Source organism: Pecten maximus, chromosome 14, assembly GCF_902652985.1.
Source record: "Pecten maximus chromosome 14, xPecMax1.1, whole genome shotgun sequence".
In the NCBI taxonomy this organism is placed as follows: Eukaryota; Metazoa; Mollusca; class Bivalvia; order Pectinida; family Pectinidae; genus Pecten; species Pecten maximus.
This window is the reverse complement of record NC_047028.1, coordinates 224139-286732: the sequence shown is the minus strand read 5'-3', so window position 1 is coordinate 286732 and position 62594 is coordinate 224139. Positions and strand designations below refer to the sequence as shown.

The 62594-nt window shown below is 39.0% G+C and overlaps 3 protein-coding genes across 7 annotated transcripts; all 3 read right to left on the bottom strand.

Moving 5' to 3' along the window:
- Positions 1-7145: 7145 nt before the first annotated feature.
- LOC117342546 lies at positions 7146-9152 on the bottom strand. Its single transcript, XM_033904727.1, has 2 exons — positions 9131-9152; positions 7146-8293 (listed from the first exon to the last, which is right to left on the bottom strand). The coding sequence occupies exons 1-2, from the start codon at positions 9150-9152 to the stop codon at positions 7146-7148; spliced, it is 1170 nt and encodes a 389-aa protein (XP_033760618.1).
- Positions 9153-9289: 137 nt separating this feature from the next.
- On the bottom strand, positions 9290-54853 carry LOC117341619 (4'-phosphopantetheine phosphatase-like). Of its 5 annotated transcripts, none has more exons than XM_033903466.1 (17): positions 54730-54853; positions 48618-48795; positions 47162-47238; positions 45092-45306; positions 42225-42408; positions 41522-41614; positions 37080-37239; positions 33213-33400; positions 32197-32287; positions 26718-26818; positions 25683-25835; positions 22566-22678; positions 22338-22425; positions 21290-21497; positions 20829-20983; positions 18224-18393; positions 9290-14710 (listed from the first exon to the last, which is right to left on the bottom strand). In XM_033903466.1, exons 2-17 carry the CDS (start codon positions 48721-48723, stop codon positions 14473-14475), a joined length of 2340 nt encoding a protein of 779 aa, XP_033759357.1. In that variant the 5' UTR covers positions 48724-48795; positions 54730-54853; the 3' UTR covers positions 9290-14472. The 5 variants fall into 5 exon arrangements, with proteins under 5 accessions (XP_033759357.1, XP_033759358.1, XP_033759361.1 ...); XM_033903467.1 differs by having other exon boundaries at positions 45092-45303; XM_033903470.1 differs by lacking the exons at positions 45092-45306; positions 47162-47238; positions 48618-48795; positions 54730-54853 and adding an exon at positions 44408-44418.
- A 2797-nt stretch (positions 54854-57650) lies between these two features.
- LOC117342469 (ATP-dependent DNA helicase RecQ-like) lies at positions 57651-60970 on the bottom strand. The gene is made up of 3 exons (XM_033904634.1): positions 60535-60970; positions 59631-59842; positions 57651-59214 (listed from the first exon to the last, which is right to left on the bottom strand). The coding sequence occupies exons 2-3, from the start codon at positions 59642-59644 to the stop codon at positions 58407-58409; spliced, it is 822 nt and encodes a 273-aa protein (XP_033760525.1). The 5' UTR covers positions 59645-59842; positions 60535-60970; the 3' UTR covers positions 57651-58406.
- Positions 60971-62594: the final 1624 nt, after the last annotated feature.

The following is a 62594-nucleotide window of genomic DNA, read 5'->3' as shown; positions in this document are numbered from 1 at the left end:
CGACATATTGGTTATAGGTACAAACCAGACACCACATATTGGTTATAGGTACAAACCAGACACGACATATTGGTTATAGGTACAAACCAGACACGACATATTGGTTATAGGTACAAACCAGACACGACATATTGGTTATAGGTACAAACCAGACACCACATATTGGTTATAGGTACAAACCAGACACCACATATCGGTTATAGGTAAACCAGACACCACATATTGGTTATAGGTACAAACCAGACACGACATATTGGTTATAGGTACAAACCAGACACCACATATTGGTTATAGGTAAAAACCAGACACCACATATTGGTTATAGGTACAAACCAGACACCACATATTGGTTATAGGTACAAACCAGACACGACATATTGGTTATAGGTACAAACCAGACACCACATATCGGTTATAGGTACAAACCAGACACCACATATTGGTTATAGGTACAAACCAGACACCACATATTGGTTATAGGTACAAACCAGACACGACATATTGGTTATAGGTACAAACCAGACACGACATATTGGTTATAGGTACAAACCAGACACGACATATTGGTTATATGTACAAACCAGACACGACATATCGGTTATAGGTACAAACCAGACACGACATTTTGGTTATATGTACAAACCAGACACGACATATCGGTTATAGGTACAAACCAGACACCACATATTGGTTATAGGTAAACCAGCCAGGACATATTGGTTATAGGTACAAACCAGACACGACATATTGGTTATAGGTACAAACCAGACACGACATATTGGTTATAGGTACAAACCAGACACGATATATTGGTTATAGGTACAAACCAGACACGACATATTGGTTGTAGGTACAAACCAGACACGACATATTGGTTATAGGTAAACCAGACACCACATATTGGTTATAGGTACAAACCAGACACGACATATTGGTTATAGGTACAAACCAGACACGACATATTGGTTATAGGTACAAACCAGACACGACATATTGGTTATAGGTACAAACCAGACACGACATATCGGTTATAGGTACAAACCAGACACGACATATTGGTTATAGGTAAAACCAGACACGACATATTGGTTATAGGTACAAACCAGACACGACATATTGGTTATAGGTACAAACCAGACACGACATATTGGTTATAGGTACAAACCAGACACGACATATTGGTTATAGGTACAAACCAGACACGACATATTGGTTATAGGTACAAACCAGACACGACATATTGGTTATAGGTACAAACCAGACACGACATATTGGTTATAGGTACAAACCAGACACGACATATTGGTTATAGGTACAAACCAGACACGACATATTGGTTATAGGTAAAAACCAGACACCACATATCGGTTACATGTTTCAATCTTATTACAACAACTGTAGTTTTTGGCGATGCTTTAAAAAATACATATATATGTTATTTTATTGTCTTAATTCTAACGCCAATATGGCGTGTTTTTGATAACTTATTACATATTAAATAGCATTCTAATCAAATGGCAAATTTCTTCATGTAGTTGATGATTGTTAGCAGAATCTGTACCTATGGTAATCATTCAATAACTGTGGCCATTCTAAATATATCAGATACAAAGAATTGACGTTAGGTGCAATTAAATATAATTAATGTTGAAATACCAAAGCTAATACCGTCAATCTCACTACCCACTCCCAAAGAATTCCACTTCGAAGTATAACCATTACAAAATAGCTTTAAAATATACCCACCTCTCAACATAACTAAACGTAGCTTTAAATCATAGTTACTTATAAACATAACAAGCATCAAAATATAGTCACTGGAGAAATATAGCTAACTTCAAAACAAGACCACTTCCAAAATATAACAAACTTCAAAATATATATTACACTGTTCCTTTCAAACATATCCACGAGGTCTAGCCAATTCAAACGGCGTCTAAAATACATTTGGACGAACACAGCAAATGTATGAAAACTGATGCCAAACCGCAAATAAATGGCATCTTACTTAGGTTATAATGACACATTAACATTAATATTTTATGGAAGTTTCTATTTCATCTAACATTAACATCCAATAAACATAACTCAAACATCAGTACCGTCAGTATTTCACTAGTGGTATATATTGTAGTGTTCCGTTATTTTAACATGTATTGATGTCTTACCCTCTTTTCCACATCCCCGTACTGAATATTGTGTAGTGTTCCATTATTTTAACTTGTATTAAGGTATTTCCCTCTTTTCCACATCCCCGTACTGAATATTGTGTAGTGTTCCATTATTTCAACTTGTATTAAGGTCTTTCCCTCTTTTCCACATCCCCGTACTGACTATTGTGTAGTGTTCCATTATTTTAACTTGCGTTAAGGTCTTTCCCTCTTTTCCACATCCCCGTACTGACTATTGAGTAGGGTTACATTATTTTAACTTGTATTAAGGTCTTTCCCTCTTTTCCACATCCCCGTGCTAAATATTGAGTAGGGTTACATTATTTTAAGGGTCATCTATATAGCAGAATTATGTTGAATTTCAAACACGAATAATTATCTGAAGATTTGCACAAAAATAGTCATGTTATATACCAAAATGTTTGTTTGGACATGTAGCTTCTTACAATCACCAATAATTTGCTGTAGATGCTATCAGCTTCTTCCATATAGTAACTTTGTAGTAAGATGTAGCATGGAATAATTCTAAGTCTCGAAAATGACCAAACCTGAAAAATAGCCAAGCTGGTATGTTCACAAGTGTCTATAGCACAGGGTAGGAACATTTGTTTTACCGGATTTTACTGTATGTACGTATAAACACTTATTTTGTTTTGACCTTGAAATGCAAATGTTGGCTGTGAATAATATTACACAAATATGGCTTAAAGGGAGGCATTTCAGTTAATAACAATACTCCTATATCGTACTTTTAAGACATCTCATCATATTAAGAAGGACCTTTAAAAGTCAAATTGTTAAACTGGTGAGTTTGTGGCCTTTTTCAGAAATTGGCATATTTTACCCCAAACTCAACGGTTGAAATTGTTTTCCTAAAAGCATTCTTCTTGCCATTTTAAGAATTCTTTATATTGTCTAATAAGAGCATTTTGATATTTTCAATACCTCCTAATATGCCATATTTTTGTGATATCATTCACGACCGCCATTTGCAATTCAAGGTCAAAATAAAAACAGCGTTTACACATATGATAACGTCAAATCTGGTCAAACCAATGCTCCTATTTTGTGCTTTAGCCACTTGTGAGCAAAACGACATGGCAAGTTTGTGTAATATATGGGATACATATGAGTTAATTATGTCCCCCTGAAACATGCATTTTCTTACGTTTGGTTGAAATTTACAAACAGCTTAACAAATTACATGTTAACAGCAAGTCCCACGGTTTGCCATGGTACATTCTAAAAGTTCATCATGTTACTTCTGTGACATTGCACCATAGTAGGAATGTATAGGACTGTAAAATATCAATGTTTTGACTGGATTTGCTGTTTAGATGCCCCTTAACTTGTATTAAGGTCTTTCCCTCTTTACTATATCCCCGTTCCTGACTAAATATTGAGTAGGGTTTCATTATTACTATATCCCCGTTCCTGACTAAATATTAGGTAGGGTTTCATTATTCTAACTTGTATTAAGTTCTTTCCCTCTTTTCCACATCCCCGTACTGAATATTGTGTAGGGTTACATTATTTTAACTTGTGTTAAGGTCTTTCCCTCTTTTCCACATCCCCGTACTGAATATTGTGTAGGGTTCCATTATTTTATCATGTATTAATGTCTTTCCCTCTTTACTATATCCCCGTTCCTGACTAAATATTGTGGTAGGGTTACATTATTGTGTAGGGTTACATTATTTTAACATGTATTAAGGTCTTTCCCTCTTTTCCACATCCCCGTACTGAATATTGTGTAGTGTTCCATTATTTTAACATGTATTAAGTTCTTTCCCCCTTTACTATATCCCCGTTCCTGACTAAATATTAGGTAGGGTTTCATTATTCTCACTTGTATTAAGCATCTTTCCCTCTTTCCCCGTACCTTACTGAACATTGGGTAGGATCTCCATTATTTTGATTGTGCCACCAACCTCGGGACAAATAACTAGTCAGTGTAGGAAGTAATGGCATATTTTTCAACAATAATTCATTGATTTCCATTTTAAAGCTTGACAAGACAGTTTAATTTGCACAGTTGTTGTAACTTTGGAAGTATCCTATTGATAGCGATTATTGATATGTAATTACTCCGTCCTGCATTTACAGTATGTTTGTAAAGTCGACTGTAAAAACGGCATAGCTGACTTTAAATTATTGATAGGAAAACATAGATATATATATCATACAGTGGCAATCAGGGTGGGGTTATAAATTATACATTAATCAAACTTTGTTTTCAGAAACAACCATGACACTATACATTTCGTAAACCAATCAAAATTAACATGCAAAAAGGAAGTATGGTTCTGACCTAGGCCAAGTACAGCGACAGTCTGGGTTAGAAATACAAGTAAAACATCACGTGATCCAGTGAATCCCACAGTACCAAAATAGGTCGTCATGGTCCATTGGCACGCTGTGCGTTGTGAACGGATAATGTAGTCAATAAGTACCATATGAAATAACGTGAAATTCATATAGGAATTTTACACTACCCATCCTTGTATAGTCTCTTGTCGACATGGTAGTTTGTTAACATTTTGCTTCGAACGATTTTCTTTTAACTGAATGAAAACATTCTGTCTTAACATGTTTATCTTTATCGCTTTTACTTAATATAATATTTGCTATAATTATAATGCATAACATATCTTTCGAATACCACCATGAAAAATTAAATGGTATCAAGAAACATAAAATATGAAAAGACACTTCTTCGTGATTCGAATTGCGAACCTTCAGGATGGTTAGCTGTGGTTCTATAAGGACTAATTCAAATGTCGAGTTTCATCTACGTTTTTAGGATTTTAATCGTCTTTTGGTAGGTACATATAAGAAGACATTGTAAAAGCTGGTCTTCCGATGCGTTCTATGTCCAAAAATAAATTATTTGAATGCGGGAAGCGGGAACCAACACATCTGTCGCAAGTAAGAATATTTATATAAGTTTAAGGTCTGTATTCAAAAACTCAGTCTTCAACATTTTTTTTTTTTTATTATTTTGAAAACGGTCATCGTTATGTCGAAACAGGCCAATATGCGACATACCTCTTGGGTGTGAAAAGTATCTGAAGGAGGGCAGCCATAATTGATATAAATGGGGATAGTCCGCTCCCTGGGAACAGAAGGGCGGGGCCCTAAAAGGTGAGGAACTTGGCTCAAAATTTCCTTTAAAACGTTACTTCGCCTTAATGCTTTAATGAATTACAACTAAATTTGGTCTGAACAGTATACAGTGTATGTACAGTATGTATGTGCGAGATGCAATCAAGCATGATGACATATTTGTCAGGATACTGAATCCAGGGCCTCAACCCTGGCAGCAGTCCAAATCGTTAAATGTTCTGTGGCAATAAAATTTTTGAACAGTAAAAAAAAAAAAAAAAAAAATTTGGTCTGAAACATCACTGGAGGAGGGCAGTCGTAATTTATACAAGAGGCCCAGAGGGCCTGTATCGTTCACCTGATTCATGAGATATGAAACAAGAATGATGATTAAGTATATTTTTCGCTGGTATTGATATGTCAATATTTCATAAGCATTCTATATGGGTACATGTACATTGGTTTTATTGTAATTCTAAAAATGTGAGGTGTCTATGCCGAAAAGTGCATTAATCCATGAAATGAAATTGACTTTTGGCGCAACTCCATAGGGATGCTACCATTCCCTGTCATTGGTACAATTTTGAATCCCTACCCAAAGTGGGTGCTACCAGTCAAATATGAACGATTTTCATTGCTTGGTTCCAGAGAAGTTGTTTATATCAATTTAGTCAAATTGACCCCTTTTGAACCCATCCCTCAGTCACCCATGGGGTCAGCCCCGCCATTTGTACAATTTTGAATCCCTACCCCAAAGGGATGACCACAGTCAAATATGAACAATATCAATTGCTTAGTTTCAGAGAAGTCGTTTATATCAATTTAGCCAAATTGACCCCTTTTGGCTCAGCCCCTAAGACCCCCCCCCCCCCCCCTTATAGGGATGCGTCTGACCAAATTTGTTTAAATTCCTATCTGTGATTATGCAGAAGAAGTCAATTGTTGACGGACGGATGGACGACAGACGACGGACGGACGAACGGACAGACGTCGGACGCCACGGTATGGCATAAGCTCACCTTGGTCCTTTGGACCAAGTGAACCAATAAATGATGCTAGCTTGACCATTGGGATGGATGGGCGCGTCACTTCTGTAAGACCGTTTAGGCCTGTGGGCCTCTTGTTTGAATGATTTCTTCGAAACTCGTTAGGCTATGCTATCAAGTTGTTTTTAATGAGTTGGATACTACTTTGGTTACTTCTGATTACTGGTATTCATCAAACTGTTAGACAGTTTAATGGTAGGGTCAAATCATGTCACCTAAACATTCATAAGGTGATGCAAATATTAATTCAATAAGATAGTATATTATACAAATATAGCATGGGTGTCTGTGAAATAGTCACAATGTTCTATTGCACGAGGCTGAAAGCAATAACTTTGCAAAAAAAAAAAGAAAAAAAGTCAAATCAAAATTCCTTTCGAAAAAACATATATATATATCATAATTAAATTGCATACCAAGTTTCAAAGAGATCGGTCATTAAATGAAGGAGGATATCTCCAAACAAACGGAAGAAAGGAAATATCATAATACTCCCGTCAGATTTGATGAGAGTATAAAAACTCTACATTCTTGTGACTTGTTGCAATATTGCATCAAAAACACTATCTTTGCAATTTCTTGCTGATTATTAATTTGTCAGTGACAATGGCATTTTTTTAATGAAAATAACCCACTTCTATGAAGATACAGGTAGATGAAGACTCAGGTCGGTGAAGATACAGGTAGGTGAGGATACAGCTAGATGAAGATACAGGTTGGTGAAGACACAGGTAGATGGAGACACAGGTAGATGGAGACACAGGCTGGTGAAGATACAGGTGAGTGAAGAAACAAGTAGATGAAGATACAGGAAGATGAAGATTCAGGTCGGTGAAGATACAGGAAGATGAAGATACAAAAAGATGAAGATACAAGTTGGCGAAGACACAGGTAGATGGAGACACAGGTTGGTGAAGATACAGGTCGGTGAAGATACAGGTCGGTGAAGACACAGGTCAGTGAAGACACAGGTAGATGAAGACACAGGTAGATGAAGATTCAGGTCGGTGAAGATACAGGTTGGTGACGACACAGGTGGGTGAGGACACAGGTAGATGAGGATACAAGTCGGTGAAGATACAGGTGGGTGAAGAAACAGGAAGATGAAAACACAGGTAGTTGAAGACAGGTCGGTGAAGATACAGGTAGATGAAGACACAGGTGGGTGAAGACACAGATCGGTGAAGATACAGGTCGTTGAGGATACAGCTAGATGAAGATACAGGTTGGTGAAGACACAGGTCGGTGAAGAAATAGGAAGATGAAGACAGGTCGATGAGGATACAGGTTGGTGAAGACACAGGTAGATGGAGACACAGGTCGGTGAAGACACAGGTGGGTGAAGAAACAGAAAGATGAAGACAGGTCGGCGAGGATACAACTCGGTGAAGATACAGGTTGGTGAAGACACAGGTGGGTGAAGACACAGGTAGATGGCGACACAGGTTGGTGAAGATACAGGTAGATGAAGACACAGGTAGATGAAGGCACAGCTGGGTGAAGAAACAGGAGGATGAAGATACAGGTAGATGAAGACAGGGAGATGAAGATACAGGTTGGTGAAGACACAGGTAGATGAAGACACCGGTAGATGAAGACACAGGTAGATGAAGATACAGGTCGGTGAAGATACAGGTGGGTGAAGAAACAGGAAGATGAAGATACAGGTTGGTGAAGACACAGGTAGATGAAGATACAGGTCGGTGAAGACACAGATAGATGAAGATTCAGGTAGATGAAGATACAGGTCGGTGAAGATACATGTTGGTGAAGACACAGGTGGGTGAAGAAACAGGTAGATGAAGATACAGGTAGATGAAGATTCAGGTCGGTGAAGACACGGGTCGTTGAAGACACAGGTGGATGAAGATTCAGGTAGATGAAGATTCAGGTCGGTGAAGACACAGGTAGATGGAGACACAGGTTGGTGAAGATACAGGTAGATGAAGACACAGGTAGATGAAGGCACAGCTGGGTGAAGAAACAGGAGGATGAAGATACAGGTAGATGAAGACAGGTAGATGAAGATACAGGTCGGTGAAGATACAGGTGGGTGAAGAAACAGGAAGATGAAGATACAGGTTGGTGAAGACACAGGTAGATGAAGATACAGGTCGGTGAAGACACAGATAGATGAAGATTCAGGTAGATGAAGATAGAGGTCGGTGAAGATACATGTTGGTGAAGACACAGGTGGGTGAAGAAACAGGTAGATGAAGATACAGGTAGATGAAGATTCAGGTCGGTGAAGACACGGGTCGTTGAAGACACAGGTGGATGAAGATTCAGGTAGATGAAGATTCAGGTCGGTGAAGACACAGGTCGGTGAAGATACAGGTAGATGAAGATTCAGGTAGATGAAGATTCAGGTCGGTGAAGACACAGGTCGGTGAAGATACAGGAAGATGAAGATTCAGGTCGATGAAGACACAGGTCGGTGAAGACACAGGTCGGTGAAGATACAGGTAGATGAAGATTCAGGTAAATGAAGATTCAGGTCGGTGAAGATACAGGAAGATGAAGATACAGGTAGATGAAGACACAGGTCGGTGAAGACACAGGTAGATGAAGACTTAAGTCGATGAAGACACAGGTCGGTGAAGATACAGGTAGATGAAGACACAGGTAGATGAAGGTATACGATGTAGGTCGGTGAAGATTGAGGTAGGATCAAGAGAGGGTCGATTTTTAAAAGATGTAAAAAATTCCGACCATGAGTGACTGGGGCCAATATTTACCATCAAATCCTTGTATTTAATTACCAAATTAGTAATCTATCTACCATATACAATATCCAATGCGTCATACTGTCTATTACTATCGACCCCATGTTTCGGACTGTATGATATTGACAAGTGTCAATCGGGAACCGTCGGCACTTCCCGATTGGACAAGTGTATTAAATGTTCCTACTGTCACAGACATTGTATCGTACATTTTTTCAACAGAAAAGAACAGAACACAAGATGAACATTCTAAGTTTATACGGGAAAACCCCAATAGGCCATATTGAGAATAGAAATATTATCAAATAACAATTGTAGGCATAAAATCTCTAAAGCAAATTGGTCTATCTACATATATGTACGCCCCTGATGATAGGTCACAGGATAACGATAGTATATACATACCAGTACATTGTATATAACTCGTGTAAACAAGGGGACTTCTAATGTTCCCATACATTTCGGCGGGAATTGAATATATAAATCCATGCATATTAAGACTTATTTCATGGATAAATCCTTTAATAAGTGAAAGTACACAGTGTAACAAACATCTAAATGGCAGTGTTTTTAACAATCCATATGTTAGCACAGCATACAAGAACATTACAGCATCAACGGGATACATTGTAATAATGAACATCATTCCACAGAAATTATCTAAAAAAAAAAAAAAACGAAAAAAACCAAGTTATTACACTGTAAAGTCCCCAATAACATCACGTGTTTAGTTATTCTTGTTTGTCCCCAATTACATCACGTGTTTAGTTATTCTTGTTTGTCGCCATTAACATCACATGATTAGTTATTCTTGTTTGTCCCCATTAACTTCACGTGTTTAGTTATACTTGTTTGTCCCCATTAACATCCCGTGTTTAGTTATTTTTGTTTGTCCCCATTAACATCACGTGATTAGTTATTCTTGTTTGTCCCCATTAACATCACGTGTTTAGTTATTCTTGTTTGTCCCCATTAACATCACGTGTTTAGTTATTGTTTGTCCCCATTAACATCACGTGTTTAGTTATTGTTTGTCCCCATTAACATCACGTGATTAGTTTTTATTGTTTGTCCCCATTAACATCACGTGATTAGTTTTTATTGTTTGTCCCCATTAACATCACGTGTTTAGTTATTATTGTTTGTCCCCTGTTACATCACGTGTTAAGTTATTATTGTTTGTCAAAAATTAACATCACGTGTTTAGCTATTATTGTTTGTCCCCATTAACATCACGTGTGTGGTTATACTTGTTTGTCCCCATTAACATCACGTGTTTAGTTATACTTGTTTGTCCCCATTAACATCACGTGATTAGTTATACATGTTTGTCCCCATTAACATCACGTGATTAGTTATACATGTTTGTCCCCATTAACATCACGTGTTTAGTTATTGTTTGTCCCCATTAACATCACGTGTTTAGTTATTATTGTTTGTCCACATTAACATCACGTGGTTAGTTATACTTGTTTGTCCCCATTAACATCACGTCATTAGTTATACTTGTTTGTCCCCATTAACATCACGTGATTAGTTATACTTGTTTGTCCCCATTAACATCACGTGTTTAGTTATTATTGTTTGTCCCCATTAACATCACGTGTTTAGTTATTCTTGTTTGTCCCCATTAACATCACGTGTTTAGTTATTCTTGTTTGTCCCCATTAACATCATATGTTTAGTTATTCTTGTTTGTCCCCATTAACATCACGTGTTTAGTTATTCTTGTTTGTCCCCATTAACATCACGTGTTTAGTTATTCTTGTTTGTCCCCATTAACATCACGTGAATAGTTATTCTTGTTTGTCCCCATTAACATCACGTGATTAGTTATTATTGTTTGTCCCCATTAACATCACGTGTTTAGTTATTATTGTTTGTCCCCATTAACATCACGTGTTTAGCTATTATTGTTTGTCCCCATTAACATCACGTGAATAGTTATTCTTGTGTCCCCTGTTACATCACGTGATTAGTTATTATTGTTTGTCCCCATTAACATCACGTGTTTAGTTATACTTGTTTGTCCCCATTAACATCACGTGTTTAGTTATTATTGCTTGTCCCCATTAACATCACGTGTGTAGTTATACTTGTTTGTCCCCATTCACATCACGTGTTTCGTTATTATTGTTTGTCCCCATTAACATCACGTGTGTAGTTATACTTGTTTGTCCCCATTAACATCACGTGTTTAGTTATACTTGTTTGTCTCCATTAACATCACGTGTTAAGTTATTCTTGTTTGTCCCCATTAACATCACGTGATTAGTTTTACTTGTTTGTCCCCATTAACATCACATGTTTAGTTATACTTGTTTGTCCCCATTAACATCACGTGTTTAGTTATACTTGTTTGTCCCCATTAACATCACATGTTTAGTTATACTTGTTTGTCCCCATTAACATCACATGATTAGTTATACTTGTTTGTCCCCATTAACATCACGTGTGTGGTTATACTTGTTTGTCCCCATTAACATCACGTGTGTAGTTATACTTGTTTGTCCCCATTAACATCACGTGTTTAGTTATACTTGTTTGTCCCCATTAACATCACGTGATTAGTTATTATTGTTTGTCCCCATTAACATCACGTGTTTAGTTATACTTGTTTGTCTCCATTAACATCACATGTTTAGTTATACTTGTTTGTCCCCATTAACATCACATGATTAGTTATTATTGTTTGTCCCCATTAACATCACGTGTTTAGTTATTCTTGTTTGTCCCCATTAACATCACGTGTGTGGTTATACTTGTTTGTCCCCATTAACATCACGTGTGTAGTTATACTTGTTTGTCCCCATTAACATCACGTGTTTAGTTATACTTGTTTGTCCCCATTAACATCACGTGATTAGTTATTATTGTTTGTCCCCATTAACATCACGTGTGTAGTTATACTTGTTTGTCCCCATTAACATCACGTGTTTAGTTATACTTGTTTGTCCCCATTAACATCACGTGATTAGTTATTATTGTTTGTCCCCATTAACATCACGTGATTAGTTATTATTGTTTGTCCCCATTAACATCACGTGGTTAGTTATACTTGTTTGTCCCCATTCACATCACGTGTTTCGTTATTATTGTTTGTCCCCATTAACATCACGTGTGTAGTTATACTTGTTTGTCCCCATTAACATCACGTGATTAGTTATTATTGTTTGTCCCCATTAACATCACGTGTTTAGTTATTATTGTTTGTCCCCATTAACATCACGTGATTAGTTATTATTGTTTGTCCCCATTAACATCACGTGTGTAGATATTGTTTGTCCCCATTAACATCACGTGTTTAGTTATACTTGTTTGTCTCTATTAACATCACATGTTTAGTTATACTTGTTTGTCCCCATTAACATCACGTGATTAGTTATACTTGTTTGTCCCCATTAACATCACGTGATTAGTTTTTATTGTTTGTCCCCATTAACATCACGTGATTAGTTATTATTGTTTGTCCCCATTAACATCACGTGATTAGTTATTCTTGTTTGTCCCCATTAACATCACGTGTTTAGTTATTATTGTTTGTCCCCATTAACATCACGTGATTAGTTATCATTGTTTGTCCCCATTAACATCACGTGTGTAGTTATTATTGTTTGTCCCCATTCACATCACGTGGTTAGTTATACTTGTTTGTCCCCATTCACATCACGTGTTTCGTTATTATTGTTTGTCCCCATTAACATCACGTGTGTGGTTATACTTGTTTGTCCCCATTAACATCACGTGTTTAGTTATACTTGTTTGTCCCCATTAATATCACGTGTTTAGTTATACTTGTTTGTCCCCATTAACATCACGTGATTAGTTATTATTGTTTGTCTCCATTAACATCACGTGTGTGGTTATACTTGTTTGTCCCCATTAACATCACGTGTTTAGTTATACTTGTTTGTCCCCATTAACATCACATGATTAGTTATACTTGTTTGTCCCCATTAACATCACGTGTTTAGTTATTATTGTTTGTCCCCATTAACATCACGTGATTAGTTATACTTGTTTGTCCCCATTAACATCACGTGATTAGTTATTCTTGTTTGTCCCCTGTTACATCACATGATTAGTTATTCGTGTTTGTCCTCATCAACATCACGTGTGTACCGATAGTTTTCTGTGTTTGTCCCCATTTAGACAGTACTGTTTATACAGACTTTATTTACGCTAAATTCTATTTATCAAATATCTTCTCAAAAGTCAGCACCTTTAGCAGCTAAATAGACCAAGTTTGTTCACTATTATCACAACCATTTTATTTGATTATAAACATTTCTTCTAAACCTTCCAGTAAGCTGATGAGGCAAAAATATAATAATGTTAGACACCTCAATCTCACATGTAAAATGACGACATATCAAACAGGAGATCCAAGAGGGATCTTGGCACCCACCATTTAATGATCTTTATTGGTTATATGTCAAGACTGATCCTCTCTCTACTTTTCTCTTCTTTCTAATGTTTTAGAAACATCCTTTCAGTACTTATCAAGAAATAGCAATAACAAACTATAATTCTCAAAATCGAAGATTGCTGAATGCCAGCCATTTTGTTTTAATTTCTTATCAAAAATCTAAATTGAATTGGCACAACTAGTGACCAAGGGGAACCTACACTAATATCCTTTCGATACTTTCAAGAAATAGAGATAACAAGGATTGTTTAATGATAACGGAGACGAATGACAGACAATGGACGCCAGACAATGGACGACAGACAACGGACCAAAGGGCTAATAAAACTACATTATTACATCTTTTAAAAAATTATATTTAAATTAATGAATGCATATCAAGATATGTATAACAACAACATGACTTCAGGTAAGTACATGTAAATTCTAAATTAAATCATTCTTCAGGGACATCACCTACATGTACACTGTATAGATAACTCTAGTCCAACACGGAGCACAACAAAATGAGTAGGTCTCTCTATAACAAGACTTTGTTATACTTTATCACATTTAATTTAGAGTTTTAATCATTACCCTGCAATATAATCAGGTTTGTGTCAAAAGCATGGATTCTAGAGGATTCAGGGACAAGAACATCAGAGGTGATCTGGTGATCGAGACAAAGAATTTCTGTCTAGTTCCTGGACGTCAACTCTACAACAAAACTTTTTCACTCAGTACAACATCATCTTAGCCAGAGTTATTATTGAAGTGACGTGGTTAGGGAGACTCTCCATAACTGCCTCAATCCTATAATAGTTCTGAAAATGAGTCGCTTCCAGATAAACACATCAGCTGACCACCAGATTAATGTTAAATGCTGGTAAAATCTTGATTTATGATTTAATTTCCTAATGATTAACTCTGTGACAATTCTAGATCTCCTGGTTAGAAACAGAGAAGTTCCTAGATTGTCAATGTAACAGAGACTAAAATACAAAAAAAGCCAGGTATCAACATTGCTTGTCTCTGTTATCTTCACTTACAGGGTTTTCATATTTATATATCACACTAAACATTTCTCCTCCAAGTCTATTGGCCAGCCATTTGTTTTTTAGGATCGCCACCTTCAGCGACTCGCAGCTAAATTTGGCATCAAAGTTTGTATGTATTGCTCTCCCCATTCCTTCTATAACAATCAAGTCAGCTTTCTCGCGTTCCATAGCTTTCACAAGGGATTGGTCTACCAACCTGGAAACAAAAAGGTCAAGGTCATATATTTTTATCATATTATAGTCTTTACTAGAGAATTGTCTACCAATCTGTCTACAAGAAAATGATAATGTTAAACCATAACCTTTATATCAAGTCTGTTCTCAGAGCACTATAAAACAATTTCTATTAATAGTAACAGTGACCTTGTCCTTGACTTTGGCACCCTGAAACACAAACTTGTTCAGGGTGACACCTGTGACCTTGGAACATTGGTCAAGGTCATTTATTTTTTTAAATGTTGCTGGGCTCCATTCTAAGTGTAATATATTGATTCTAATATCTTGATTCTGGGCATTTTCGTTTTTGAGAACAGTCAATTAAAAGAAAAAGTTTATGCCAGACAGACCATGGATGGGCGACAGATGCAGCACCATGTCATAGCATACATAAGCATGCATTAATTCATATAGGAATGGAATGCTACATGTATATCCCCTCCCCAACTTCAGGGGCTTGACAGGTTCCTATTAGAATAAAACAAATAACCCTAGATCATTAATCACAATACACTGTAAGTGATCTAGGGCTTGGCCTCTGGGGTTGATTTTTTTAGTCTGGGTCACAGGAATGTGTTTAGCCCACGTCTTTGTTACTTTGTTACTAGGAGACAATTATTGTAATATGTGGGCCTTTTAGGGTCTCAGTATCCTTCAGGAAGGAGAGAATTAAGCAACCTCATTTGAGGTATAAAATTCCTACCATTTTTGGTCAGATTTAGTCTGGTCTAACAGTTAAATTTTCATTTCTCACCCCATTCACTGACCCCTATTTTGACTACAAAATTTTCTATTACCCTTAAGTATCTATCTACAATACATAGCCTTATCACATGTACGAAGAGGGGCCACAGAACAGACCAATTTGGCATTTTCTTTTAATTAACTATCATTCAGCATATATTTGATCATAGTTTATAATAGAATGTACAGTGAGAACTTTCTTAGGACTGAGGACAGATCTGAATATAACTTCACTCAAAACTCCAGATTTTGCTTTAGGTAAAATTGAATAGCCTATATGAGTTACTATCCAAGATCTATAGGACGGGTTACCAGAGATTTATAGGGGAGGTTACCTGAAATCTATAGGAGGGGTTACCTGAGATTAATAGGGGAAGTTACCTGAAATCTATAGGGGAGGTTACCTATAAACTATAGGGGAGGTTACCTATAAACTATAGGGGAGGTTACCTGGGGTCTATAGGGGAAGTTACCTGACATCTATACCTGAAATCTATAGGAGGGATCACCTGAAATCTATAGGGGAAGTTACCCGAGACCTATAGGGGAAGTTACCTGAGACCTATAGGGGAAGTTACCTGAGATCTATAGGGGAAGTTACCTGAGATCTATAGCGGAAGTTACCCGAGATCTATAGGGGAAGTTACCCGAGATATATAGGGGAAGTTACCTGAGATCTATCGGGGAAGTTACCTGAGATCTATCGGGGAAGTTACCTGAGATCTATAGGGGAGGTTACCTGAGATCTAATGGGGAAGTTACCCGAGACCTATAGGGGAAGTTACCTGAGACCTATAGGGGAAGTTACCCGAGACCTATAGGGGAAGTTACCCGAGATCTATAGGGGAAGTTACCTGAGATCTGTAGGGGAAGTTATCTGAGATCTATAGCGGAAGTTACCCGAGATCTATAGGGGAAGATACCCGAGATATATAGGGGAAGTTACCCGAGATCTATAGGGGAAGTTACCTGAGATCTATAGGGGAAGTTACCTGAGACCTATAGGGGAAGTTACCTGAGACCTATAGGGGAAGTTACCCGAGATCTATAGGGGAAGTTACCTGAGATCTATAGGGGAAGTTACCTGAGATATATAGGGGAAGTTACCTGAGATCTATAGGGGAAGTTACCTGAGATCTATAGGGGAAGTTACCTGAGATCTATAGGGGAAGTTACCCGAGATCTATAGGGGAGGTTATCTGAGATCTATAGGGGAAGTTACCTGAGATCTATAGGGGAAGTTATCTGAGAACTATAGGAGATTCAGAGGTTACCCGAGATCTATAGGGGAAGTTACCTGAGATCTAAAGGGGAAGTTACCCGAGATCTATAGGGGAAGTTACCTGAGATCTATAGGGGAAGTTACCTGAGATCTATAGGGGAAGTTACCTGAGATCTATAGCGGAAGTTACCTGAGATCTATAGCGGAAGTTACCTGAGATCTATAGGGGAGGTTATCTGAGATCTATAGGGGAAGTTACCTGAGATCTATAGGGGAAGTTATCTGAGAACAATAGGAGATTCAGAGGTTACCTGAGATCTATAGGGGAAGTTACCTGAAAATCATAGGAGGGGTTACCTGAATTCTATTGGAGGGGTTACCTGAGATCTATAGGGGAAGTAACCTGAGAATCATAGGAGGGGTTACCTGAGAGCTATAGTGGAAGTTACCTCAGATTTTTAGTGGAGGTTACTTGAGACCTATAGGGGAAATTACCTGAGATTTATAGGGGAGGTTACCCAAGATCTATAGGGGAGGTTTCTTGAGAATATTAGGGGGAGGTTACCTGAGATCTATAGGGGAAGTTACCTAAGGTCTAAACCAAAGGCTTCCCGAGATATGTAGAGAAGGTTACCTGATATCTATAATAGGGTTACCTGAGATCTTTAAGAGGGGTTACCTGAGATCTATAAGAGGGGTTACCTGAGATCTATATATAAGAGGCGTTACCTGAGATCTATAAGAGGGGTTTCCTGAGATCTATAAGAGAGGTTACCCGAGATCTATATATAAGAGGGGTTACCTGAGATCTATATATAAGAGGTTACCCGAGATCTATAAGAGGGGTTACCCGAGATCTATAAGAGGGGTTAACTGAGATCTATATATAAGAGAGGTTACCTGAGATCTATATATAAGAGGGGTTACCTGAGATCTATATATAAGAGGGGTTACCTGAGATCTTTAAGAGGGGTTACCTGAGAGCTATACGAGGGGTTACCTGAGATCTATAAGAAGGGTTACCTGAGATCTATATATAAGAGGGGTTACCTGAGATCTATATAAAAGAGGGGTTACCTGAGATCTATAAGAGGGGTTACCAGAGATATATAAGAGGGGTTACCTGAGATCTATAAGAGAGGTTACCTGAGATCTATATATAAGAGAGGTTACCTTAGATCTATAAGAGCGTTTACCTGAGATCTATATATAAGAGAGGTTACCTGAGATCTATATATAAGAGCGTTTACCTGAGATCTATATATAAGAGATGTTACCTTAGATCTATAAGAGCGTTTACCTGAGATCTATATATAAGAGAGGTTACCTGAGATCTATATATAAGAGAGGTTACCTGAGATCTATATATAAGAGAGGTTACCTGAGATCTATAAGAGCGTTTACCTGATATCTATAAGAGCGTTTACCTGAGATCTATATATAAGAGAGGTTACCTGAAATCTATATATAAGAGAGGTTACCTGAGATCTATAAGAGCGTTTACCTGATATCTATTTAAGCGTTTACCTGAGATCAAGACATGGAGATTCCTGCCCTGACTCCATAGGCATCAGTTGATGTTCCTTCACAGCCTTGTCAATGATTGGACATATCTCCGACACTCGCTTCACAAGTATTGTCAGTTCATTATATGTGACGTCATTCAGAGTGGGACGGGAGTTGGCACACAGAATCACCTGTAATGTATAGCATGCTATCTTTTAAAAAAGAAACAAGTGTAACAAGTATAAAACCTTTTTTTCAGAGGCCTAACAGAATGTTCATTATATTGAAGTATATTAAGTGTAACAATAGGCCCAATGTGCCTGCATCACTCAACTGATATCCACTTACCTTGGTTCCCCTGTAGATATCTAACATTATACTTACCTTGGTTCCTCTGTAGATCTCTAACATGATACTTACCTTGGTTCCTCTGTAGATATCTAACATGATACTTACCTTGGTTCCTCTGTAGATATCTAACATGATACTTACCTTGGTTCCTCTGTAGATCTCTAACATGATACTTACCTTGGTTCCCCTGTAGATCTCTAACATGATACTTACCTTGGTTCCTCTGTAGATCTCTAACATGATACTTACCTTGGTTCCCCTGTAGATCTCTAACATGATACTTACCTTGGTTCCTCTGTAGATCTCTAACATGATACTTACCTTGGTTCCTCTGTAGATATCTAACATGATACATACCTTGGTTCCCCTGTAGATATCTAACATGATACTTACCTTGGTTCCCCTGTAGATATCTAACATGATACTTACCTTGGTTCCCCTGTAGATCTCTAACATGATACTTACCTTGGTTCCCCTGTAGATCTCTAACATGATACTTACCTTGGTTCCCCTGTAGATCTCTAACATGATACTTACCTTGGTTCCTCTGTAGATCTCTAACATGATACTTACCTTGGTTCCTCTGTAGATCTCTAACATGATACTTACCTTGGTTCCTCTGTAGATCTCTAACATGATACATACCTTGGTTCCCCTGTAGATATCTAACATGATACTTACCTTGGTTCCTCTGTAGATATCTATCATGATACTTACCTTGGTTCCTCTGTAGATCTCTAACATGATACTTACCTTGGTTCCCCTGTAGATCTCTAACATGATACTTACCTTGGTTCCCCTGTAGATATCTAACATGATACTTACCTTGGTTCCCCTGTAGATATCTAACATGATACTTACCTTGGTTCCCCTGTAGATCTCTAACATGATACTTACCTTGGTTCCTCTGTAGATATCTAACATGATACTTACCTTGGTTCCTCTGTAGATCTCTAACATGATACTTACCTTGGTTCCCCTGTAGATATCTAACATGATACTTACCTTGGTTCCCCTGATGAGTAGATATCTAACATGATACTTACCTTGGTTCCCCTGTAGATCTCTAACATGATACTTACCTTGGTTCCTCTGTAGATATCTAACATGATACTTACCTTGGTTCCCCTGATGAGTAGATATCTAACATGATACTTACCTTGGTTCCCCTGTAGATCTCTAACATGATACTTACCTTGGTTCCTCTGTAGATCTCTAACATGATACTTACCTTGGTTCCCCTGTAGATATCTAACATGATACTTACCTTGGTTCCCCTGTAGATATCTAACATGATACTTACCTTGGTTCCCCTGTAGATCTCTAACATGATACTTACCTTGGTTCCTCTGTAGATCTCTAACATGATACTTACCTTGGTTCCTCTGTAGATCTCTAACATGATACTTACCTTGGTTCCCCTGTAGATCTCTAACATGATACTTACCTTGGTTCCCCTGTAGATCTCTAACATGATACTTACCTTGGTTCCCCTGTAGATATCTAACATGATACTTACCTTGGTTCCCCTGTAGATCTCTAACATGATACTTACCTTGGTTCCTCTGTAGATATCTAACATGATACTTACCTTGGTTCCCCTGTAGATATCTAACATGATACTTACCTTGGTTCCCCTGTAGATCTCTAACATGATACTTACCTTGGTTCCTCTGTAGATCTCCAACATGATACTTACCTTGGTTCCCCTGTAGATATCTAACATGATACTTACCTTGGTTCCCCTGTAGATCTCTAACATGATACTTACCTTGGTTCCCCTGTAGATATCTAACATGATACTTACCTTGGTTCCTCTGTAGATCTCTAACATGATACTTACCTTGGTTCCCCTGTAGATCTCTAACATGATACTTACCTTGGTTCCCCTGTAGATATCTAACATGATACTTACCTTGGTTCCCCTGTAGATCTCTAACATGATACTTACCTTGGTTCCCCTGTAGATATCTAACATGATACTTACCTTGGTTCCTCTGTAGATCTCTAACATGATACTTACCTTGGTTCCCCTGTAGATCTCTAACATGATACTTACCTTGGTTCCCCTGTAGATATCTAACATGATACTTACCTTGGTTCCTCTGTAGATCTCTAACATGATACTTACCTTGGTTCCTCTGTAGATCTCTAACATGATACTTACCTTGGTTCCCCTGTAGATCTCTAACATGATACTTACCTTGGTTCCTCTGTAGATCTCTAACATGATACTTACCTTGGTTCCCCTGTAGATCTCTAACATGATACTTACCTTGGTTCCTCTGATGAGTAGATCTCTAACAAAGGGAAATAACCCCAGTATTATATCTGCACCACTGTTGTCACAGAAAACAACTGCACATCGATGAGGAGCTCTGTTCAACCTCTCTCTCCAAGCGTCAAAGTAATCACAAAGCCAGGGGCGCTCTTTAAACAATAATTAGGATTTTACAAAATTATAACAATCACACAACCAAGGTCGGTCTTACAACAATAATAAGGATGTTACAATGCTGATGGTTCCAGCCTAATGTATGTGTCTTTTACTTATCTAAATATGTCTTCCCCTGTTCAGAATAACATATATACTGTACACACAAAACAGTATGTGCTTTATATAGAGCTTAATCTAAGAAAGATGGGTATGTACATGTATGTACCTAGTCATTCTCTTGTGGGCTCCTCTATAACAATAGTGATCATTTATAATAACATATATATATATATATATACCTTCTACTTTATCTAGTGCTTCACTGAAGCCAAACTCCTGCCCGGATTCCATCATTTTGACAACTTCCTTAGCTCCCCAGTCAAACACATTGCCCGCCAGGAGCCCTCTGGCCAGGTTAAGCGGTCGGTCAGTATCACTCATACTGTCCAGGAACTTGAGACGACTTGACAGGCTCCGCAAGGCATGCTCATTCTCAGTCTGTTTTTGCTATTTGAATTATAATAATCAGAAGGGTAATATGATGATTCATTTTGCTGAGGAAAGTGATTTAAAGTGTCATTCTACAGGGGACAAGATCAATTCAACATTAGATACAGTAAAATGGGTTATTGTGGTCTGGGTTATATTTTGGTTTATTTAGTGCTGACCATGAAAGCGCCAACATTTAACACACCAAATTATAGAGTGGTTCGTTTTAAAGGCTGAATATTCTGGACTCTTTTTCACCTTCAGTTGGTAATTAGGTAATGGGGCTTTATGTCTGTGAAAACAATTGGGGATTTTCTTAATCTGCAACGTGTTTCCATAAAATGTGTCAGTTTGTCATTCCTCAAAAAAAGAAAGTTTCCTAATGTGTTGATAATGTTTGTACTTGAAAATTGTGTTATTTGTGTAAACGAGCACAGATCGTATTTTAGCTCAGGTAAGTTCACACTGTTTTGATCGATTATTTGTTCAAATTCAATCAGCCTAGATGATACAATTATACAATAAATAGGTTTGCTGACCCCTTGCATTAGCTTTATGTAAGAATTAATTACGTGTGGAATATATTATCTCTCGGTCTGTGAACAGTCATGACTTCAAAAGCAATTGCCACATGACAATAATAAAACTTTGCCCAGGGGAAAACACATTTTATCTCCAGCTCAGACTGAAGGCAGAAATTGGTAGCATTAAGGCAAAATTTGACACATCAAAATCAAATCACCCCTTTCGACGAAAATATCAAAATTTCCGGACATCAAAAGTCCCATTTTACGGCAAGACAAAAATGATTAACTAATTAAGAGGATTGGTGTGCGAAACTTCGTCTCCGTCACTTACCTGTGAGTAGGGGTCTGTGAAGAGAAAGTCTCTAAGTAAATGGCTACTGGTGTCCAGTAAAAATCTCACCGTAAGAGATCCATAGGCACTGTCAAATAAAACACAATCTTGAAGTCATATTGAAATTATGTAATCTCACCGTCCTAGCTTTGGACCAGGTGAGCTGTTTAATCATAATAAGGTTTTTCTTAGTATTGAAAAATAGCTTAAGACAAGAGGCAACAATACCATGGATTTTCTTTCAGCCCATTGAGACGATCCAGGTAGCTGTCCTTGAATTTGTTTGCTCTTTCTTTAACATCTGGTGAGTTTGCCTGGCTCCTAATGGCCAGACCCTTTGTCTAAAAGTCAATATTATATAAAAAAAATTAGAGGCACATTTAATTTATCTTTTTTCTTAGATATACTGAAACATTTCATTCAAAATAATAACATATTAAATATTTATTTTTGATTAATAACTAAATTATAGTTTTATGCTCAATGCGAATATTTTTTCTGTCATGATGATCTGTTAAACCTGAACATAGTCGCACGCATCAAAATTTTGACTAATTGCCATTTATGGTCAGCCATCCACTGCACACTTCCAAACCCAGGGATTTGTTGTCGGTGCCGCACACTTCCAAACCCAGGGATTTGTTGTCTGTGCTGCACACTTCCAAACCCAGGGATTTGTTGTCTGTACTGCACACTTCCAAACCCAGGGATTTGTTGTCGGTGCTGCACACTTCCAAACCCAGGGATTTGTTGTCGGTGCTGCACACTTCCAAACCCAGGGATTTGTTGTCGGTGCCGCACACTTCCAAACCCAGGGATTTGTTGTCTGTGCTGCACACTTCCAAACCCAGGGATTTGTTGTCGGTGCCGCACACTTCCAAACCCAGGGATTTGTTGTCGGTGCCGCACACTTCCAAACCCAGGGATTTGTTGTCGGTGCCGCACACTTCCAAACCCAGGGATTTGTTGTCGGTGCCGCACACTTCCAAACCCAGGGATTTGTTGTCGGTGCCGCACACTTCCAAACCCAGGGATTTGTTGTCTGTGCCGCACACTTCCAAACCCAGGGATTTGTTGTCTGTGCCGCACACTTCCAAACCCAGGGATTTGTTGTCGGTGCCGCACACTTCCAAACCCAGGGATTTGTTGTCTGTGCTGCACACTTCCAAACCCAGGGATTTGTTGTCGATGCCGCACACTTCCAAACCCAGGGATTTGTTGTCGGTGCCGCACACTTCCAAACCCAGGGATTTGTTGTCTGTGCCGCACACTTCCAAACCCAGGGATTTGTTGTCTGTGCCGCACACTTCCACTTCCAAACCCAGGGATTTGTTGTCGGTGCCGCACACTTCCAAACCCAGGGATTTGTTGTCGGTGCCGCACACTTCCAAACCCAGGGATTTGTTGTCGGTGCCGCACACTTCCAAACCCAGGGATTTGTTGTCTGTGCCGCACACTTCCAAACCCAGGGATTTGTTGTCGGTGCCGCACACTTCCAAACCCAGGGATTTGTTGTCTGTGCCGCACACTTCCAAACCCAGGGATTTGTTGTCTGTACTGCACACTTCCAAACCCAGGGATTTGTTGTCTGTACTGCACACTTCCAAACCCAGGGATTTGTTGTCAGTGCCGCACACTTCCAAACCCAGGGATTTGTTGTCTGTGCTGCACACTTCCAAACCCAGGGATTTGTTGTCTGTGCTGCACACTTCCAAACCCAGGGATTTGTTGTCTGTGCCGCACACTTCCAAACCCAGGGATTTGTTGTCGGTGCCGCACACTTCCAAACCCAGGGATTTGTTGTCTGTGCTGCACACTTCCAAACCCAGGGATTTGTTGTCTGTGCTGCACACTTCCAAACCCAGGGATTTGTTGTCTGTGCTGCACACTTCCAAACCCAGGGATTTGTTGTCAGTGATTGATGTAAGATATGTTGAATGAAATAGTTATACCTATGTGTTAATTGATCAATTTCACACTCACAAGACTACCTCACTACCTTCCACATGACAATTCATTAAGCTAATTGACAGTTGAAGTCAGCATTGGGGATGACTGATAATGCAAGAGTTGCCCTTGGACTCCTAAGTAGTGTCAGAGTTACAAGCCAACATATGGTTCTCAATATTTCTGTACAGTTTCATGAAACTGGCTCACAAGTTTAGGACAATCACTACGGAGGTACATGTAGGACACACAACATCCTCCAAGGTATAGGAACTGTTGAAATCCTGATCACCTACCTAAATACGATAGCATACATTCAAGAGGTCTTACTTGAAAATCCAGGTATTATCCAAAAAGAGTGAGCACATGTACTCTGAGAAGCAAGATCCAAATTTAATGCCGAGAGTCATTGACATGATGTCTTTCAAATCAGCGACGTTGTCAAGGCATTGTGGCACAAAATTTAATGACCACAAACTAGTTTTAACCATAAACAAGTGCAATCAATGATTGCTAAAGCTCACCAGCGGCAGCAATCACACTATGCATTCATTTTTTTTGTATGTATAAGCATGTAATTTTGAAATGGTATGTCACATAATATCGCTCCTAGACCTCTAATGGATGTATAAACCAAATAAGAAGGGTGTGGACTTACAAGCTTTTCAAAACTAACCCCCAAAATCTTTAAAGTGAGTTTTTGTGTCAAAAAAAGTAAGTCCACTAAATAGTAAAACGCCTATTTTTTTCTGCATGATTTGCCACAGCATCACTCCTGGATCTCTAATGAATGTATAAACCAAATTAGAAGGGTGATAGGTGTATACTTTTGGACTCACCCCCAAAACTTTAAAGTGATTTTTGGTGCAAAAAAAGTTAAGTCCACAAAATGGTAAAATGCGAAAAAATCACATTTTTTTTCTGCATGATTTTGCCATAAATCACTCCTAGACCTCTAATGAATGTATAAACCAACTTAGAAGGGCATGAGGTGTATACTTTTGGACTTACAAGCTTTCAAAAAACTTACTCTAAAAACTTTAAAGTGGGTTTTGGTGCCAAAAAAGTTAAGTCCACAAAATGGTAAAATGCGAAAAAATCACCTTTTTTTTTCTGCATAATTTTGCCATAAATCACTCCTAGACCTCTAATGAATATATAAACCAACTTAGAAGGGCATGAGGTGTATACTTTTGGACTTACAAGCTTTCCAAAAACTAACTCCAAAAACTTTAAAGTTTTGGGGTGGGACGCGGACGAGGACGCGGACGCGGATGCGGACGCCGGGGTGACAGCATTAGCTCTTGGTTACTCGTAACCGGTCAGCTAAAATTTAGCCCCATGAAATTATACAACTATTCAGTAATATTAAATGTCTAGTTTATATAAAACAATGACCTTATCTACAGTGTGTGAGAAGCAGTCGAGCCAGTACTCGCGGGCGTCCGGGTCCTTGGTCAGGTCAACCGTGTCTGGATTGTAAGTGTCTGGGTCAAGCAGTACTGGACAGTGGTCACGAGCATTCACCTTGTCCAGTTCCAGCATATCAAACTGTCAATAATAAGACTCATTTATTATATAGAATTATGAATAAAGGACTTGTTATAACAGAACCCAACAAACTATCAGGTTTTAGATTATGTACATTGTGTTTCCTCTAGATAATGTACATTGTGTGTGATTATAATTTCTAATGTTTGTGACATTATTTTGCCTGTACATGTAAATCATCTTACATCATTCTTTAGGTATACAGGTACAGCAAATGAAATAAGAATACTGCACCATATTTTTTATTTTCTTCTGATGAATAAGAAATACATATTAACAGGTACGTTGGCAGTTTCCTCTCTTCTCCTATTCAATTCAATGTAGATTTGACATCCCATGAATAAAATTCTATGAAAATTAAATTCAAGCCTAACATTTGTTATCACTAATGAAATCCCAGGCTTGATCTGCTTCAATGTCCTTAAATTATGGAAATCCGTAACTTATAACTTTCCACTGGAGACATTAAATTATCAGATTTCAGGTTCTTTTTTTACGGTTAGGAAATGTCAGAGAAAATGTGTGCTGTACAAAATAGAGTTATGGGATTTCCCTATAGGTTAATGGTCTGGATTTCTTTAATAAGTTGAGGGTTTTCCTTAATAAGTTAAGGATCCAGGATTCCTTAATAAGTTGAGGATTTTCCCAGTAAGTTGAAGAATTTCCAGATATCCGAGTTAAGTTTGTCTTTAGTTCATTTATTCAACAATCAACGTACATATTTTTCAATCAATGATTTATACATTTTATTTAGAAGTTACTATTATAGCTATCCTATTACTCAAAGAAAGATCTACTTATAGTAAGAGGTTGATAAAATAACAGCTTCCCTCATCAGTCTTGTCACTTATAGACGAGGACAGATCAGTACTATGTACCTACCGTGGAGCTCCTTGTCCGTTTCCAGTTGTTTGAGGACTGCTGACTACTACTGAGACCAGAACTGCGTGCATAGTTTTCTCCCCAGGTATAGGACTGACTCCCTACAAACACAATCTTTTACCTACAGCCAAGCTAGTAGTAAGTATGGTTACCTAAAGCCAAGCTTGTACGGTTACCTACAGCCAAGCTAGTAGTAAGTATGGTTACCTACAGCCAAGCTTGTACGGTTACCTACAGCCAAGCTTGTACGGTTACCTACAGCCAAGCTAGTACGGTTACCTGCAGCCAATCTTGTACGGTTACCTACAGCCAATCTTGTACAGTTACCTACAGCCAAGCTTGTACGGTTACCTACAGCCAAGCTTGTACGGTTACCTACAGCCAAGCTTGCACGGTTACCTACAGCCAAGCTAGTACGGTTACCTACAGCCAAGCTAGTACGGTTACCTACAGCCAAGCTAGTACGGTTACCTACAGCCAAGCTTGTACGGTTACCTACAGCCAAGCTTATACGGTCACCTACAGCCAAGCTTGTACGGTCACCTACAGCCAAGCTAGTACGATTACCTACAGCCAAGCTAGTTCGGTTACCTACAGCCAAGCTTGTACGGTTACCTACAGCCAAGCTAGTACGGTTACCTGCAGCCAAGCCAGTACGGTTACCTGCAGCCAAGCTTGTACGGTTACCTACAGCCAAGCTAGTACGGTTACCTACAGCCAAGCTTGTACGGTTACCTACAGCCAAGCTAGTAGTAAGTATAGTTACCTACAGCCAAGCTTGTACGGTTACCTACAGCCAAGCTTGTACGGTTACCTACAGCCAAGCTTGTACGGTTACCTACAGCCAAGCTAGTACGGTTACCTACAGCCAAGCTAGTACGGTTACCTACAGCCAAGCTTGTACGGTTACCTACAGCCAAGCTTGTACGGTTACCTACAGCCAAACTTGTACGGTTACCTGCAGCCAAGCTTGTACGGTCACCTACAGCCAAGCTAGTACGGTTACCTACAGCCAAGCTTGTACGGTTACCTACAGCCAAGCTTGTACGGTTACCTACAGCCAAACTTGTACGGTTACCTACAGCCAAGCTAGTACGGTCACCTACAGCCAAGCTAGTACGGTTACCTACAGCCAAGCTTGTACGGTTACCTACAGCCAAGCTTGTACGGTTACCTACAGCCAATCTTGTACGGTTACCTACAGCCAAGCTTGTACAGTTACCTACAGCCAAGCTTGTACGGTAACCTACAGCCAAGCTAGTACGGTTACCTACAGCCAAGCTTGTACGGTCACCTACAGCCAAGCTAGTACGGTTACCTACAGCCAAGCTAGTACGGTTACCTACAGCCAAGCTAGTATGGTTACCTACAGCCAAGCTTGTACAGTTACAATTACAATAGAATGCTTCATATCCTAATGTCACATAGCAAAATGCCACATAACCCAAATTTCAATTATCTGAATATCATCTATGTTCCACATATAATACATTCTGCACTTGTTATGAAATATCTCCATATCTATTGTTTATATACCAAGTTATAGGGCCCTGTAGTCTAGTAACAAAAGAGTTCCATGGGTCCTATCGATCACCTGAGTTCTAAAGTATACTCACTTCTGATAGATGTTTTGCTTTTAAACTATGAATGAACATACCCCACCTGTTACCTTGAAAATAGGTCAAGGACATTAATTTGACTATGTTTGGGATAGCCCTTCATCCCAGCATGCTTAACTGCCCTAATATCATGACCCTGGGCCTCTTGGTTATTGAGAAGTCAAAAATGTTAATTGTTTCTGATTGGACAAGGTACACAGAGTCTATCAAATTAGGTCACTTAATTAACACTTCATATCAGGTGACCTAAATAACTAAGAATGATTTAATACGGTCGTCAAATAAACCTTTCTGATTTTGAGTCAAAGTGTATGTGTTGGCCCCGTTCAGCTGCATTTTTGCAGAATAAATACAAGGATACTTATTATTACAGTCTCCTTGTCCCGTTTATTTATTTGAAGCAGCTATCATGACCTGAAGATTTATATGACAAAGTATTAGCATATAAAACGGGGTGGCAGTTAGGGCATAAGAATTGTACCCCTTACCCCAATAGCCAGACTTTATGGCTCTTAATATTGCCAGCCCACCATCTGGCTATTATTTGTTCTTTCTATAAAATATTGAATTTCATTCCTAATACCTTAACTCTAATTCTTGAGTTGAACATTAGCACAGATTTGAGGAAGACTATGTGTGTTCTGACCCTCGACCCTGTATACCATGTGAGGAAGGCTATGTGTGTTCTGACCCTCTGCCCTATATACCATGTGAGGAAGGCTACATGTATGTGTGTTCTGACCCTCGGCCCTGTATACCATGTGAGGAAGGCTATTTAGGTTCTGACCCTTGGCCCTGTATACCATGTGAGGAAGGCTATATGTAGGTTCTGCCCCTTGGCCCTATATACCATGTGAGGAAGGCTATATGTAGGTTCTGACCCTTGGCCCTATATACCATGTGAGGAAGGCTATGTTTGTTCTGACCCTTGGCCCTGTATACCATGTGAGGAAGGCTATGTAGGTTCTGCCCCTTGGCCCTGTATACCATGTGAGGAAGGCTATGTAGGTTCTGCCCCTTGGCCCTGTATACCATGTGAGGAAGGCTATGTGGGTTCTGCCCCTTGGCCCTGTATACCATGTGAGGAAGGCTATATGTAGGTTCTGACCCTTTCCCTATATACCATGTGAGGAAGGCTATGTGGGTTCTGACCCTTGGCCCTGTATACCATGTGAGGAAGGCTATGTGTGTTCTGACCCTTGGCCCTATATACCATGTGAGGAAGGCTATGTGGGTTCTGACCCTTTGCCCTATATACCATGTGAGGAAGGCTATGTGGGTTCTGACCCTTGGCCCTGTATACCATGTGAGGAAGGCTATGTGGGCTCTGAGCCTTGGCCCTATATACCATGTAAGGAAGGCTATGTGTGTTCTGACCCTTGGCCCTGTATATTATGTGAGGAAGGCTATGTGTGTTCTGACCCTTGGCCCTATATACCATGTGAGGAAGGCTATGTGGGTTCTGACCCTTGGCCCTGTATACCATGTGAGGAAGGCTATGTGGGCTCTGAGCCTCGGCCCTATATACCATGTGAGGAAGGCTATGTTTGTTCTGACCCTCGGCCCTATATACATGTGAGGAAGGCTATGTGTGTTCTGACCCTCTGCCCTGTATACAATGTGAGGAAGGCTATGTCGGTTCTGCCCCTTGGCCCTATATACCATGTGAGGAAGGCTATGTAGGTTCTGACCCTTGGCTCTGTATACCATGTGAGGAAGACTATGTGTGTTCTGACCCTCTGCCCTGTATACCATGTGAGGAAGGCTATGTGTGTTCTGACCCTCTGCCCTGTATACCATGTGAGGAAGGCTATGTGGGTTATGACCCTTGGCCCTGTATACCATGTAAGGAAGGCTATGTATATATGTAGGTTCTGCCCCTTGGCCCTGTATACCATGTGAGGAAGGCTATGTAGGTTCTGCCTCTTTGCCTTATATACCATGTGAGGAAGCTATGTGTGTTCTGACCCTTGACCTTATATACCATGTGAGGAAGGCTATGTGGGTTCTGACCCTTGGCCCTATATACCATGTGAGGAAGGCTATGTGTGTTCTGACCCTTGGCCCTGTATACCATGTGAGGAAGGCTATGTAGGTTCTGACCGTTGGCCCTATATACCATGTGAGGAAGGCTATGTGGGCTCTGAGCCTTGGCCCTATATACCATGTAAGGAAGGCTATGTGTGTTCTGACCCTTGGCCCTGTATATTATGTGAGGAAGGCTATGTGTGTTCTGACCCTTTGCCCTATATACCATGTGAGGAAGGCTATGTGGGTTCTGACCCTTGGCCCTGTATACCATGTGAGGAAGGCTATGTTGGCTCTGAGCCTCGGCCCTATATACCATGTGAGGAAGGCTATGTTTGTTCTGACCCTCGGCCCTATATACATGTGAGGAAGGCTATGTGGGTTCTGACCCTTGGCCCTATATACCATGTGAGGAAGGCTATGTCGGTTCTGCCCCTTGGCCCTATATACCATGTGAGGAAGGCTATGTAGGTTCTGCCCCTTGGCCCTGTATACCATGTGAGGAAGGCTATGTAGGTTCTGCCCCTTGGCCCTATATACCATGTGAGGAAGGCTATGTGGGCTCTGACCCTTGGCCCTGTATACCATGTGAGGAAGGCTATGTAGGTTCTGACCCTTGGCCCTGTATACCATGTGAGGAAGGCTATGTAGGGTTCTGACCCTTGGCCCTGTATACCATGTGAGGAAGGCTATGTGGGTTCTGACCCTTGGCCCTGTATACCATGTGAGGAAGGCTATATGTAGGTTCTGACCCTTGGCCCTATATACCATGTGAGGAAGGCTATGTGGGTTCTGACCCTTGGCCCTGTATACCATGTGAGGAAGGCTATGTGTGTTCTGACCCTTGGCCCTATATACCATGTGAGGAAGGCTATGTGGGTTCTGACCCTTGGCCCTATATACCATGTGAGGAAGGCTATGTGGGTTCTGACCCTTGGCCCTGTATACCATGTGAGGAAGGCTATGTAGGTTCTGACCGTTGGCCCTATATACCATGTGAGGAAGGCTATGTGTGTTCTGACCCTTGGCCCTATATACCATGTAAGGAAGGCTATGTGTGTTCTGACCCTCGGCCCTATATACCATGTGAGGAAGGCTATGTAGGTTCTGACCCTTGGCCCTGTATACCATGTGAGGAAGGCTATGTGGGTTCTGACCCTTGGCTCTGTATACCATGTGAGGAAGACTATGTGTGTTCTGACCCTCTGCCCTGTATACCATGTGAGGAAGGCTATGTGTGTTCTGACCCTCTGCCCTGTATACCATGTGAGGAAGGCTATGTGGGTTATGACCCTTGGCCCTGTATACCATGTAAGGAAGGCTATGTATATATGTAGGTTCTGCCCCTTGGCCCTGTATACCATGTGAGGAAGGCTATGTAAGTTCTGCCTCTTTGCCTTATATACCATGTGAGGAAGCTATGTGTGTTCTGACCCTTGACCTTATATACCATGTGAGGAAGGCTATGTGGGTTCTGACCCTTGGCCCTATATACCATGTGAGGAAGGCTATGTTTGTTCTGACCCTTGGCCCTGTATACCATGTGAGGAAGGCTATGTAGGTTCTGACCGTTGGCCCTATATACCATGTGAGGAAGGCTATGTGTGTTCTGACCCTTGGCCCTATATACCATGTAAGGAAGGCTATGTGTGTTCTGACCCTCGGCCCTATATACCATGTGAGGAAGGCTATGTAGGTTCTGACCCTTGGCCCTGTATACCATGTGAGGAAGGCTATGTGGGTTCTGACCCTTGACCTTATATACCATGTGAGGAAGGCTACGTGGGTTCTGACCCTTGACCTTATATACAAAAGTAATTAAAAATACATACCAGACTCATCATTCTCTTCCGCCCCTCTCAGAAAGGCACCAATGGCTCCCAAATAGCCCTCATGTCGTAGGAAAAGGGGCTGAATTTCATCCTGAAACAGCAAACATATTTTCAGAAGGTTATTAGAACTTCATAGTTTAAACACTTTTACATTATCAATTTCACTTAAAGCATAATATGTAATAAAATTTTCAACCAAAATCTGGAGCTCAAACATAATTTAGTTAATAAATACAAGAATTACATGTTATTATGTATGTGTTGCATATCACTGCAGCAGTGCTACTCAAAGTCCAATTAATGTCACTTCTTCTCAAATTCCAAATTAATGTCCCCGTTAGCTTCTCCAACCCAAATCAATGTCACTGCTTCTCATAGTCCAATTAAAGTCATGGTTCTCAAAGACCAATAAATGTCACTGCTTCTCAAAGTCCAACTAGTGTGACCACTTCTCAAAGTTCAATAAATGTCAACACTTCTCAAAGTTCAATAAATGTCAAACTTCTCAAAGTTAAATAAATGTCACACTTCTCAAAGTTAAATAAATGTCATTACTTCTCAAAGTCCAACTAGTGTGACCACTTCTCAAAGTTCAATAAATTTAACCTTTTCACAAAATCCAATTAAAATCATGCTTCACAAAACCCAACTAACGTTCATGCTTCTCAAATTTAAAGTCCAACTAACAACACTAAACTAAACCAAACCCCTTCTGGCCCCTGTTAACAATAGTAACAGTGACTTTGACCTTAACCCAACACAAGCGTTGATGCAGCCGCAGGCTGAAAAGTAACACATTTGTCTCATTCTGTGACTCCCTCTCAGCCAAGACAAAAACAAGCAGCACATTTTATGTCATCTAATCAATCTAAAATTTAAGTGTTCAAATCTAAGGTAAAATGGCTTATTTGGCAGTTATCCAAAAAATCTTTGAAAGAAAGTGTTATACATTCAGTGACACCTGCCTTGATCTAGCTGCCGGTTATTATCATTAGATTATTGACCCTATAACTGACCTTTGACCAGAAGTTGATGGCGAATGTGATAGTTCGCATGGTCAGTGGATGTCCTCGAATGAAGTAGCCCCCGAAGTAGATCTTGGTCAGTCCATGCATACGGGCATGGAGACAGGCAATCTGACCAATGTCATTACTGATGGACAAGAGGAGTGAGCGAGCTATGTCTTCTTCTCTGAAGCAAGATTCTGTAGAGAGCATGTATTGATTAAATTAAATGAAAATAAAATTAATAATTCTGGCAACCAAATTAAAGACAAACTGTACCATCTAATTATAACATTAGGCCTGACCAGGAGTCCAAATTAAAGACAAACTGTACCATCTAATTATAACATTAGGCCTGACCAGGAGTCCAAATTATAGACAAGTTATACTATCTAATTATAACATTAGGCCTGACCAGGAGTCCAAATTATAGACAAGTTGTACTATCTAATTATAACATTAGGCCTGACCAGGAGTTCAAATTATAGACAAGTTGTACCATCTAATTATAGCATTAGGCCTGACCAGGAGTCCAAATTATACACAAGTTGTACTATCTAATTATAACATTAGGTCTGACCAGGAGTCCAAATTATAGACAAGTTATATAACATTAGGCCTGACCAGGAGTCCAAATTATAGACAAGTTGTACCATCTAATTATAGCATTAGGCCTGACCAGGAGTCCAAATTATACACAAGTTGTACTATCTAATTATAACATTAGGCCAGACCAGGAGTTCAAATTATAGACAAGTTGTACTATCTAATTATAACATTAGGCCTGACCAGGAGTCCAAATTATAGACAAGTTGTACTATCTAATTATAACATTAGGCCTGACCAGGAGTCCAAATTATAGACAAGTTGTACTATCTAATTATAGCATTAGGCCTGACCAGGAGTCCAAATTATAGACAAGTTGTACTATCTAATTATAACATTAGGCCTGACCAGGAGTCCAAATTATACACAAGTTGTACTATCTAATTATAACATTAGGTCTGACCAGGAGTCCAAATTATAGACAAGTTATATAACATTAGGCCTGACCAGGAGTCCAAATTATAGACAAGTTGTACCATCTAATTATAACATTAGGCCTGACCAGGAGTCCAAATTATACACAAGTTGTACCATCTAATTATAACATTAGGCCTGACCAGGAGTCCAAATTATAGACAAGTTGTACCATCTAATTATAACATTAGGCCTGACCAGGAGTCCAAATTAAAGACAAACTGTACCATCTAATTATAACATTAGGCCTGACCAGGAGTCCAAATTATAGACAAGTTATACTATCTAATTATAACATTAGGCCTGACCAGGAGTCCAAATTATAGACAAGTTGTACTATCTAATTATAACATTAGGCCTGACCAGGAGTCCAAATTATACACAAGTTGTACTATCTAATTATAACATTAGGCCTGACCAGGAGTCCAAATTATAGACAAGTTGTACCATCTAATTATAACATTAGGCCTGACCAGGAGTCCAAATTATACACAAGTTGTACTATCTAATTATAACATTAGGTCTGACCAGGAGTCCAAATTATAGACAAGTTGTACCATCTAATTATAACATTAGGCCTGACCAGGAGTCCAAATTATACACAAGTTGTACCATCTAATTATAACATTAGGCCTGACCAGGAGTCCAAATTAAAGACAAACTGTACCATCTAATTATAACATTAGGCCTGACCAGGAGTCCTAATTATAGACAAGTTGTACTATCTAATTATAACATTAGGTCTGACCAGGAGTCCAAATTACAGACAAGTTGTACCATCTAATTATAGACAAGTTGTACTATCTAATTATAACATTAGGCCTGACCAGGAGTCCAAATTATAGACAAGTTGTACTATCTAATTATAACATTAGGCCTGACCAGGAGTCCAAATTATAGACAAGTTGTACTATCTAATTATAACATTAGGCCTGACCAGGAGTCCAAATTATACACAAGTTGTACTATCTAATTATAGACAAGTTGTACTATCTAATTATAACATTAGGCCTGACCAGGAGTCCAAATTACAGACAAGTTGTACTATCTAATTATAACATTAGGCCTGACCAGGAGTCCAAATTATACACAAGTTGTATATGTACATGTATTTACCCCAAAACACCTACATGTATTTAGTTCCAAATGGATGTTCTATTCCATCTGTATAGACCCTCTCTGGTCCTTGTGTGATTACACCCTACCCCGGTCCTTGTGTGATTACACCCTACCCTACCCTGGTTTATTACACCCTACCTCTGTCCTTGTGTGATTACACCCTTCCCTGGTTTATTACACCCTACCCCAGTTTATTACACCCTACCCTAGTTTATTACACCCTACCCTGGTTTATTACACCCTACCCCAGGTTTATTACACCCTACCCCAGGTTTATTACACCCTACCCTAGTTTATTACACCCTACCCAGGTTTATTACACCCTACCCCAGGTTTATTACACCCTACCCCAGGTTTATTACACCCTACCCTAGTTTATTACACCCTACCCTGGTTTATTACACCCTACCCCAGGTTTATTACACCCTACCCCAGGTTTATTACACCCTACCCCAGATTATTACACCCTACCCCAGTTTATTACACCCTACCCCAGTTTATTACACCCTACCCTGGTCCTTGTGTGATTACACCCTACCCCAGTTTATTACACCCTACCCTAGTTTATTACACCCTACCCCGGTTTATTACACCCCACTCCGGTTTATTACACCCCACCCTGGTTTATTACACCCTACCCCGGTTTATTACACCCTACCCCAGTTTATTACACCCTAACCCAGTCCTTTTTACACCCTACCCCGGTCCTAGTGTTATTACACCCTACCCCGGTCCTAGTGTGATTACACCCTACCCCGGCCTTGTGTGATTACACCCCACCCTGGTTTATTACACCCTACCCTGGTTTATTACCCCCTACCCCGGTTTATTACACCCCACCCTGGTTTATTACACCCCACCCTGGTTTATTACACCCCACCCTGGTTTATTACACCCTACCCTGGTTTATTACACCCTACCCCGGTTTATTACACCCCACCCTGGTTTATTACACCCTACCCCGGTTTATTACACCCTACCCTAGTTTATTACACCCTACCCCAGTTTATTACACCCTACCCCAGATTTATTACACCCTACCCCAGATTTATTACACCCTACCCCAGATTATTACACCCTACCCCAGTTTATTACACCCTACCCCAGTTTATTACACCCTACCCTGGTCCTTGTGTGATTACACCCTACCCTGGTTTATTACACCCTACCCCAGATTATTACACCCTACCCCGGTTTATTACACCCCCACCCTGGTTTATTACACCCCCACCCTGGTTTATTACACCCTACCCCGGTTTATTACACCCTACCCCAGTTTATTACACCCTAACCCAGTCCTTTTTACACCCTACCCCGGTCCTAGTGTTATTACACCCTACCCCGGTCCTAGTGTGATTACACCCTACCCCGGCCTTGTGTGATTACACCCCACCCTGGTTTATTACACCCTACCCCGGCCTTGTGTGATTACACCCCACCCTGGTTTATTACACCCTACCCCGGTCCTTGTGTGATTACACCCTACCCTACCCAGGTTTATTACACCCCACCCTGGTTTATTACCCCCTACCCCGGTCCTTGTGTGATTACACCCTACCCTGGTTTATTACACCCTACCCCGGTTTATTACACCCCACCCTGGTTTATTACACCCTACCCTGGTTTATTACACCCTACCCCGGTTTATTACACCCCACCCTGGTTTATTACACCCCACCCTGGTTTATTACAACCTACCCCAGTTTATTACACCCTAACCCAGTCCTTTTTACACCCTACCCTGGTCCTTGAGTGGCTGTGTAGCCTTGCCGAAGCTGCTAGCTATCACATCCCCTGTCAGACCAATGCTTGAGTACTCTCCACCGTAGATATCCTTGACTAACATGTCCACCTCTCGATGGTCTCCCTTCTCGGCCAGCTCCAGTAACTCGTCAAACGTCTGTCACATAGAAAACAGAAAAAAGGTATGAAATTGTGTTTACATTATATCTTATCATCTTAATTCTGGTATAAAATTGTGTTTACATTATATTTTTATCATCTTAATTCTGGTATAACATTGTGTTTACATTATATTTTATCATCTTAATTCTGGTATAACATTGTGTTTACATTATATTTTATCATCTTAATTCTGGTATAACATTGTGTTTACATTATATCTTATCTTAATTCTGGTATAACATTGTGTTTACATTATATTTTATCATCTTAATTCTGGTATAACATTGTGTTTACATTATATCTTATCTTAATTCTGGTATAACATTGTGTTTACATTATATCTTATCTTAATTCTGGTATAACATTGTGTTTACATTATATTTTATCATCTTAATTCTGGTATAACATTGTGTTTACATTATATTTTATCATCTTAATTCTGGTATAACATTGTGTTTACATTATATTTTATCATCTTAATTCTGGTATAACATTGTGTTTACATTATATTTTATCATCTTAATTCTGGTATAACATTGTGTTTACATTATATTTTATCATCTTAATTCTGGTATACCATTGTGTTTACATTATATTTTATCATCTTAATTCTGGTATAACATTGTGTTTACATTATATTTTATCATCTTAATTCTGGTATAACATTATGTTTACATTATATTTTTATCATTTTAATTCTGGTATAACATTGTGTTTACATTATATTTTTATCATCTTAATTCTGGTATAACATTGTGTTTACATTATATTTTTATCATCTTAATTCTGGTATAACATTGTGTTTACATTATATTTTTATCATCTTAATTCTGTAAGAACAATTTACAGTAGTTCATATGTTAGTGACACAAAATGTTTTCATGAAACATTGTGTATCTTTTTAATGAAAACAAGGTAATTTTGAATGAAACTAATCCCTACCAATCTTTTCATTTTGCAAGGAATGTTTTGTAATTTTTAGTTATGGTGACATTGACATTAAATTTTGACCTTTGACCTTTTGATTTGAGAAAAAAAACAATTACAAGCAACAACAGCTGTTGGAGAACAGCAAAGCTCGTCTCGCAAATGTTTGTCAATAAATAATTAAAATATAAACATTGGTATGGTTTCGTAAATTGCATTAATAATATTTATATTGTTTACTTGATCAGATTGTGTATTCATGCAATTTTCAAAACCATACCAATTTATATTTACATGTATATGTAAGTTATTTATTGACAAACACTCGGGAGACAAGCTACGCTGTTTTTGAGATTGAATAAATATATCAAATAATTGCTTTTGGATCTATTTCTTTAATTTTTTGATAAAATATTATCCTAATGAGAGTTGTCTCCCTGTAAAATGTGGAACTGTATAAATTGTCTAATGTGAGCATTTTCACATTGTTCTTTTTTCCGTTTCACTCCTAGAAGGGATAATGTAACTCCAGAGGGACTCTTTGACCAAATATCAGCACCCTAGTACAATTATAATTAAAAGTGATGTATTAATAGCTTTCAACACTTGCACAACAAATTTGAAAAATCTTCTTTTTTTCCCCCAAAAAAAATCTTTCAGTTTAACTCCAGCAAGGGATAGTTTAACCCACACAGGGCCCTAATACCATGTATTACTATGCCTTTCAACACTCACAACATAAACTTAACACAAAAATGTTCTAAGTCCAAATATTAAAAAAAAAATAGATTTAAAAAGAAAAAAATCTATTTTTTTTTAGTTTTACTCCAGGAAGGGATAGTCTTACTCCAGAGGGACTCTATTGTCAAATATCAGCACCCTAGTACAATTATAAAGTGATAAATTAAAACATTTCAACACTTGCACCAAAAAAAACTTAATGCAGAAATATTCTATGTCCAAAAATTTGAAAAATCTGGGGTTTTTTTTCAAAAAATCTTTTAGTTTAGTTTAAACATTTGAAAAACCAACACCGACGCAGGAGTGACAACATAAGCTCTCCCTCTTCTCCAAAGAGACGAGCTAAAAACTCCTGATACAAAAATAATGTGAAGTTATGACCAGAAGGGTGTGGGGGATAATAAATCTAGAGTGATATCTGATGCCATTAAGAAGATATAATGTTGTCCTTAAACAACTATAGGATGATACAAAACATACATGTACTCCATTTCCCAGCACCGCAGTGGCAGTGACAATTTGTCTGTTTTGCCACATTTCTTGCAGCAAGCTGAGGGCATACATGTATATGGTAGGGGTATATTTAAGTTCAACCACGGTGTCCCTATTTGTGATGATGTACAAGCTGGCCATACTATACTATGACAATCAATATATACCATTGAAGAGGTACAAGATCTCCCCCATCCCCTCCCTGCAGCAGTATCAATAATAGAGCTTTCTGCTGCTGACCAGGTCCGGAACTGGAGCCTGTATCTGAGGCTGAAGAGGCTAAAGAAGATGGACCTGGTTAGAGGGGGGCAGCCCTCAGGATCCCAAAGAGTGGATGTACACTTCCGGCATGTTGTGTTTTTTACCCAGCAACATACAAACACAAAATCTTCTTCACATAGGTTTTTTATGCTGTCTTGTCTAAGTCTAGGATAAAATGATTGCTATTGATTATAAGGCATTCCTTTTAATACTGTGTACAAGAACATGATCCAAACTTACTCAGCATATATCACGCTTCATACATAGAAAGTTTTGGCAGAATGTTACCAGAAACCTTGACTAGAACTTAAGAAACGTGAGGACCCCATCAGAATGTCATGAGCCAGGAGTGAACATACTAGTATCCACGGTAGACCTTGAGCCAAACGTTACCATGCCTTTATGCCTCCAGGCCCCTTTTCAGCCCACAGCCCATCACGGATACAGTAATAGATCGTAAGTATGAAAAGTTGGCTAGACCTAACAAAACTTAAACAAGGAGCAAAAAATGGCAAAAATCCCACAGTACACTACGCTTTAGGTAAAGTGAGTATCATAGCCACCAGGGGAATGGTGTAAACGTTAAGGTACTGAACAGTCTTTACTGGCTTTTATCATAAGTGTCCCCAGTTTGTCCCAGTAACTACTGTGTGGCCTACCTTGACCTTTGTCAGCAGTGACCCCAGACACCAGTTTGTCCCAGTAACTACTGTGTGGCCTAACTTGACTTTTGTTAGCAGTGACCCCAGACACCAGTTTGTCCTAGTAACTACTGTGTGGCCGACCTTGACTTTTGTCAGCAGTGACCCCGGACACCAGTTTGTCCCAGTAACTACTGTGTGGCTTACCTTGGCTTATGTCAGCAGTGACACCAGACCCCAGTATGTCCCAGTAACTACTGTGTGGCCTACCTTGACTTTTGTCAGCAGTGACCCCAGACATCAGTATGTCCCAGTAACTACTGTGTGGCCTAACTTGACTTTTGTCAGCAGTGACCCCAGACACCAGTATGTCCCAGTAACTACTGTGTGGCCTACCTTGACCTTTGTTAGCAGAGACCCCAGACCCCAGTTTGTCCCAGTAACTACTGGGTGGCCTACCTTGACTTTTGTCAGCAGTGACCCCAGACATCAGTATGTCCCAGTAACTACTGTGTGGCCTACCTTGACTTTTGTCAGCAGTGACCCCAGACACCAGTTTGTCCCAGTAACTACTGGGTGGCCGACCTTGACTTTTGTCAGCAGTGACACCAGACACAAGTATGTCCTAGTAACTACTGTGTGGCCTAACTTGACTTTTGTCAGCAGTGACCCCAGACACCAGTTTGTCCCAGTAACTACTGGGTGGCCGACCTTGACTTTTGTCAGCAGTGACACCAGACCCCAGTTTGTCCCAGTAACTACTGTGTGGCCTACCTTGACTTTTGTCAGCAGTGACCCCAGACCCCAGTTTGTCCTAGTAACTACTGTGTGGCTTACCTTGACCTTTGTCAGCAGTGACCCCAGACACAAGTATGTCCTAGTAACTTCTGTGTGGCCTACCTTGACTTTTGTCAGCAGTGACCCCAGACACCAGTTTGTCCTATTAACTTCTGTGTGGCCTACCTTGACCTTTGTCAGCAGTGACCCCAGACACCAGTTTGTCCCAGTAACTACTGTGTGGCTTACCTTGACGTTTGTCAGCAGTGACACCAGACACAAGTATGTCCCAGTAACTACTGTGTGGCCTACCTTGACCTTTGTCAGCAGTGACCCCAGACAAAAGTATGTCCCAGTAACTTCTGTGTGGCCAACCTTGACCTTTGTCAGCAGTGACCCCAGACACCAGTATGTCCCAGTAACTACTGTGTGGCTTACCTTGGCTTTTGTCAGCAGTGACCCCAAACCCCAGAATGTTCCCCCTCCATTTGATGTTCCACCAATTCTCTCAAAATTTGTTTCGGAGTCGACCTTGAAAAGACAATTTTGAAGTTTGAAGCAAAATATTATTTCCAATTTCCAAAGAACATGTGAGTGATTAGAGAACAGAAACAATCTACAATGACCTATTTAATCTACATCACAATGATAATCGTTGGTGGTGATTTGAATGCTACAACCTTGTCCTTTGATTATTGTTTATCCCTTATGCTGGCTTCATCCTTATCAGACTAGTCTGACCACTACAATGACCTCCAATTTACCAGACTGACCCTCTGACCTTACTTTGATCACTGACTGACCAACTGACCCTGTGTTGACTTCGCCTTTATCAGACTGACCCCTGACCCTATCATAACCCCACCTTTATAAGACTGACCCCTGACCCTATGATGACCTCACCTTTATAAGACTGACCCCATAATGACCTCACCTTTATCAGACTGACCCCTGACCCTATGATTACCCCACCTTTATAAGACTGACCCCTGACCCTATGATGACCTCACCTTTATAAGACTGACCGTATAATGACCTCACCTTTATAAGACTGACCCCTGACCCTATGATGACCTCACCTTTATAAGTCTGACCCCATAATGACCTCACCTTTATAAGTCTGACCCAATAATGACCTCACCTTTATAAGACTGACCCCTGACCCTATGTTGACCAGGAGATAAGGGAAGACGTTGTGATTCACTCCCTGGAACTTGTACTCTGGTTTCTCATGACGATGATAGGAAAAAGCCTCGTCTGGTATGTTTTGTAGCAGGAAGTTACAGCCTTGTATCAAACACTGCATTTCATCTTCTTTATCTATTCTGAGTACAAATAGAAACATGTCAAATCATACAGACAACCACCATGTTACAAACTTAAACATGACAAATTATACAGGCAACCACCATGTTACAAACTTAAACATGACAAATTATACAGACAACCACCATGTTACAAACTTAAACATGACAAATTATACAGACAACCACCATGTTACAAACTTAAACATGTCAAATCATACAGACAACCACCATGTTACAAACTTAAACATGTCAAATCATACAGGCAACCACGTACACCATGTTACAAACTTAAACATGTCAAATCATACAGGCAACCACCATGTTACAAACTTAAACATGTCAAATTATACAGACAACCACCATGTTACAAACTTAAACATGACAAATTATACAGACAACCACCATGTTACAAACTTAAACATGTCAAATCATACAGACAACCACCATGTTACAAACTTAAACATGACAAATTATACAGACAACCACCATGTTACAAACTTAAACATGTCAAATCATACAGGCAACCACCATGTTACAAACTTAAACATGACAAATCATACAGACAACCACCATGTTACAAACTTAAACATGACAAATTATACAGACAACCACCATGTTACAAACTTAAAAATGACAAATTATACAGACAACCACCATGTTACAAACTTAAACATGACAAATTATACAGGCAACCACCATGTTACAAACTTAAACATGACAAATTATACAGACAACCACCATGTTACAAACTTAAACATGTCAAATCATACAGACAACCACCATGTTACAAACTTAAACATGTCAAATTATACAGACAACCACCATGTTACAAACTTAAACATTTCAAATCATACAGACAACCACCATGTTACAAACTTAAACATGTCAAATCATACAGACAACCACGTACACCATGTTACAAACTTAAACATGGCAAGTTACAAGTTTATAACATGAAAAATAAATTATATTCTAAGTAAATTGATACTTTGGAGTAAGTAATAATTTGATATTTCTGGATACAATGAAACAAGATACCCAAAAGGATCTCAGAACTAACATTGAAAGTTATTGGTTGTTTGTAAGATTGATCAATTCTCTTCCTTGTTAATTAGTACTCATCCCTTGATGTATATAGCATATTAAAAAAAATTACAGTACTGTAATATGTTCTTCAGTCTCAATAATGAACATGTACAACTTGCGAAGAAGAAACTGCATTTACACTTGGGAAAATATTCACTGAACAATTATCTAAAATGGTGATTACAAACTTCATTTGTCAAAATCAGTGATGAGCACCTCTCAACCATTTCGTTTCCCGATCAGTCTCAAAACTTAAAACATTGTACCTATATAATTATGAAATTTGAGAAATATACTTCTAGCACTCTTAAAAATAGTGATAATAAACTACCAAGAAGGCAACCTGTTAGATCCAATCAGTACTTTCAAGGAAATAGTAGTAACAATCTTCAACTGTCCAAATTCAAAATTGCCGCCTGTTGGACATTTTCTTTTCCAATCAATCTCAAAATTAAACATGCAAAACTACAGGACTAATTGAGCATACATAATTATAAACCTTGAAAAAGACACTTAGCGTATGTTTCTAGAAATAGCAGTAACAAAGATTGTTTACCAACAGACAGACAGAACTGTTACCAATCAGATAACAGTATACCTAACTAATGACCTAAATCTCCTATCAGATGTACACAAAGATTAGAGTTGATATGGTGACATTATTTATGAGCCCACACACCCCGTATACTCAGGTTATACTCACTGTACGCCCAGTTTAGAGTTGATAAGGTGACATTATTGATGAGCCCACACACCCCGTATACTCAGGTTATACTCACTGTACGCCCAGTTTAGTGTTGATATGGTGACATTATTTATGAGCCCACACACCCCGTATACTCAGGTTATACTCACTGTACGCCTAGTTTAGAGTTGATATGGTCACATTATTTATGAGCCCACACACCCCGTATACTCAGGTTATACTCACTGTACGCCTAGTTTAGAGTTGATATGGTCACATTATTTATGAGCCCACACACCCCGTATACTCAGGTTATACTCACTGTACGCCCAGTCTAGAGTTGATATGGTGACATTATTTATGAGCCCACACAGCCTGTACACTCGGGTTATACTTACTGTACGCCCAGTTTAAAGTTGATATGGTGACATTATTTATGAGCCCACACACCCCGTATACTCAGGTTATACTCACTGTACGCCCAGTTTAGAGTTGATAAGGTGACATTATTTATGAGCCCACACACCCCGTATACTCAGGTTATACTCACTGTACGCCCAGTTTACTGTTGATATGGTGACATTATTTATGAGCCCACACACCCCGTATACTCAGGTTATACTCACTGTACGCCCAGTTTAGAGTTGATATGGTGACATTATTTATGAGCCCACACAGCCTGTACACTCGGGTTATACTTACTGTACGCCCAGTTTAGAGTTGATATGGTCACATTATTTATGAGCCCACACACCCCGTATACTCAGGTTATACTCACTGTACGCCCAGTTTAGAGTTGATATGGTGACATTATTTATGAGCCCACACACCTCGTATACTCAGGTTATACTCACTGTACGCCCGGTTTAGAGTTGATATGGTGACATTATTTATGAGCCCACACACCCCGTATACTCAGGTTATACTCACTGTACGCCCAGTTTAGAGTTGATAAGGTGGCGATATTTATGTGCTCCACCACCTGTAGCCTTAATGACCTTGTCCTTCAATGGCGATCCTTTCAGGTGTCTCTGGATGAAGTCAAGACATGTCTCAATGAGGCGTGTCTCAAACTTAACAAAGTGAAGTCGGTTTGTGAACTCATCTTCCTCTGAGACCTGGTAAATACACCCAGCTCCTTCCTGCTATAGGGACAAACATTCGGACATATAATGTATGCATTTAAAGTAACATTTTAGGACATACATAATTCAGTATTATATGTAATTTCAAACAGATATTTACCTGAATATTTTTACACCAAATGATGATATTATCATGTCAACTGTCTGCTTCTACATCATTGAGTACATCAATATAGTAAAACATTTAATGGTAAAGTTGTGACAGAAAATTCTGCCTTGTAGAACTTTTATAATTCCTTATGCTAGGATGTAACATAAAGATCATTACCTGTGGCTGAACATCACACCACAATAGCATGGTACTCACCTCAGACGACTCCTCTGATACTAGGGACCAGTCTGGTACTCACCTCAGACGACTCCTCTGATACCAGGGACCAGTCTGGTACTCACCTCTAGACAACTCCTCTGATACCAGGGACCAGTCTGTTACTCACCTCAGACGACTCCTCTGATACCAGGGACCTGTCTGGTACTCACCTCAGACAACTCCTCTGATACCAGGGACCAGTCAGGTACTCACCTCAGACAACTCCTGGCCAGGGACCAGCCTGTTACTCACCTCAGACAACTCCTCTGATACCAGGGACCAGCCTGGTACTCACCTCAGATGACTCCTCTGATACCAGGGACCAGTCTGTTACTCACCTCAGACGACTCCTCTGATACCAGGGACCAGTCTGATACTCACCTCAGACGACTCCTCTGATACCAGGGACCAGTCTGGTACTCACCTCAGACAACTCCTCTGATACCAGGAACCAGTCTGATACTCACCTCAGACGACTCCTCTGATACCAGGGACCAGTCAGGTACTCACCTCAGACGACTCCTCTGATACCAGGGACCAGCCTGGTACTCACCTCAGACGACTCCTCTGATACCAGGGACCAGCCTTGTACTCACCTCAGACGACTCCTCTGATACTAGGGACCAGTCAGGTACTCACCTCAGACGACTCCTCTGATACCAGGGACCAGCCTTGTAATCACCTCAGACGACTCCTCTGATACCAGGGACCAGTCTGTTACTCACCTCAGACGACTCCTCTGATACCAGGGACCAGTCTGCTACTCACCTCAGACGACTCCTCTGATACTAGGGACCAGTCAGGTACTCACCTCAGACGACTCCTCTGATACTAGGGACCAGTCTGGTACTCACCTCAGACGACTCCTTTGATACCAGGGACCAGTCAGGTACTCACCTCTAGACAACTCCTCTGATACTAGGGACCTGTCAGGTACTCACCTCAGACAACTCCTCTGATACCAGGGACCAGTCTGTTACTCACCTCAGACAACTCCTCTGATACTAGGGACCAGTCTGGTACTCACCTCAGACAACTCCTCTGATACCAGGGACCAGTCTGGTACTCACCTCAGACGACTCCTCTGATACCAGGGACCAGTCTGGTACTCACCTCAGACGACTCCTCTGATACTAGGGACCAGTCAGGTACTCACCTCAGACGACTCCTCTGATACCAGGGACCAGTCTGGTACTCACCTCTAGACAACTCCTCTGATACCAGGGACCAGTCTGGTACTCACCTCTAGACAACTCCTCTGATACCAGGGACCAGTCAGGTACTCACCTCAGACGACTCCTCTGATACCAGGGACCAGCCTGGTACTCACCTCAGACAACTACTCTGATACCAGGGACCAGTCTGGTACTCACCTCAGACAACTCCTCTGATACCAGGGACCAGTCTGGTACTCAACTCAGACGACTCCTCTGATACCAGGGACCAGTCTGTTACTCACCTCAGACGACTCCTCTGATACCAGGGACCAGTCTGGTACTCACCTCAGACAACTTCTCAGATATTAAGGACCAAGCTGATACTCACCTCAGAGAACTCCTCCGATACCAGGGATGTCCTCCTCTGCAGTGTTGAACTGTAGGCTAGCTTGGCCAGTGAACCACCTAGTGATTGAAACAGAAACGTGACTCAACAAAAAACTTTTTAACAATACATGTATTGATTATTTAAAAAAAAGGGTACAATAACAGAATAGAACCTCTTACCTAGCACAAGATTACAACCCTTAATATACCCTTCCCTAGCATTAGTGGATAATACTTATAACCTCACCTAGCTACTTAATGAACACTTAATATATTTATCATTGAAATATCGAAAAATTTTCATTCTATGAAAGTGATATTTTTCACACTACAACTTTTTCTGATTTGACCAATCAGAACACGTCTGCTTACAAAGGACGAATAGCAAAAATGAATATTTGCATACATAAACTGTACTCTCTGTCATGTTATATGATAAAATAATACACGATAGATTACATAACGTCACGATTTGGCATACATTTGTGAGCCGTTGATAGGGGACTGCAATGAATTCTGGAAGGGATTGAGCTACCTCTGTATATTTTGCTATCAAATGTAATAAACAGACTATGTAACAGTGTCTTCAGTAGTACCAAATATATTTCACTCGTGTGGCTAATATTTTGATATGAAAATATTAGCCACACTATTTGGTAGTACTGAAGACACTATTATATATTCTCTCTCTATATATATACCCTCACCTGGCAACTAATTATAAAACTCAATACATATACCCTCACCTGGCAACTAATTATAAAACTTAATACATATACCCTCATGATCACCTGGCAACTAAGGAAAACACTTAATATATATACCCTGAGGGGTGGGAACCAGATAATTCATAATTTTGGTTGACCTGTAGCCATAGAAGCTTCCTGCCAAATTTCATTGAATTTCACCGTGGAGAAGGTTAACGGACTTGGAGGGCGCAGGACTGGTGTCCCCTTGTATTAGGGGGCGCGGCGACGCATTCGCCCACAACGATAGATTAGTTATTGCTGAACATGCAAAAATTAACTAAAATTAGATTAGCTATCGATATCTCTCTCCGAGATCGGATCGAAAAAGTTCATGCTCGTATTTCAAGCCATATTCATGCTTCGCGCTCCCTCTGAGTGAGTCGCCGCGCCCCCTAATACAAGGGGACACAAGTCCTGCGCCCTCCAAGTCCGTTAACCTTCTCCACAGTGAATTTGGTTCAGTGGTTTTGAAGAAGAAGCCGAAAATGTAAATTGGTGCAGACACACAACGCATGACGCACGACGACGGACAAAAGGCGATTAGTAAAGGTCACTTGAGACTTTGTCTCAGGTGACCTAAAAATTGTCTTGCTTGATTTTTTCAAAAGCTTCATTGGTATTATGACAAGTTACATTTTACATAAAGTGATCATATTTGCATGTGATACACAGAAAAAGTGATATGAATGACACCTTTTGATGACACACCTATATCAATAGCAAAATGTTTAGCATTTTTCAAATTCCTGAAGACCTGTTCATCAGGTAAGGAGATGCTGACAGCATACGACCTCTGATTGTCATTGTCAGCCATTCTACTTCAGGACAAATCAAAACGCATCATATATAGCAGACATCCTGGGGTACAGACAAGTGACAAGAACTTCTGAAAAATGAAGAAATTTAGACACAGATATGGCACCTCATCATATGTTAAATGGCATTTAGTACACACAAAGAAGGCATATCATACTGTAATCCCCTCACTTTTATCATGCTATACTAATCCCCTCACTATATTATCATGTTATACTAATCCCCACGCTATTATCATGCTATACTAATCCCCTCACTATATTATCATGCTATACTAATCCCCACACTATTATCATGCTATACTAATCCCCTCACTATTCAACACTGATTTAATGCAGCAAAAGATGTCAGAATATACAAAAAGTGAAATCACAATGTCGTATCATAACAAGATAGAATAGTTGTAAGAGTTTGAGGTAACAGAACTATATATCCAAAAATCATTATGTTGGGAGAGCGAGGACATCAATTTATAGTAAGAGTGACAACAACTTGGATCCCAGAAGATTGAAATGCAAATTCATTAAAGAGATTACCATTGAGAATGTGTACAAAGTTTCAGGACAGTCATATACTGTATAATTATTGCAGTTGGTATTTAGCAAATTAGAAGCTAGCCTGACCCTCAATTTTCAATTTTGACCTGGGGGGGGGGCAGGAGATTGAAACCAAACAAGTCCAGATGTCATACAAGAGATGACAGCTGTAAGTGTATATATATATATATAAGTGTATTAATTAGTTTCAGGAAAAATTGGAACATGAATTAATTAATTCAGTAGAGCGAGGATGTCGAAAATCTATTTACAAGAGGCCCAGAGGGCCTGTATCGCTCACCTGGATTTCATGAGATATGAAACAAGAATGATTAAGTATATTTGTCACTGGTATTGCTATGTCAATATATCATAGGCATTTTATATTGGTACGTAAGGATTTGATGTCAAAAAATGCATTAATCCATGAAATAAAATTAACTTTTGGCACAACCCCATAGGGATGCTACCACACAAATGTGAGTGATATCCGTTGCTTGGTTTCAGAGAAGAAGTCACTAATATCAATATAGCCCAATTGACCACATTTGGCCCCGCCCCTAAGGCCCCCGGGAGGGGTTCAGCTCCATCATTTGTACAATTTTTAATCCCCACCCCATAGTGATGCTACCAGGCAAATATGAGCGATATCCATCGCTTGGTTTCAGAGAAGAAGTCATTTATATTAAGAGAGCCAAATTGACCCCTTTTGGCCCCGCCCCTCAGACCCCTTGGGGGTCAGCCCCACCATTTGTACAGTTTTGAATCCCCACTCCATAGGGATGCTACCAGGTAAATATGAGTGATATCCATTGCTTAGTTTCAGAGCAGAAGTCGTTTATATCAATTCTGTAAAACTGACCCCTTTTGGCCCCGCCCCTCAGACCTCAGGGGGTCAGCCCCATCATTTGTACAATTTCAAATTCCTACCCCAAGGTGATGCTACCAGTAAAATATGAGAGATATCCATTGTTTGGTTCCAGAGAAGAAGTCAATTATATGAATATAGACCGATAGACCACATTTGGCCCCGCCCCTCAGGACCTTGGGGGGGTCAGTCCCATCATTTGTACAATTTTAAATCCCAACCCCATAGTGATGCTACCAGGCAAATATGAGTGACAGGCATTGCTCGGTTTCAGAGAAGAAGTCGTTTATATCAATATAGCCAGATTTACCACATTTGGCCCCCGCCCCTCAGGCCCCTGGGGGGTCAGCCCCATCATTTGTACAATTTTGAATCCCCACCCCATAGTGATGCTACCAGGCAAATATGAGTGATAGCCATTGCTTGGTTTCAGAGAAGAAGTCGTTTATATCAATATAGCCAGATTGACCACATTTGGCCCCGCCCCTCAGGCCCCTGGGGGGTCAGCCCCATCATTTGTACAATTTTGAATCCCCACCTCATAGTGATGCTACCAGGCAAATATGAGTGATAGCCATTGCTTGGTTTCAGAGAAGAAGTCGTTTATATCAATAGCGCAAAAATGACCCCTTTTGGCCCCGCCCCAGAGGCACCCAGGGGGTCAGCCCCATCATTTGTACAATTCTGAGTCCCCTACCCATAGGGATGCTTCTGACCAAATTTGGTCAAATTCTGACGTGTGGTTATGAAGAAGAAGTCAATTGTTGACGGACGGACGGACGACGGACGACGGACGCAACGGTATGGCATAAGCTCACCTTGGTCCTTCGGACCAGGTGAGCTAATAATGAGTGATATCATCACTTAATGAATTCGGTAGAGCAACACCATTGTTTGGTTACATATATGTATTCACCTACATGTAAGTAAATATGTAAGTTCCTATTATCCCTAGGCCTATATCTCCTCGCCGACACAATGTGGGGATATTATATTCTATGAAAATCTACCAATGAACAAATTAAACCAGAACCTACACTCTCCTGATCCATTTGAGTAGGTTGTCATAGTCCATGGCCATCTAGCTATATATAGCTATACTGCTAATTATAATAGCAGACAGAATAGTATGTCATTGTTGTGTATCTCACATACAAACACTGACAATTTCTTTACATCCCTGTGGAATCAGAATAATTAGAATATTTTGCATATGGCGAAAAGATTAGGATTAGGATTATATAAGACTGAGTATTGTACGTTTGTTGATAAGGTAATACGAAATTAGACAGAAACTGTGTGTCATATACACCTTGTCTCTATACTTTTTCTGTATCCAAAAATTATCCAAGGCAAAAACTTGAGCATTAACTTTCTCTATAGGTACATTGTATATCAGAGGAAACTCGGGCTAGTAAAATATCCAGTCGGTTCTATATTGTCATAGGGGAGTTGTGGTGAATTGGTATATACGTAAAGGAAGGATTTAAAGGTGTAGAAGTAAATATAGGAAATGTATTCAAGGAAAGCGTATGGGTGAAAATCAATTTGTCAGATAAGAATTGCTTACTTATAGGATGCCTATATAAAAGCCCTAATTCAAGTGCAGAAAACGTGGAGGAGCTAAACAATATAATCGCAACAGTGTCATCTAACCCAGCATATAGTCATTTGTTACTAATAGGAGATATTAACATGCCAAAAATTAACTGGAATACTTGGTCATCCAACAATGATAGGGAAGGAGAAAACTTCATTGAATGCCTAAGAGACAACTACTTGTACCAACATGTAAGAGATCACACCAGGGACAGAAAAGGAAACGAACCCAGCATCCTGGATCTTATTATAACAAATGAGGATGAAATGATAAAAGATATCTCTTATGAAAGTCCTATTGGAAGTAGCGATCATCTGGTACTTATATTCAATTTTTTCTGCAAAACACTACAATCAGTAAATGTAACACCACGTTTGAAGTACAGTAAGGGGGATTACAATGGTATGAGAGGAGAAATGCCAGATGACTGGACAGGAATCATGCATGGAAATATAGCAGAATAGTACAGTAAATTTACCGATTTTATAACAAAACTTTCAAATCAATATATCCCAAAATACAAATTTAACAGCCACCAGGGAAACAAAAAGGATCACATGCCACTAAAAGAGTCTATTCTGAAAAAGATTAACAAAAAACACAGAGCATGGCAGCGCTACATGGAAACCAAATCTGAAGAAAAATATAAGGAATATGCGAAAATCAGAAACCAGCTGAAATGGGAAGTCAGAAAATCCAAAAGAGAACTTGAGAAAAAAATTGCCGAGGATATTAAGGAACAACCTAAGAAATTTTGGAAATATGTCAACTCCAAAAGAAAGGTCAAAACTGGAATTTCGGACCTTAAGAGTCTGAACGGAGATGATACAAAAATTGCAGTGAGAGATAAGGACAAAGCCGAAGTTCTCGCTAAGTTCTTCAGCAGTGTTTTTACCCAAGAACCCCTAGGAGACCTACCTGAATTCAACAAAAGCAACATAGTTCACCCGTTTGAGGATATCATATGCACTCAGCAAAAGGTTGAAAAACTGCTGTCGGATCTAAATGAAAATAAATCTCAAGGACCAGACATGATGCACCCTAAAATACTGAAAGAACTACGAAAACATATCAGTAAACCTCTGTCAGAAATATTTAACAAATCACTACAGGACGGTAAATTACCAGAAGCTTGGAAAGAGGCAAACATTACTGCTATTTTCAAAAAGGGCTCAAAATCAGAGGCAGGGAACTACAGACCAGTCAGTTCAACCAGCATAGTAGGAAAAACATTGGAAAAATTAGTAAGGGATAGCATAGTCAATCATATGAACATAAATAATCTACTCAGCAATAAACAATTTGGCTTTGTCTCCGGGAGATCTACACAACTTCAACTACTAATGGTTTTGGAAGAATGGACAGAAATAATTGATAATGGCTGTCAGCTGGATGTTGTATACATGGACTTCATGAAAGCCCTCGACAAAGTCCCACATCGTCGATTACTCGAGAAAATTAAAGGATACGGAATTAGTGATCAGGTCACTAACTGGATAAAAGACTTCCTCAGCAACAGATGTCAAAGAGTACTAGTAAATGGAGAATCCTCAAAAACGTACCCCGTAGTAAGCGGTATACCCCAAGGAAGCGTGCTTGGACCAATCTTGTTTGTAATATATATTAATGATTTACCTGAAATTCCCAAATCAAATTCCCCACTTTTTGCAGATGATACAAAACTATACCGAGAAATCAGAAATAATAACGATAAAGACATTCTGCAAAATGATCTGAGCAAACTTGAACAATGGTCTGCAAAATGGCTACTAAAATTCCACCCAAACAAATGCAAAGTGCTCTCAATTAACTCCAAAGAGAAAAGATTATATTACATGTCAGGAACAACGGGTGAAAAATTAGAACTAGAAAGTATAACATCTGAAAAGGACATTGGAGTGACAGTAGATGAAAATTTAAATTTTAGAACCCATATCCAGTTGGGAGTGAATAAAGCAAATAGTATTCTAGGACTAATTAGAAGAACATTCACATATTTAGACGAAAAGATGTTCAAACTATTATTTAAGGCACTAGTAAGACCCCATCTTGAATACGCCTCAAGCGTATGGAGTCCCTATAAGACGAGGGACATCGATTTGATAGAGAACGTCCAGAGGAGGGCCACAAAACTCATACCTGGTTTTAAAAACTTGTCGTACCCGGAACGCTTGCAGAGACTGAAACTGCCAACCTTAGAACACCGAAGGAATAGAGGTGACCTAATCAACGTCTTTAAAATCGTGAAGAATATTTATGACGAGCGAGTCACAACAAATACATTTTGTATGTTCCAAATGGACACCACCAGCAGGACAAGGGGACACTCGCACAAAATATTCAAAAAACGATGTAACCTAGACATAAGAAAAAACTTTTTCAGCTTCAGGGTAGTAGATGTTTGGAACAATTTGCCACAACATGTTATAGATGCCGAGGAGGTTAAACAGTTTGAAATTGCACTGGACAATCACTGGGATAATACCAACAAATAACTTGTGTATATATATGAAAAAGGACAAATTAACTCATTGCACACCAGATGTATATCACATTGTAAACATTGTAATATCAATTGATATGGACATAGAGGCTTACAGCCTGCGTCCATTATTTATCGTATTAAATCGTATTAAATATATTGTGTCTAAAACAATGCAAGCGACATACATATATTGCATATCTAGTGAAAACATAAGGTATACAAACCAACAACGCTGTCTCTTTTTATTTGTATCTACTTTCAATAAAAATGCATATAACCTAAATAACTAAGGTCTTGGACTTCTGAACAATGTCACTACAGTAGCTCTACTGACTGTACCTTGTTTCACATCTGACATCTGTAGCACAGTAGGACGTTAACGTTCCCTTTTCAAATAGCTATCCAAATCTCGTGACACTTTTGTTAAATTTGTTAATTAACATTAAGATCAGAAAAGTTTAATTATCCGCTTGTGTCGTTATCTCTTAAATTCAAACAACCAATTCCCAACATACCTCGATCTGTCGATGTAAACAACGTTTTTCGTTTCCGGAAGTGAATCTGTTGGTCAAAGGTCGAGAGAAACGGAAATACACATCTATTTCCCGCCAAACTTCAACTGCGTAGCCCATTCGGAACACCTCGGCCGATTCTCTACGGTCATCTAACCTCGGATGTATCACGGTCGTCGCCATATTGGAACTACTTTCAAGTTCCCGGATGCGGGGCGGGAGGGGGAGGGGTAAACATGGCTGCGTCCATGGATACAACACCCGTGGAAAGTGTTTTGCCCAATACGACGTGCATGCTCTCTGACAATGAAGTTTGATAAGTTGTACATCTGTACAGTATATGTGAAGAGAATGTTTAGGGGTTTCTTTAGTCAGTTCTTGAATGGAAGGTGTGAGTTCAAGGGAAGACTGTGACTTATAAGTAAATTATGGTAGGTGTAGGGGGGGTCTACCCGCCACCCTTACAGCCATATTGCTTACTATAACCGCATACCTTCCAATATACATCATGATCAGTGTAACAGTACTAGTGCAACTATTGTTTCATTAATTACTTACCTTCACAACAATTATGAGATGTCTACATGATTGTAATCAATTGTATTAGTACCTATTACATGTATATATTTTAAATTTACTTTTACATGTTTTTATATGCCAGTTTATAGTGGATATCTATGGTGTAGGTGGGAAATACCCAACACCCAGATAGTAATCTGCAAATAATGCACATATCCACATATAACCTATAGGTGGGTACAAAAGTATGCGAGAATACTATAAAAAAAAGTTAAAACCAGTTGTACGTGCGACACACTCGTCACCCATACAGGTTACATTCTTGATATATCAAAACACATTTACATGTGTATATATAGATGACTAGTCTTATGTATTTGTGCTTCTGTGTGCATATATATTGTTGATTTACTAAGAACTCGGTGTAGGTGAGGATCTACCCGCCAACCAGGTAATTAAGTTTCTGTATAAATCTCGGCATATGCTGAAATTCATATAGTACATAGTGTCATATTAATTATCATTTCACATACAGATGACCAAACTGTATTTTGTATCAATGTATAGCATAGGCCTGTGAAGAGAATATATTACCGGTATAAAAATATACTCTTGTAGCACCTGATTGATGTAGGTGGGAACCAAATACCCTGTAAGGTATAAATATTAATACACGACATGTATAATATACATTTGGTTGAATCCACATTACTTATGTGTGACCCTAAGAAACACTTCTATGTATTCTACCATATATCTTGTTTACATACTGGACATATATATATATATATATATGTGTGTGTGTGTGTGAATTACAGTATATATATATCTATTGACTAGCTTGATATATAGCAAGATGGATGATATGATCTGCCACACTAGGTTTCATTTTTGGTAACACTAATATTATAGTAGTACTGCTGACTTCCGGTTTCAATTATTGATGTAATGAATGTGGTGTGGCACATTGTGAAAGTGTGAACAACTTCTCAATAACAAAGTTGTCCAGATGGCCCTAATGCATGCTAGGATGTAGTGTTACAAAATTTGTTTAAATGAACGACCTTGACCTTCATTTGTAGGTCATAGGGGTTAAATATGCTAAAATCAAAGACATTTAACACCTCAGGTGACCATTAAGGCCCATGTGCATCTTGTTGTTTTTATTCAAAAAGTATATTTGGAGCTGTATATAGTTTCTGTCTTTGAAAATGTTGATCAATATATATAAATACTCACCTCATTACTTGTTCAATTAATATAAATACAATTGACTTCATCGTATGCCCCAATTTCAACAGAAATTACTTTTTGTATCAGACGCAGTCAAATCCCTGCTAGTTTAAAGTTCCTTGATATATCTTGTGCAATCTGATGCCAAGTAAGATGTATATACAGGTACCAGCAAGTGAGAATCTGAGAGTCATCGCTTTAGCTTGTTCAATGTATCTATTTCAATACATGTACTTAACTTTTCTGATAATAAATTGTTTTAATTGCAATATTTTAATTCATATAGATGTAAATGTATTTTAAGTAGATCCTTATTAAATGTCTGCTATATATAACTATATATAGTTTAGAAATATAAATTCAACACGACAACTGTATATATACACACACATATATATAGCTCCATATAGCTTGACAATGAAGAATCCTAAATATTCACAGGGATTTCATTATCATTCAATTAATTCAAAGTAATTAATTGTTCAAAATATCAACTGTTTGCATTATGTAACTGCCTGAATACTGTTGATCTAGGAAATCATTATCAAATGCCACCAATGATACTATATACACAGTAATCAAATAAATTGTCATATGTGGACTCATTAGCAATAAATAAGTGACAAAGATTTTAACTATAGTCTGATTTTTCCTTATTAAGTTATATTTATAATAACTTTTGTGTAACGATGTTGCATTGGTGCAATTGAGTCGTCTGTATCAGGTAGTAGACAAGAGTCTCCTGTCCACATATTCTTTTGTATTGTTGTTAGCCATATATATCACACTGTGAGTTTCACCAATCATTAGTGTTGGTATGATTATTGATTATAATCAATAAGTTAATCCTGCTGAACCAATGGGGGGTGTTCAGGTGGCACATTGGTAACACATGCACTTGCCTTTCACCTAGGCGGCCGGGGTTCGATTCCCCCTATCGGATGTGGAAAGGTATGAGGTCACCTGTCCGACCACATGGGTTTTCTTCAGGTACTATAATGGTTTCCTCCCACAGTAAGACCTTTCGTGCGCTTCCATCCAGGCCAACAAGCGTGTTTAATATAAGTTAATATAAATTGTTTCAAAATTGTTTTAAATCAATTACAAAGGTTAATGATTGATTATAAATTTTAATAATCAATTATTTAAAAACAAAAAAAAAACAAACACCATTTTCAGATTGCCAGTGATTCTGTATTCTTGCCCTTTTCAAAGGACATGCAATTGCAAGATGTCAAAACATAAATATGACAGAATGATTTTACATAATAATTAGTCATACATGGGTAAATACCAAGCTAAATAAAACAAGCATTCTGTGAGTATTGCTAGACCAATACATGTCCCCTATCGGTGCCCCAAGTTAAAACTTTAGCCAAATTTGAGTAAAAAAGTTTAGCCACAACTGAAACGTACATTATCATTTTATGAAAATAAGTTCATTCCAAACAATGTGTAAATTCAGCTCTATTGGGGTGAATAAACAATGTTTCCTGCCCATAAAAGATATTCAGGTATTTGTTTGGTATGTCTACTGTACAGAGTAAAAGAATCTAAAGTGAATTTAAATTGAAATGTGTAATAACTGAAGTATCTTGACCACAAACAAAATTCAGTGATTCCAGATCTCCTAACAATTGGTGATCGGGCAGTTTATATCCATCAGATCAAACAAATGAAACTGGTGTTATTGTGACAGTGTTATTGAATGGTTTCTCACAGGAAATAATCTCTGCAAAAGTGATCATGACATAGTGAGAGTGTCACTATACCTGGCATTAAATATAATCCCTGTGAACAATTGTCTTAAGAATCTACTTTATACAGCAACAGAATCCACAAGAATGATGTGTATGTCACTAGATGCAGCGAGTTGCTTAAAATTACACTTGACGGGAGAAATCATATATACAGTCAGTAACGATGAGTCATTTTCTGCCACAAATGGAGCAACAATGTTCCTTTGGTCCTGAAAAAACAACACTTTCAAATCCAAAGTAATTCACAAGAATAATTCTATAACATGTTTCACTTTCACAAAACTTTCTCATTTCTTCCGTCATACCGATTCTGTTTTTTGCAATATAATTTTTCTTGTAGTAAAGAATTGCCACTGACGGTTGTCCAACACGTCCAGCACGACCGATTTCTTGTAGGTATTTCTCCAGTGTTGTTGGGCTCCTGCAATGAATGATACGTGAAACACTTGGAGCATTAAGCCCCATTCCCAGTGCAACAGTTGCCAAAACTAATCTGACTTTAGGGGTTTCTTTAGCCAGTTCTTGAATAGTGATTTTCTTCATGGACTCTGCATAATCTTTGTGGTATTGGACATATATTCTATTCTGTGGAATTTCCTCACCATCATAGCTGGCACCCTTAAGTTTATACGAAAGAAACTGATAAAAATAGGACAATGCTTCCAAACTTTCCACATACATTATGGTTACTGGAAAATGAACTCCTTTTTCCAGCAATTCTGTTGCCACTGGTTGTATCAAGTCATCAAATTTGTCAAATTTATGAAAGTTTGGCAATCTGGTTCTAATGTCTATAAATATCTTTGGACGGTCCACATTCTCACTGATAACAAGTGGATTTTTCAAATTCAGCTGTTTAGATAGACTTGCAATTGATTTCGGTGTAGCAGTTGCTGTGAGAATTAAATGCAAAGCTTTCTCTAGAATGCACATTAACTCCCCAAGCTTCTGGAATGCAGGACGGAATTCTTCTCCCCTTAAAAAAAAAAAGGAAAAAAAAAGATTAATTGCGGTTGACATTAACAAATATAGAACAAGATTAATTCGTAATTGTTTGTCGCCTCTTTCCTGCGCATGCTTTGTCGATAAATTTCCCAAAAACGGGCTATGATTAGATATTCATTAATGTGATGATATCAATAACCCTGCAAAGTTTTAATTCAATCCGACACCAATGAAATTATAACAATTTTAATTATAATACAAATTATCAAAATTTACCATTTTCTTAAAAAATATATTGTTGAAGGCAAAGACTGGTTATTGCAACTTGATTTCTTTTTCAATAAGGACTGATTATACACTAAAATATGAATTCTACCTCATTTTATTTTGCAACATTGCCCTAATGCTGATTTAATTTTTTTTTTGCAAATGTGTATTTATACATACCATTCTGAAACCATATGGACTTCATCTATGACTACTGCACAAATGATCTCTTGGTACAGTTGAGACCTAAGAAGTCGACTCTGGATGACAATAAATTATGCAAAAGTCTCCTCTCTCCAGTTGCTCAAATGGAACATCAATTTCAACATATTCATGATCCTGTTCCTCATCGTTCTCGCAATCCGCATCTGTATAAGTTGAGCCATGAGTACCTGTGAAATGTGAAACAGAGATGGGTTATTCAGGCTGATTTCACACTAGTCAGAACAATAGGTTATGTCATGCCTACTGGTGGTTTCAGTTGGTTTGGGTTATGTAAGTTTGAAAAAGGAAAAAGTACTGGTGAGCTGATAACAATTGTCAAAGCAATGAAAAATGAAAGGTACCATACATGTTACGGGAAAGAGTATTATTCAATATTCATCTTGCATTTTGGTACATGACATTTTAAATTTGGTTGTTTTTAAATACGAATGAAATTGACAATTAAAGCATTCTACTTTACAGAGATACATATCTAGCCAAACCAACAAAGCCAGACCATCAGTGGGAGGGGCTAAACTGGACACAGGGACATAACTTATCACTGTATCATGTGTATGAAAGGGCTGATATGTATTTCAAACATTTGTAGTTGCAATTGTGACAGTCACACGTGCACCTGTTTTTGTGTTTTAAATGACTATTATAAATTTTTTTTATGGTTGGCTGTCTTAATTATGTGCTTTTACTTGCATCGTAAAATGTATCTAAAGATGTATGATCGATTCCCCGGTGTTACAAATTTAAACCTACAACGTTAACGATTTCTTTCCATACTTTAATATATTTGACCAGATCTATAACAGACATGAGGGGATCCAAACATACAATACATAAAGCATACAATATAACTGACACATACCAGTGAAGTTCAAACTGCAAGCAGTAAATCCCTTCTTCCTCATTGTAATGACTTGGTCCTGGATTAGGGAATTCAGCGGGGACACGACTATCACGCTCATTGGTTTCCGTTTCTCCATTTTCAGCTGACAAAACCACGGTAACAGCTGAAATATCACACTTTTGCCGTAGCCTGTGGGTAATACCGATACACAGTCATGATCTTCGTATAATGCTCGCAACGTTTCAATCTGTTTCTCCTTCAAAGTGATATTGTTTTCTTTAAATAAAGGACAATTATCGAGAAAATACTTAAACACTGTTCGAATGACGCCATTTTGGAGATCTATATGCACAGCGGAGACTCATCCATAATGAGTGATACGGCGACCGCATCACAAATGCACGGCGTTTATACATATCAAATACCGTGATACATCCGAGGTTAGATGACCGTAGAGAATCGGCCGAGGTGTTCCGAATGCTGCGTAGCCATCCTGAACTCATCGGGTATTGTCCCCGGTCCCCGTGATTTTGTGTACGCCGCACCCGGTCCCGGACCCGATCCCCGTACCAGGAATATTGATGTTATTTTTTTTCTCAACAACGACTTAATGAATAAATCTCATGTTTTTCTTGTAAATCCAGATTTATATTTCCAAAATCTGACATCTCAAATGAAATGGAAGTTATACATACAATTTTAGTAATCGTCGATTTACATTTTTCAGGGTGTGATTTTGTGTACGCCGCACTCAACCATGAAAAATTACGGTTTTTGGCTGTTTATTCGTAAGCAAGGGTTTATTTTTATGATATTTTCGATTCCATACTTCAAGTAAACCTAATTGTTGATACAAATATAAGTTTTGATTACAAATACTACTTATTTCATTTCAAATCTTGCCTTTTTTGAGATCGCGGCGATGATCACGGGGGGTTTTGTTTAAGCCCGGTCCCGTACCAAGGGCAGACTACTCCCGATCCACCGTGCTAGGACTACTGGTTTATGAGTAGCGTGTATTGTCTGTATACATATACCAGATGTTATATGGCAACCTGTCTTATGAATGTTAATGTCTTTATCTAAAATGTGTAGAACCCTCAGCCATCCTATAAAGAATGTTACCGAGCTCTGCGACGAGGACGCAGTTCTACAAAGCGCCCATTGCTATATTTGTTTTACCTACCTGCCTACCTACTTACCTACCTATACCTATCTATATCTAACTAACCAACCTACCTACATTACCTACCTACCTACCTACCTATACCTACCTACCTACATGTACCTAACCTAACCTAACCTACATACTGTACCCTGTACCTACCTACTTGCCTAGGAACATTTACTGCAATGCCAAACAAAACTATCCCTTTAAAAATGTAAACCTGACTTATCACTGACACATCTATTATGAAACCATCTGTTACAGCCAGCGTCACAAGTATCCATATCGTCAAATACATTAGAAAGATGACATCCCTCGGATTCACAATCCATAAAAATATCAAAGGATAAAGTTTGAGAATTTTTCTTTTTCCTATATTTACTGATTTTTTTCCTTGGAAATTTTGAAAATCTACCATTTGAAATGCATTCAACAAGATGACGTCTCATACAATCAGTATCGAATTCTAAATCCTCATTCCCGTTAAACCCATTAAAGCAAAATTCTACTAGGTTAGCAATAGCGAAAATTCCACAGTCAACCCCATTTGTCTGCTGATGTACGTTAGGTAAAATCGTTTTTAAAAGTTTCCTATTTTCCCCATATGCTGATGATACCTGCATTTCTAAAGAAGCTGACAAATGACCATTATGTTTAGTATTACCTATCAAACTATCAAGTATATATACTTCGCTCCCATCTACCTCTTTTACTGATACTACCCAATTACAATGGTCATCACCTGTATGATGGATTTGTGCTGCTGCTGCTGCTGTAGTTGGTTACATTCGCAATGCATAATCCAACTTACCGTTTTTCAAAACTGGTGCGTACCCTGTATCTGTGTCTACCCGTTTTCTGGAATTACGTCTAAGTTGGGCCATGTGGAGTTTTTTCTTACCTGCTGTAT

Bases quoted from the DNA above. Each gene is read 5' to 3' on its own strand.
- LOC117342546 (XM_033904727.1), bottom strand. From the start codon at position 9,152: ATGGGGTCGATAGTAATAGACA. The intron at 8,294-9,130 runs GTATGACGCATT...TTCTTCACCCAG, and splicing joins GGGGTCGATAGTAATAGACA to CTGTGCCTTCATCTACCTGT.
- LOC117341619 (XM_033903466.1), bottom strand. From the start codon at position 48,723: ATGGCTGACAATGACAATCAGAGGTCGTATGCTGTCAGCATCTCCTTA. The intron at 37,240-41,521 runs GTAAGCCACACA...TCTATGTGACAG, and splicing joins CACTGCTGACAAAAGCCAAG to ACGTTTGACGAGTTACTGGA. The intron at 18,394-20,828 runs GTAAGTATCATG...TATACATTACAG, and splicing joins TACTCATCAGAGGAACCAAG to GTGATTCTGTGTGCCAACTC.